Source organism: Symphalangus syndactylus, chromosome 2 (assembly GCF_028878055.3).
Source record: "Symphalangus syndactylus isolate Jambi chromosome 2, NHGRI_mSymSyn1-v2.1_pri, whole genome shotgun sequence".
In the NCBI taxonomy this organism is placed as follows: Eukaryota; Metazoa; Chordata; class Mammalia; order Primates; family Hylobatidae; genus Symphalangus; species Symphalangus syndactylus.
Window position 1 is genome coordinate 28,017,339 of NC_072424.2, and position 70,732 is coordinate 28,088,070.

The window sequence follows — 70,732 nt, forward strand, 5'->3', positions numbered from 1 at the left end:
AAATCCCGTCTCTACTAAAAATACAAAATTAGCGGGCATGGTGGTACATGCCTGTAATCCCAGCTACTAGGAAAGCTGAGGCAGGAGAATCACTTGAACCTGGGAGGCAGAGGTTGCAGTGAGCTGAGATCGTGCCATTGCACGCCAGCCTGGGCAACAAGAGCGAAACTCCATCTCAAAAAAAAAAAAAATTATGAGTTTTATGTGATTTTTTTTTTTTTAGCTCATCAGCTATCATTAGTATTAGTGTATTTTATGTGTGGCCCAAGGCAATTCTTCTTCCAGTGTGGCCCAGGGAAGCCAAAAGATTGGACACCCCTGCTCTACAGTGTTCTTAACAAGAGATCCTGCAGGTTGGACAAGCTTGCTGTACAGCGTTCTTAACAAGAGATCATCTAGCCTCTGGGTGGCCGTCTGCACTGTCTGAGTGCTCACGACTGTGACCTCAGAGACTCTTTAAATGATGGAATCATGGCTATAACTATGGCAAACCTCAATGGAGAATGTCAAGCCAATCATAACCTTGTCTCACCTGAGCTGCACAATCACTTCTCAGGTAGATGCTCCTGCTGTATTAGGGGCATTTTACTAATTGGGATGCTGAGACTTAGAGAATTGAGGCAAGTTGCTCAGGTCACTTATTTGTTAGGCAACAGAACAGGGATTCTAATCCGGAGTGAACTCTAGAGTGCTGGGCTCTTAAATGACACATGGCATTGTTGATCTAATGGGGTTTGGTACCCCCTGTCCCCCATTCTGCTTTTCTCTAATGCAGGAACTCTTGGATCTGGAGGTCACAGCCTCCCCTTAGACTGTAAAAATGTGCCTGCTGGGCACTGGTCCCATGCTGAGGGCGCCCCTCAGGCACATCCTCTGAGCATGGGATTGCTGAGTGCTACAGTCTGGGGGTGGTGAGCCAGATCAGCACAGATCATGGATGGAAACCACCCTTCTAGGCAACCCCTTCTAGAAGGAAGAGTTCCTGGTCCAGAGCTGTGTTCTGTTCCCAACCTGCCTCCAGTCTGCCTGCTCCATGACCCCAGATGTCTGCTTGAGTCAGCCCCGGGCCTGTGTGGGCGTGGCCCCTGGGCTTCCGGGACATCCTATGTTCTGCCTTCTGCATAACTATTTTCCATTTCCAGGGAATCCCTTCCATCAGGGTTGGTTTTTACACTCTGGACCAGCCCACAGAACAATTAGGCCTGGCCTAATTTTCTTAGTTTTTGTAGAGACAGGGTTTCACCATGTTGGCCAGGCTTGTCTCAAATTCCTGGGCTCAAGTAATCTACCTGCCTTGGCCTCCCAAAGTGTTGGGATTACAGGCGTGAGCCACCCTGCCCGGCTGTCATCCATCTGATTGCATGTAACTCTAGTACATTCATTTCTCACTGCTGCATAATATTACATTGTGGGAAGAGATCTCAATTCATTCCTTCTCCAGTCAAAGGACATCTGGGATTTTCATAATTTTACAATTATGAACAATGCTTCTTTGAAGATCCTTGTGAAGCCTTTTCATACATGTGCAAGAGTTTTCAGGGCATCATCTTAGGAGTGGAAGTAATTGCTGGGTCATTGGTGTGTGCAACTTCAGTGTTATAAGATAATGCCCAGTTGTTTTCCAAAGCCACTTATACTCCCCACCACCCCCATAAAAGCCCCCATCACCAACCTCTCACCACCACTAGTGCCCCAGCACAGTCTCTGATTTGTAATGGGCTCAAAAGTAATTTATTTATTGACTGCCTGAGACAGTGGAATGAATGGACACCATCTTCACTCAGAAAGATGAACGACTGAAACTCCAGCATCTCAGACTGGCAGTGATGGCCATAGGCTCTGGGCTTCTTTGATCCAATCATCTGGGACCCCTGGGGGCCTTCATGGTCCCTTGGTTGTGACCCACAATGCTCAGCAAGCCCTCTCTGTCTGGACACAAGCTTCTAGTATGTGCCTGTTTTAGGGGCCTCATGCCTGGCTCTGCTGGAGCGCTCTGTAGGACACTTTCCTGATTGCCAAAAATCAGGAAACCAGGATTTTGAGACCAGCATGGGCAATATGGCAAAACCCCGTCTCTACCAAGAATATAAAATAATAATAACCAGGCATGGAGACTCGTGCCCAGCTACTCGGGAGGCTGAGGTAGGAGGATCACTTGAACCTGGGAGGGGGAGGTTGCATGAGCCTTGGAGGCCAGCCTTGAAAACCCACGGAAATCCTATCTATGAATAATACATCCTACACCCATATGGGCCCTGATGTTGGTTTCAAAACAGCCATTTTTCCCTGCCCTCTTTACACTAACATTTTTAAGGTTTTTTTTTTTTTTTCAAACAAGCAAGTCCTAGTAACATGATAGAACTTTTTTTTTACTGTTTTCAGCCATGCCTGAAATTCAGTCTACACACACACACACACACACACACACACACAAATGCACTCTCACAAAGAGCACATTCTTTACTTCAAGTCCAAGGCCTATAAGAAGAGTTTTCTGTCGAAGGTCAGCAGCTCTGATTGTATTGCTTTATTTAGAACATAGTTTTTGCTGAAACTCATTCCATTACCTTTGAGTTCACGGAAGTGGATCCCATTAGAAGAATCAGCAGTTAAGAGGCTCCCATACAGGCTTAGAGAGTGATGCTAAACTTAGGTTCATTTGGCTACTGTGGTTTATTGACAGGGGCCTCTCTTTTTCTCTCTCTCCTTTTAATGGAGCCTGCATTTTCCTGTTTTGCAACCGCCAACCTGTTCATGGTGGGAAGAAAGGAAACTTCTTATCTCTACTCCTAAGCTCTCTACTCCTCCAGTAAGTGGCCTACTTCCCATTGCCCTAGTATGGCTAATCGACACCCACATCCAGGCCTCAGGCTAGCACAGGCAGGGGTACAGAATAGACAGTTCTGTGTCCCTGGTCCTGGTGGAGTGGGTTTACGGACCTGACCATTGCGCTGTCTCTTGGCTTCCGACATGTGTACCCTGTCTTGACTGCCAGAGTCCTAGTATCTGCGGAGGCAGCCACTCCCTCACCTGGCCCCTGCTTTCCACTCCACTGGCTTTGTACCCTGGGGTGGGCGTCATGTGCTTCCTGGTCTACAAAATGGGGGTGATAACACCCACAACACCTATACAGGTGTGCTTACACTTAAAAAGTACAGTTACTGGCCAGGTGTAGTGGTGAATGCCTGCAATCCCTTGGGAGGCCAAGGTGGGAGGATTGCTTGAGCTCAGGAGTTTGAGACCAACCTGGGCAACATGGCGGAATCCCGTCTCTACCAAAAATACAAAAATAAAAATAAAAATAAAAATTACCAGGCGTGGGGATGTGTGCCTGTAGCTCCAGCTACTCGGGAGGCTAAGATAGGAGGATCACTTGAACCTAGGAGTGGGAGGTTGCAGTGAGCTAAGATCAAGCCACTGTGCTTCAGCCTGGGTGACAGAGCAAGACTCTGTCTAAAAAAAAAATATTGTAAGGTGTCATGAGACTGGCAACGATGAAACATTTGGACCATGCCTATGTTGACATTGTGAAGGGCATATGCCCTCAGAGTCAGCTGGCGGTGGGGGTCAGGGTGAATTAATCCAACTGTTCCCAAGAGCAATTTGTCAGTATTTGTGAAAACAAAAACTGTAATTTATCTTTTGAACCATTAATTCCACTTCTAGGAATTTGTGCAATGAAAATACCAAAGACTACATATGGGGAGGTTTTCTGTGACATTCCTTATAGTGGTTAATCCCGGAAACCATCTAAATGCCCACTTTCCTCTCTAACACAGCTATTCTATGGTATACTATGTACCCACTAAAAAGAATGAGATTGTGATCCATGGACTGATATGAAATGATCTTCAAGAAATATTTTTGTGTGTGTGAAAAAGGGTACAAAACAGTATATATGCAATCTTATCTTTATGTTTAAAAATAGGATGTAAGTGTGTGTGTGTGTGTGTGTGTCTGTGTGTGTGTGTGTGTGTGTGTGCGCGCTGAGAATATTTCTGGAAAAAGAATGAGTAGAAAACAGAGAATTTTTTCCAGGGATGGAGGACAGAGGTGGAGGGAGAATTATTTTTCAATGTGTGCTCTTGCATTTGTATAATTTAAACACAATTTTGGAATATACAAAGTATGTAAGCTACTTCCATTCTAATTCCTGGCAGGTTTATTTCTAGAATGCTTCTATGTCGCAGAGAGTGGCTCTGAGAATGACCTTTGAAGAATGGGAAGATGACACAGGCTTCAGAGAACCAAAGTAGGATGTGGGCTCCACAGAGTCGGCTGCCGCTTGCTACCTCTGGAGGCTGCCTGTAGTCTTAAGCCCAGGAAAGTCAGTCTCCCCAGCTCGTGTCACTGCTACCTGTGGCCACATCTAGCCCCCAGCACCTTCTCCTCAGGCCCCCATCTCTGGAGGGGCCATCACTCATAATTCAGTGGGTGTCAGGCTCAGTGCTAAGCGCTTCGGGTGCGTTAGGATGAAGGTCTTTGCCTCTCACCTCCCTGCATCTCACAGCTGGTGCAGTGGTCCAGGCCATCACAGCTTCCTTGGAACTGCTTGCCGTCTTTGAGCCATTGACAGCTGCCCCAGTGATCTTTCTAGGCCATAAGGCACAATGGTCATTGCCCCACTTAAAACCCTCCTAGCCCGTCGCTGTTAGGATCCAATCCAAGCCCATTACCATGGCTATGAGGCTGTCTTCCTTGCCTCTCCCACCTCTCCTCATCTGCTCTGCTCCAACTATACTGATCGTCCCGTTCCTTGAAGAGAACGAACACATTCTTGCACCAGGACCTTGGCATTCGCTGTTCCCCTAGCATGATGCCTGTTCCCCAAGACCTTCCTGAGCTGTGTCTCATTGTTCAGTTTTCGGTTCAGTGTCACCTTTCAGAGAGGCCTGACTACTCCAGGTAAAGAGAAGGCTCCCTCCCCTGAATCCACCTATCCCTCCATCCCACACAACCAGGATGCATTTTCTTCATGGCATTTGTCAGTCTTGGCAATTGCCTTATTGATTTGTTTGGGCTCTGAGCCCTCTCCATTGAATGTCAATGCCCTGAGCACATGGGCCTTTTTGGTATCGATCATCTGTGGAGCATGACGTCAGCACCGTGGGTGTTTACTAAGTGAATGGATGCAGTACATGCATTGCAAGTGCCACATGTTGCTGGAATCTTTGCTGCTTACTCTCTGTGTGGCCTCAGGAAAATCTCATTTTCTGCAGCTGTGCAGTGGGGCAGGCTGGGAGTACCAGGGCAAAATAGAGAGCGGCTCCTGAATGGAGCTTTTTGTTTGTTCTAGAAGTCTATCATTCTGAAGAAGTTGTATGGAAACATGTACTCTGATTTTCCAGCTGGGGCTGTTTTCTGCCCACCTTCCTGCTCTGGGAAGCAGGACAGGTTCCTGGGAGACTCTCCCTGGAGTGGGGGAAGGGGGTGGCCTGGAAAATAGCCCCACGCCTAGGGGTAAAGGGAGGGTGTAAATGCAGGAAAGGGGTGCCTCTGGGAGAGTTGAACTGTCTCCTGAAAAAAAGTGTGGAAAGAAAGACTGGATCAAAGTACACAGACTTTAGGGAGGTTAGTGCAGCTGAAACCCTCCACACAATACTTGACGCTCATGTCAACACAGAACATGTAAAGGAACGGTCGCCGTGATTATTATTAATTATTGCTGTTACTGAACTGTGTCCATTTCTATAAAGGAACCAGACTATCTCAAATTGTGCCTTTTCACAATTCTCTGCCTCATTTCAGCATCATAACAGTCCTTGGGGGCAGGTACCCTTGTTATCATAGAATTGAGGAAACCCAGCCACGGAGAGGGTGTTTTGCTCAGGTTCACACATAGCTGCAGAACTGGGATTCAAATGTGGTTGGGCTCTTCCTGCTACAATTTTGAAGTTTCTTGAAATTTCCCAGGATTCTTTATTTTTGTTAGGCAGTGCCTGTTTCCTTGAGGTTCCCAGCAGTTAAAATAACCATTAAGAAATGAAAGGAGACCGCAGACTTGGTTAGGAAGGAACAGGGCTGGGAAGAAGTAGGGGCACCCTTGCCTGGCTCTGCAGGAGAATCTGACCCCACAGGGGGCTACCTGGGAAGGGACAGAACCAGGGCCAAATCCTGAGGACCTCTCTTCAGCTATGAGGCCAAGTGGCTACATCTCCCTTCTGGCCTGAGAGGCTCTAGAGGGGCAGTGACCCTCTGGATGGGTCTCAGCAGCAGCAGAGGAAACACAGCTCCTGCTTGGGCCCTATCCTCACCCTCAGGGTTGGGGCCTGGCATCAAATCCTGATCTTCCAGGGTCCGAGCCACCTTGAGTGAAAGCAACAGGTGTAAAGAACGCTTGACTCAGAACAGAACCTGGAGCCACCTGCCCAAGATGCCTGGGGCGGGGACCTGTCTCTTGCCCTGCCACTGTGGGGATGACATCCTCCACCCTCACTCTCTCCCTTCCCCAGAATGGCACCTACGGTGTCACCATTACCACAAGCGTTTTGGGGTGGGCACTTGGGGTCAAGCCCCTTGCTCAAAGGATGACATGAAGTCTCTAATACCTTTGTGGGCCTTTATCTACTCAAGGGTATGTGGGGATGAATAAGCTGTTCCAGGGATGTGTTCCAGGGGCTGCAAGAAGGTCAGGAAGGCACAGGAAGAAGCAAGGATGGAACTGGAGAAAGGGTCCCAGCATGGCCTGGGATCAGGACCTCAAGAACGGGTGGGGAAACCTGGAGGGAAAAACGGAACTGATCAGGTGCATTTCAATTAGGCCATGGTATTTTAGGCAACACCTCTGCTGGAGAGGTGGTTGCCTGCAAAACCGGATGAAGGCAGTGCTGTCAGGGCTTGGTGCTCTGTGAACAGCCACCTGGGGTCTGCACGTGTCTTCTGCCTCCACCCACCCCCGCTCAAACCCCCTTCCTAGCACCTCCCTCTCTGCAAGGTTCCGGAGTGGCCACCCACAGAGCAGCTCTGGGCTGGGCGCTGAGTCATGAGGCTGTGGTGCCTGCCAGGGGGTGAGGGTGGCAGATGGCTTTATGTGGGTGTGAGTGAGGAGGGGGGCAGGTGGGAGGGGCAGTGACCCTGGGCCCAGCAGAGATCCAGGGAAGTGGCCTGGGAGGTAGGTCCCCAACTCTTCCTTTCCCCCGTCTTCACTGCTGTTTTCCAGGGATGCCCGTTCCTGCTGGGGTAGCCAGCTGTGACCAGGTCAGTGTGGATAGTGAGCCCTGGGAGACCTGAGGCCCTGGGCTTCCGCTTGACCTGGCTGGGTCAGCCGTGGGAGGCAGAGCCTGGCTCTGTTTATCCAGGCCGGACACTTCCGGAGCAGATGGGCGCCTGTCAGAGCCACCAGCCAGGAACTGGGCTGATGTCCTCTCATTGCCAAGTAGCAGGTGACTGGAGGGCCTGGAGGGAACATGGGTTTGGTTCGCCTGTTTATTAGGGAACTCTCTCTCTGGGCTGGGAGCTGCCTGCTCAGCTGAGTGAGCACAGGGCAGACTCTTTGACCCAAAAGGGGCCTGGCCCTTTCAGGTGCCGTGCTGGGGACTCTGTGAGGGCTTCAGCGTCTCCCCAGAAGCCATGGCTGAGCTCTGCTTTTTGCCACCCCTACCTTGGTGTATGCGTTTCCTGGGGTTCCTGTGACAAAGTACCACTAACCAAGTGAGTGGCTTAAAACAGAGATGTCTTCTCTCACAGTTCTGGGGCCAGCATTGCACTCAAGGTGTCAACAAGGCTCCCATCAGAGGTCCTGACGGAGGGTCTGTTCCAGGCCACGCTCCTGGCTTCCGGTGGTTGCCAGCAACCCTGTGCGTTCCCTGCTTATAGAGGTATCACTCCTGTCTCTGCCTCCATCTTCACATGGCGTTCTCCCCTCGGTGTCTTCTGCATCCGTTCTCCTCTCTCTCTCTCTCTCTCTTTTTTTTTTTAGATGGAGTCTTGCTCTATCGCCCAGGCAGGAGTGCAGTGGCACGATCTTGGCTCACTGGAACCTCCGCCTCCCAGGTTCAAATGATTCTCCTGTCTCGGCTTCCCGAGTAGCTGGGACTACAGGCGCCCGCCACCGTGCCTGGCTAACTTTTTGTATTTTTAGTAGAGATGAGGTTTCACCGTGTTAGCCAGGATGGTCTCCATCTCCTGACCTCGTGATCCACCCACCTCAGCCTCCCAAAGTGCTGGGATTACAGGCGTGAGCCACCGCACCCAGCCTCTCCTCTCTTCTTGTAAGGACTCCAGTCATACTGGATTAAGGGCCCACCCCACTCAGTATAACCTCAAATTAATCACGTCTGCAATGCCCTATTTCCACATAAGGTCACATTCTGAGGTTTGGGGAAGGACATGAATGTTGGGGGGATACTGTTCCACCCAGGACACTTGGGTTGCCCATCTGCCTCACTCTTTCTCTCATCTTCAGCTTTTCCTCCCTCTTGCTCTGCCATTTAGAGAGAGGACACCCCGTACCCAGGCCTGAGCTTTCAGGGAGGGTGAGGCCACCATTTTCCCAAGAGCTGGCTGACTCCCAAGCATTCGACTGTAAATTAGAAAACCCATTAAGAGGCAATCAATGTACAACTTGGTTTTTATCCTGTATAGAGTATCAGAGGCCTTTGGGAATTGAAAGGAAAGCTTTGAACTCCCACCCAGGGTAAACGTACATGTGAACACGCACAGCTCTCAGTGGTGACACAGCCTTTCCAATGCCTGTTTGTCCTGGTACTCCAGAGAGGGCCTTCTCCGGGCCAAGGAATTTCTGTCTGGAGCAAAAGGAGGCCCCAATGCCTCAGCACTGTGCTGCCTGTGAGGTCAGGGGTTGCCATGCTGGGCGAGGACTGGGAAGGGTTTCCTTAAATCAGACCAGCGTCAGTGTGTGTGTGCAGTCACAGGGTAGGCAATGGAAAGCGGGTGGTGGAGGTATTCAGGAAAAGGGTGGGGTGCTCTGCTGTGGTGTTAAAATGTTTTTTTTTCTTGCCCCTGTAACCACTGCCCTCCAGATATTGTTGAAAAGAGGCCCAGAGCCTGATACTGGATCTCCGAGCATTTAAAGCAGAGGATCTCAGATGTGTTATTAAAGGGAAGGAGTAGGGAGTTGCCCAGCATAACCTCCTCCCATTAGCCTCTTTATATAAAAGCACCCAGACTCTGTCCTTCTGTGTGTACATATAAATGTCCCTAAAGGTCTTGAAGGGTAAACATCAAGAAGGTACCAGTGGCTGCTTCTGGACAGGATCTAGCATTGAGGGCATCAAGGAAGGACTTTTCCTTGTTGCTACCTCTGTTTTGGTGTGGCTTGAATGTTTCCAATGAAAGTGGATTCAAATAATAATTGTGTGTTAAGTTAAAATGTTTTCAAAGAAAGGCTCTTGATGTTCTGGGAGTTTCAGATCCCTTCAAGAAGTTCCTGAAAACCACGGTCTATCTCTCCCCACTGCACCTGCTCACCACGAGCATCCCCAGCCCGAGGGAGGGGCAGACCCCTGGCCCTGAAGCAGACCAGCTCCTTCTTCCGGAGAAGCCCACCTGCTGCCACCAGCCAGGCCACTGGGATGCTCCTTTTCCCCTCTCCCCACTCCACACCCAGGCACCCAGAAAATTCTAGCTGAATTGTTCTCACCACCAGTGGTTCCCAGGCAGATGGCATCAGAATCACCTGGTTGAAATGGCGTGTTGGATTACCCCTTTACTTTTCTAAGATTTACTTTTCTAATAAGCTTCCAGGTATCTGATATGATGGATCCTCCCACCTCACTTTGAGAACCACTGATCTAGGTGAAGGGCATTAACTGTGCCTTCCGAGGTTCACCTGGAATCCGGAGAGGGGTTCCAGCTGGGAACAAGGTTCATTCCTCTCCTGTGTGAAGGTGAGGAGAGGAGCATCCATGGGAAACACCTGGGGACAGGGAAGAGGGAAAATTCTTCTCTTAGGAGTGAGGCTGATGAGATGCTTTGCACTGGAAGACTGCGATTGTCTCAATGAGAAGGTACCCGGGGGGGCCCCCCAGTCACCTCCCACTCCTCAGGGACTGGAGGGTTGAGAGGCGTGAGCAGGTCCTTTCAAGTCCCTCCCACCAGTTGTTGGCCTGCCTGGGACTCTGAGCTCTGATCCTTCTGTGCCCCCTCAGCCTCTCCTCACCCCTCACCTTTTTTTTTTTTTTTTTTTTTTTTTTTTTTAAGAGACTGGGTCTCACTCTGTTGCCCAGGCTGGAGTGCAGTGGTATGATCACAGCTCACTGTGGGCTAGCAAGGCTGTGGCTGGAGGTTGGGAAGGCCTGGGAAGGACCTTCCAGTCCTTCGGCTTCCCCATGACTCCTTTCCAACCTCTGTAGTTCTCAGGCATTAATACACAATTTCACCTCACTCTCACCTCAAGGGACTGGATTGAACAGACTAGGTGCCCCTGGCACCTGGCTAAGCAACTGGTGTGGAATTGGCACCCAGTAAATGTTTACTGAAGGAGAGAAAGGTGGAACTCCAAAGTGTGAAGGAAGGAAAGGTTTCTGCAGTACTTTTCCACTCCCTTCCCTTTCTGCATCTCACCCTCCAGCAAATCCCAGTCCTGTGGGTTCAAAGGGACTCAGCTGTGGGACTTATCTTTTTTTCCCTGCAGTAACTGTGTTTCACCCTGGGGGCATTTTCATCTTAACTGAGGACTCCCAGCCCAGGTGACTTAAACCCCAAGGATGCAATGTCAGGCCTCAGGGCAAGTGAAGTTGTGCAAGGCCAGGATCCAGGAGAGGCAGAGTTCTAGTCCGGCCCTCCACCCCCAACTCATGTCAGATTCACCCTGCAGCATTGTACCTTAGGCCTGCGCAGGTGTCATAAAGATGCAGGTCCCTGGGGGAGGGGGACTCACTTTGGAGGGGCCTTGTGTGTTTGCAGTGCTTCTGTGAATGAGCTCAGCTGCTGTGTGGAGCATCTTTGTCTGCCAGACTGCCCTAGGAGTGATGAAAGAGGGTCAAAATGCCAAATTCTTCCAGCAGCTTCTGAGATAAGAGCCCCTACCAAATTGAGGGGGTGGCAGAGTTGGCGAGTCTGGGCCTGAGAGAGAGAAAGAGAGGGAGCCTGTCCATTAGAAAACTCATTGAGGAATCAGCCCGATCCTCCCCATCCCCCAATTTCTTTCACCGGCTAGCGGGGGCAGGTGGTGGTGGGGCGTGACTTGTGGAGGGGACAGGGACACCTGGAGCAGCTCTGGATCCCTGTTAACCCCTCAAAGCCCAACTGCCACAGTCACTAGGGACTTCTGATGAACAAATCCAATAACCCCTTCTCAGGCCTCTATTCCTTCATCTCTGCAGATGTCTGCACTGGGGCGAGTCCTTTCCTTCCTCTAATGATTGATAAGCACTCATGCAGTGCATGCTCTGTGCCAGGCACTGTGCCAGCTCTTGGATACAAAGGGAATGAGTCCCAGCTCCTATTCAAGGAGCTTCCAGGGTGTGGAGAGAGCGAGGTGGCAACTGGCAGTTTCAGCACAGCAGACTGTGAGTGCAGTGGCTGGAAAATTTTAGGAAGGAAGCAACTCTGAGAACTCCTCTCTTCCACATCCACCCTGGGCATTCTCTCTCTCTTCTCCCATTAGGTGATACCAGTTTATGTTTGTTGAGCTCTGGGCACTCAGATAAGAGCTCGATATGTGTTCTCCATCCTCGCTACAACACAGCTCAGGTATACACTGTGAACCCATTTCACGGAGAAAGAAACTGAGGGAGAGTGGCTCAGGAGCTTTCCCCAGGCCACACACATCTTCTGCCCCTTGAATGCCCTTCACTCCTAACTCTACCATTGTGGCAAGATTCCTGCTCACCAAGGTTCTGGTCTCCATTCTCTGTCCTCTTTCTGGTCACCCCTCCATGATCTCATGTCCTCCCACGCACTCAGCTGCCACCTCCTGTGTCTGGGTCAGAGGCTCCTGCACCTTCCAGACTTGCACACACACTTCCTGCCAGCCTGCTGAGCAGCTCCACGTGGGCACCCTGCCAGCAACTCAACCCTGCTGTGTCCAAGCCCACCATCTCTTCCATACTTCTCTGTGACTATGCATGGTGCCCCCTGCTCCTGGTTACCCAGGTGCCAAGGCGTCTCTCTTCTGCCCCAATCTGGAACACACAGCAGACAGAAGGTACAGTGGGAGACCACTCCGAATTCTTTTGGTTGCAAGTGACAGAAAAGTTCTATTCAGACTGCCTTGATCAATAACAGATATTTTTGAGTAGAGCTAGGCTCAGACACAGCTAAATCCAGTGGTTCAAATGGTTCTACCTACTCTTGGTCTTTTAGCTCACCTTATATTGGTTTCACATTTAGTGCCTGCAGGGTGGCAGAATGGCTATCAGTTCATACCCCTTTAAGCATAAGCAGAAGAGACCGCCCTTCTTTTCCTGGTAAATCCTGCACAAGTCCCAGGATTTGCCCTGTCTGCACCAACTAGAATCTTGGGACTAGTTGCTGAGGTTAGAAGGATTCAGTTCTCTGATTGGCCAGGCTGGGTCATAGGCTTCACCAGAAACAAATGGATGGAGAGTAGGAACACTAATAAAGGCTTAAAGATACCCAAAGGCTCCATGAGATATGTCCCTTCCATGCTTGAGGGTGCTGGGGAAGGAGAGAAGAGGCCCAATTTGTCCTGATATTTGTGACCATTACTAGGTGAGATACATACCTAGAAGCTCTAAAAGTTGAACCTTAGAATCCACAGTTAAGACAGAGCGGGATTTGAGCCTTAATTCCACTAATGTGTTAGTCAGGATGGGCTAGTAGACTCATGGTGATAGACAACCCTAAAAATTGTGATGAACACAGTAACCATTTGTTTCTTCCCCATGCCACATGCCCCATGCAGGACAGTGGGGGTCTGCTCCACATGGTCACTTAGGGATCTAGGTGGTTGGAGGCACCATTATCTTGCAGCTGCACTGCCTGCATATCTCCACAGGTTCCATGCCAGGGGAAAGAAGAGACTGGAGAATTGTGCCTGGAGACTTTTCACTGCCTCAGTTTGGAAGTGACAGATATTACTTCCGTTCATATTTCATTGGCTAGAACTAGTCATAGCCCAGCCTCCTAGGAAGAGGGTAGGTATAAAGGAAAGCATATGGGATAGTCAAAGAAAATTACCACTGCTGCCACACTTACTCACTAGTTGTGTGTCTGTGGCAAGGTACTTAACTTCTCTGTGTCTTCATTTCCCCATCTGTTTTTGTTTGTTTGTTTTTATGGATGGAGTTTTGCTCTGTCATCCGGGCTGAAGTGCACTGGCATGATCATAGCTTACTGCAGCCTCAACCTCCTGGGCTCAAGTGATCCTCTTGCCTTAGCCTTCTAAGTAGCTAGGACTACTAGCCTTATTAATTTTTTTGTTTTTTGAAGGGCTATCTCACTGTGTTGCCCAGGCTGGTCTCGAATTCCTGGCTTCAAGCGATCCTCCTGCCTTGGCTTCCCAAAGTGCTGGGATTACAGGCATGAACCACTTTGCCTGGCCTCAGTTCCCCCATGCCCCGCTTTTTTTTTTTTTTGAGATGAAGTTTTGCTTTTGTTTCCTAGGCTAGAATGCAGTGGTGCAATCTCGGCCCACTGCAACCTCCACCTCCTGGGTTCAAGCAATTCTCCTGCCTCAGCCTCCCGAGTAGCCGGGATTACAGGTATCTGCCACCACACCTGGCTAATTTTTTGCATTTTTAGTAGAGATGGGGTTTGACCATATTGGCCAGGCTGGTCTCGAACTCTTGACTTCAGGTGATCCACCCACCTCAGCCTCCCAAAGTGCTGGGATTACAGGCATGAGCCACCACGCCCGATCCCCATCTGTTAACTGAGGATTACAATAGTTCTTTTTAAAAATTTTTCTTTTTAAAAAAGTTTAAAATTTTATTGTGGGTACACAATAGCTGTATACATTTATGGAGTACATGAGATGTTTTGATACAGGCATGTAATGTGAAATAAGCACGCCATGGAGCATGGAGGTGTCTATCCCCTCAAACATTTATTCTTTGAGTCACAAACAATCCAGCTACATTCTTTAAGTTATTTTAAAATGTACAATTAAGTTATTATTGACTATTGTCACCCTCTTGTGCTATCAAGTTGTAGGTCTTATTCATTTTTTCTATTTTTTTTGTAGCATTAACCACCCCCAACTTCCCTCAGCCCCCCACTATCCTTCCCAACCTCCGGTAACCATCTTTCTACTTTCTGTGTCCATGAGTTCTATCATCTTTAATTTTTTAAATTAAAAAAAAATTTTTCTTGCCCCACCTAATGCCATCACGTTTTGATTTTTAGATCCCACAAATAACTGAGAACATGTGATGTTTGTCTTTCTGTGCCTAGCTTGTTTCACTTAACATAACCATCTCCAGTTCCATTCATGTTGTTGCAAATGACTGGATCTCATTCTTATTTAACAGCTGAATAGTACTCCATTATGTATATGTGCCACATTTTCTTTATCCGTGTTCCAGATCTTAGAGGAAAGACTTTCAGTTTTTCCCCACTCAGTATGAGACTAGCTGTGGGTCTGTTATAAATGGCTGTTATTATGTTGAGGTATGTTCCTTCTATCCCCAGTTTTCTGAGGGCTTTTATCATGAAGAGATGCTGAATTTTATCAAATGCTTTTTCAGCATCAATTGAGATGATTGTGTGGTTTTTATCCTTCATTTTGTTGATATGAGGTATCACATTGATTGATTTGCATATATTGAACCATCCTTGCATCCCAGGGATAAATCCCACTTGGACATGAGGAATGATTTTTTTTCTAACGTATTGTAGAATTAGGTTTACTAGTATTTTGCTGAGGGTTTTGCATCAATATTCATCAGAAATATTGGCCTGTACTTTTCTTTTTTTAATGTGTCTGTGTCTGGTTTTGGTATCAGGGTAATACTGGCCTTGTAGAATGAGTTTGGAAGTATTCCCTCCTCCTCTATTTTTATGAATACTTTGAATAGGATTAGTATTAGTTCTTTAATCATTTGGTAGAATTGAGTAGTGAAGCCATCAAGTCCCAGGCATTTCTTCAACAACCAATTTATGCCTAGTGTTCCATTATTGGAATGCTACGTTTGTAGGAGTTATTTATATCCTACTGCTCAAGGTCATCGTCAAGGTCTGATTTTTCACACACAAAAAATTTGCAACCTCTGGCATAAATGGGTTAATGGGAGACTTTTTATTATGGCTTTGATCTCATTACTTGTTATTGGTCTGTTCAGGTTTTGGATTTCTTCCCAGTTTAATCTTGGTAGATGGCATGTATCTAGGAATTTGTCCATTTATTCTAGATTTTCCAATTTATTGGCATATACTTGCTCATAGCAGCCACTAATGATCCTTTGAATTTCTGAAGTAGCAGTTGTAATGTCTCCTTTTTCATTTCTGATTTTATTTATTTGTATCTTCTCTCTTTTTTTCTTAGTCTGGTTAAAGATTTGTCAATTTTGTTTAACTTTTTTTTTTTTAAGTAAGACTTTAACTTCAAAAACATTTTAGCATTCCAAACATACAAAAAAAAAAAACTCAACGTTTCAAACCGTGTTGAAGTACAGAAAGTTCTTGAACTTTCATTGATGCAGTGGCTCTCCACTTTGCTAACAATGAAGAGTTCTACAGTTTGTTTAAAAAATAGTCCCAGCTACTCCAGAAGCTGAGGCAGGAGAATCACTTGAACCTGGGAGGTGGAGGTTGCAGTGAGCCGAGATTGCGCCACTGCACTCCAGCCTAGGTGACAGAGCGAGACTCTGTCTTGGGAAAAACAAACAAAACAAACAAAAAACTTCTCATGCCAGCTGACCCCCTTGTCCACAGCTAAGACAGCAGCAAAATGCTATGTCACAATATACAGAAACAAGACAACCTGAAGCTAAATGGATGCCCACTGCAGAGGCAACAGGTCCAGCCTCACAGTGCATGCCCTGAGCTATGGCCCCTCCAGAAGGCATCTTCCCCACAGCCTCAACCCCAGGCAAAGAGCTTCAAGAGTTTGTCCTGGTTGTTTTTTTCTTTTTACAAACTATAGATATGTACGGTTGATAACTTAAGTTTCCAGCCAATTACCATATAGTTAAGACCACCTTACAAATTAAAAAAAAAAAAAAATGCCAGAAACATCTTTAAATGCCTTGTCACACCAACTGCGAAGTGCAGAGTGAGGAGAACATGAGAGTGCCTTTCTATTTTAAAAATGTTTGGAAATATGTACAACTTCGATACAGTTTCAGGGTGCTCTGGACACCCATGGCCACTTCATGTAAACCACTGACAATTTCTAGAGCACTTTGAGAGACTACAATATGATCCTGATCAAATTTTGTAATTAAACCTGATGAGGGCAACAGACACTTCTCAAATAAGAAATGTGTCAATTATGGCCCTCCCCTACTCTAAGATATTCACAAGGAGACAGATAAACAGGTTTTGTTTTTTTTCTTTAATTCATCCTCCTCCTTCTCCTCCTTTTCTCCCTCCTTGTCTTCTTCACCTTCCTCTTCCACCTTTTTCTGGGCAACTTTAGCAGGACACTTTGTACCATCAAACTTTCCTTTCGACTTAGAGTCAGCAAAATCCTTATCATACTTCTCCTTCAGCTTTGCCGCCTGACTGATGTAAGGCTGCTTTTCACTGTCATTTAAGTTACTCGACATCTCACTCAGCTTTTTTTTTTTTTTTTGCCACGTCGCCAATAGAGATGCCAGTGTTTGTGGATTTGATCTTGGAGCGGAATTCTGAACAGAAAAGGAAGAATCCAGATGGTGGCATTTTGGGGGCATTAGGATCCTTCTTCTTCTTGCCTCCCTTAGCTGGTCCATAATCCTTCTTTTCCTGATCATAGTGCACTTTATCCACCTTTGCCATTTCATCAAATTTAGACTTATCTTTCCCATACATTGTCTTCCCCCACTCAGAGCACTTCTTGGAAAATTCTGCAAAATTGACAGGGACCTCTGGGTTTTTCTTTTTATGTTCTTCTCTGCACGTCTACACAAAAAGGCAGAAGCAGACATCTTGCTCTTTGGTTTCTTGGGGTCATCTTTAGCCATCCTGACTGTATTGTTCACTAGTCTCAATTTTGTTTAACTTTTCGAAAAACCAACTTTTTGTTTCATTAATCTTTTGTATTTTTTTATTTCAATTTTATTTATTTGTGTTCTGATCTTTATTATTTCTTTTCTTCTATTAATTCTGGGTTTGGTTTGCTCTTGCTTTTCTAGTCTTTTAAGCTGCATTGTTAGATTGTTCATTTGAAGTTTTTCCTCTTTTTCGATGTAGGCACTTTTAGCTATAAACTTCCCTCTTAGTATTGCTTTTGCTGTATCTCATAGGTTTTGTTATGTTGTTTTTCCATTATTATTTGTTTCAAGAAGTTTTTTCATTTCCTTTTTTCTTTTTCTTTCTCTTTCTTTCCTTTCTTTCTTTCTTTTTTTCTTTTCTTTTCTTTCTTTTTTTTTTTTTTTTTTTTTTTTGAGATAGGGTCTAGCTGTGCCACCCAGGTTGGAGTGTGGTGGTGTGATCTCGACTCACTGCAACCTTGACATCCCACCTCAGCCTCCTGGGAATACAGAAGGAAATACATGCACATGCCATCACACCCAGCTAAGTTTTGTATTTTTTGTAGTGACAGGGTTTTGTCATGTTGCCCAGGCTGGTCTTGAACTCCTGAGCTCAAGGGATTGGCCCACGTAGGCCTCCCAGAGTGCTAGAATTACAGGTGTGAGCCACTACACCCGGCCCAATTTCCTTCTTAATTTCTTCATTGACCCACTGGTCATTCAGCAGCAGATTGTTTAATTTCCATAAATTTGTATAGTTTCCAAAATTCCTTTTGTTATTAATTTCTAGTTTTATTCCATTGTGGTCAGAGTAGATGCTTGATATTATTTTAACTTTTTTGAATGCTTTAAGACTTACTTTGTGACCTAACATATGGTCTATCCTTGAGAATGATCCATGTGCTGAGGAAAAGGATGTATATTCTGCAGCTCTTGGATAAAATGTTCTATAAATATCTCTTAGATCCATTTGGTCTATAGTGCGGATTAAGTCTGATTTTTCTTTGTTGATTTTCTGTTTGGAAGATCTGTCCAATGTTGAAAGTGGTGTTGAAGTCTCCAGCTATTATTGTATTGGGGTCTATCTCTGTTTTTAGCTCTAATAATATTTCCTTTATATGTTTAGGTGCTCCAGTGTTGGGTGCATATATATTTTAAATTGTTGTATCATCTTGGTGAATTGACCCCTTTATCATTATATAGTGGTCTTCTTTGTCTTTTATAGTTTTTGTCTGATATAGGTATAGTGACTCCTGCTCTTTTTGGTTTCCATTGGCATGTAATATCTTTTTCCATCCCTTTAGTTTCAGTCTGTGTGTGTCTTTATAGGTGAAGTGGGTTTCTTGCAGGCAGTAGATCAATGGGTCTTGTTTTTTCATCCATTCCGGCAATCTATGTCTTTTGATTGGAAAGTTTAGTCCATTTACATTCAATGTTATTATTGAAAGTAGGGACTTACTCCTGCCATTTTGTTATTTGCCTTCTGGTTGTTTTCTGGTTTTCTCTTCTTTCTTTCCTTCCTGTCTTCTTCTACTGAAGGTAATTTTCTCTGATTATGTGATTTAGTTTCTTACTTTTTATTTTTTGTGTATCCATTATATGTTTCTTGGTTTGAGGTCACCATGAGGCTTGCAAATACTTTCTTGCCTGATTTTTAACTTTGTTTCATCAGTTATATTTACATCTGTGAGAGCTACCACAAACTGAAGGTACTTTTTCATCAGAGTGGTTTGGTCAACCACCACGGCTCCTTGTGTGGCAACAAATGCCATTTTTCTTTTGAGCTGGTTTGTTTCTCGAGAAAAGTATCAGGTCCGTGAGTTCAGTCAGCCCCAACCTCAGTGGCCCGGCTCCCACAGCCCTAGCCTGTGACCCCCTGCTGAGCCCTCACCTCCGTTGCTGCTCCACCTTGCACAGTCCCACCCCATACAAGAGTTCATTTCTTAAAGGGACACTGTCAGGATTAAATTAGTTTCTATATTTAAGTGTCTCAGAAAAGTGCCTGACACATAGAAATAGCTCAATACGGGTTAAATATTATCAGTATTCTCCCACCCCTACTTAGGGTCTCTTCTGTACAAAAGATCTCATTGCAATACGAGTGAGGAGGTCAAACATCATTCAGTAATGTTCTGGTCTAGGACAAAATTAAGAACTGAGTAATTTTTGGCAAGTAGTTTAATATCTTTGAACCTCAACTATGTCTTCCATTAAAAATAGATTTCTGGTTACCTTTTAGGGTTCATGTGAGAGCTCAGTAAGAAAATGGTTGGTTAAGGCAGTTATGCCTACATTAAGCTATTTCGCCTACCACAGTGGTAAAAATGAAGTACACATTTTAAAGATTTGCATCAAGATTAAAACCAAAAAGGGGTTTCTGCAGCTCATCTCCACTTAAGCGGGAATTTCGGGGGACCAAGACCACTCTTATCCCTAGTCCCTATTTCTTGACCTCTCCAGATCTGCCCATAGGGCCTCTCTGGCATCTTGACAAAAGCACTCATTTGGATGAGGTTCTTTGTTGTAGTTGCCTGTGGACACAGATGGTCTTTTCCAGCCAAAGAAAGACAGGAGAAGCACAGGCTCATGTGTGGCTGCATTGGTCTGCAACAAACAAGATTCATTCATTTGGTCCTTCATGCATTCTTTTTTTTTTTTTTCTTTTTAAAAATAAGACAGGGATCTCACTATGCTCCCCAGGCTGGTCTCCAACTCCTGGGCTCAAGTAATCCTCCTGCCTCAGCCTTTCAAAGTGCTGGGATTACAGATGTGAGCTACTAACCGTGGCCATACATTCTTTCATTCAATAAATATTTATCAGTGGCTTACTCTGTGCCAGGCCTGTGTGAGGACCTGGGGTTCAGAGGTGAACAAGGGAGATATGTCTCATGAAACTTATATTTTAATTGGGGTGGTGGGTGGCAACGGTTGAGGAATCAAGTCATATCTTTGGAAACTGGTAAGTATTAAGAAGAAAAATAAAACGAGGCAATGCTGAGAGAGAGGCTCTAGAGATAGGGGAAGAGAAATGGCAACAAATTGGACGGAGTGGTCAGGGAAGGCCTCAAAGAGGAAGTGACTCAGGCAGCATCTGCTGTGAGACAGGAATCTGGCCCTGCAGCAACATGGGAACACAGCATTCTTGGCACAGAGGCCCTGCGATGGGAACGAGGAGGCCAGGGTGCCAGGAGCTTTGTGGAAGAGGCAGGCAGAAGCTGAATCTTGGGACCATCCTTTCTCACCTTGCATGGCCCAACAAGTCTGTGTAGGGCCTTTTCCAGGAAGGCAGAAGCTACCCCTAGCTGACTCTGTGTCCCTTCCTGCGGTTGCCTCACTGGTCCAGTCTCACTAGTCCCTCTGGCTCCCTCTGGCTACTTCCGGCTTCCTCTGGCAACAGGCTACTGGGGGAGATAAGTGAGAATTGCAACATGCTCTCTCCTTACCCTCAAGGAACTAGGAAGATAGAATCTCTATGGACCCCACAAGATGACTGATACTACAGACTAGACAAGAGCACCAGGTGAGGGCTGAGGGGAAGTTTTGGGAGGTGTGCATGACCACTGAGAATGGAGGGCGGAGGTGTCAGGGAAGTGGGAAGAGCTCAACCTGAACAGAGGGTAAGAATGAGCTGGAGATGGGGTGTGGATGGCACTCCACATACGAGGAAGGTAGAGCAAAGGAGTCCTCATGGGAAGGAAAGGACCAGAGGACAATCATACTCAGATCAGTTTGTCTCGCCCTCGGGCTGTGTCACCAGAAATGGAAGAGAAGCTTGGAAAAGGCGAAGGAGACACTCAATCTTGGGAAAGTAGTCAACGAAGTGGCGTGGAGCATTCTGGACACAAATGCCCAAAGACAGGAATGAGGACTCTGGAGCTACACTACTTGGCTTCAAATTTGAATTCTGTTGCTTCCTAATGCTGGGACCTTGACAAGTTACTTAACCCTCTGTGACTCAGTTTCTCCATCTGTAAAACAGTGATCATAACAGTACCAAATTCATTTTATAAAGTTTAAATGAGTGAATAGTTGCAAAGCACTTAGAATAAATAGTACCTGGCCCAGAATGATGTAAGTGTTGGCTAAATTAAATGAATGCTGGTGAGCAAGTGAGACTCTCATTCTGAAGGCAATGGGAAGCTCTCAGATGTTTCTGGGCTGTGCCTTGCATGGAGGAAAAGAGTGCTCTGCTCTAATTCATCTGGTGCAGGCTGGATTGGAGGTGGAGGGCCTGGGATCGGGAAAACAAGTTAGGAGTCTACTGCAATAGCCCAGAGATGAACACTGATTGGCTGGTAGTGGGGCTGCTGGGGATAATAGAGGGGATGGAAGGCTGGAGGTTGCTGCTGAAAGAAGTGCTCCTAACATCTGGTGTCTGGAGACTGGACTGGGGCTAGGGGGGTACAGATGGAGGAAATGGAGGCCTTGAGCTTGAGTGATGGGGCGAATGTGGGGCTATGTCAGAGAGGGAAGCTGGAAAAGTCATCTGGTTTGGAGGAAGATGGTGCCAACACATGGACGTGTGTTGCCTTTGAGGCCATGGTGTGCCCACAGTGTTCTGGGTGTGATGTCATAGGGTCTGAGGAAAGGAATCGTAGGGGGTTGGATTCTGGCTCCTAGAGAGATGTGAGAATGAGAGTTTCAGCCCTGGCCTCTGCTCATCTGTACACCTGCACGTGTTTGGAGCAGGGTGGGTAGGCTGGGGACAGGCAGTAAATATTTAATAAGGCTGAGTCCACACATCATCTGCATACTGTATTAAAAGGGCAGTCAGGAAAGGAAGACCCTGCTTGTGTCCACCACTCCCAGACACTCGGTAGTGACAGTGGTCAGTGCTCTCCTTATCCTCACCCCATTGCAGGGGAGAAGATCTCACAACCCAGCCCAAGGCTTACCACACTCCTCCGACTTCCACCTGGATGAGGGTCCCAGCTGGGGTCCAGAGACAGTGGTTGAGACCAATAGTATTTGACTACTGGTTTCTGTTAACAAGTGTTGACTGGGTACCTGCTTTGGGATCCAGTGAGCACAAAATATCCACTAACCAATCGATTTTTCGAGCATCTCCTCCGTTCAAGCTCTGCATAAGGCACGGGGCTCAAAGTAAAATTAAATGCTTGGTTCCAGAAGCCACATTAGCCTGGGTTTTTGTTTTCCATTTTTAATTATTAATGACAGTAGCTTCAATATAGATATCAGAGAACTGCATCCTTCTAGTCATGAAAATCTTGTTTTAGCCTGGCTTTTAAATATAATCATTCCCTCCAATCTTTCCTATAAAGGGTTGTTAATTATATGAATTAATATATCTGTAAAATTTTATTGGGATTAGGTCCATAGCTTTCATTAGCTTCGTAAGGTTTTTTTTTTAAATCATATTTTTCTTTTTTAGTTCAGAAAAGAGTCAAGAAAATTAAAACGGCCCATAATCCTACTGTCCAGATAACCCTTTGTTTTCACTTTTTAAATGCATATGGAAAATAATTCATGTTCTAGAAAGACATAAAATGAGAAGCAAAATTCTGCCACTGCTCCCTCCCCTCTTCCGTTTCTCTTCCTAAAGGTTTGTGCTACTAATGGTTTCTTATATATCCCTCTAGAAAAAGCTTAGTGCATTTATCAGCATTATAAATGCATATGTACATCCTATTCTTAAAAGCTTCTCCCGGAGGTTAAGAACTATTGCTCTCTCTATGCTTGATTGTCTGTTTTTATGCTTTTTGCCCTGTTGATCTGCATTTTAAAAGATAACAGTCAGAGGAAACTCCTTTCTCTTTATTTCTTTTTTTCTTTCCTTCCTTCCTTCTTTCTTTATTTTCCTTTTTGTTCTTTTGTTAGAGATGAGGTCTCACTCTGTCACCCAGGCACGCTGGAGTGAAGCGGTGCAATGATAGCTCACTGCAGCCTCAACCTCCCAGGCACAAGCAATCCTCCCATCTCAGCCTCCAGAGTAGCTGGGACCACAGGCATGCACCACCATGCCTGGTTAATTTAAAAAAATTTTTTGTAGAGACGATCTCACTGTGTTGCCCAGGCTGATCTCAAACTCGTGTACTCAAGTGATCCACATGCCTCGGCCTCCTAAAGTGCTGGGAATACAGGCGTGAACCACCATGCCTGGTCAAGGAACTCATTTTCTAATGCTCCTCTGCCTTGGACTAGTGGACAGATGTCAGGAAGTTACTTTACCTTGCTGAGCCTCAGTTTCCTCATTCTTGTGGGGACTCAATGGCAGTGTCAATGCAGAAAGGCCTGGGCACACGATAGGCCTTCCATAAATGGTCAGTGCTTTCTCTTAGGCCCTTTTGGAAGGAGGAGGGGATGCCAGTTCTAAATAAATGTTACAGAAGGGCCTGTCATCGGTTGCCCCTCACAGTGACCTGTCACTTTGTTCCCAGCTATAAGAAGAAGAGCGTGGGAGTCCCCTGACTGGAGGTGACAGGGTCACACAAATTCCTCACCCTTGGTGTTGGCGCCCACCCCAGGCGCTCAGGCAATCCAGACCCCAGGAGACTGATGCCATCTGTCCCTGGCTGGGAAGGAATCTCTGCCAACAGCTGAGACAGGCCTCTGATAAACAGCCCCTGTCACCTCCCCCTCTTCTTTCTCTGAGCTGAGGCTTTAAGACCTCTGTGACTCCAGCTTCAGCGGGAAAATGGCTTACAGGAAAGGTCTCCAGTGTCATCGGGGACCAGGGGCGGCTTGGCTATTGTCAAGCTGTGACCAGCCCCAGGAAGCCAGAAAGAAGGGCAGGACTCCAGTCCGAGGAGATGGGGGCTGTGGTGATGGCAGATGAGGCAGAGGGTGGACGAAGACCATTTGTTGTGTGCTGGGAAGCACTGGCCACAGTGCTGGGTCCTTGGCAGGCGTTACTTGCTGGGGCCTCCCAGCTGCACTCCCACTTTGTAGATGAGGACTCTGAGACTCAGAGAGGCAAGCCACCTTGCCCTTCGGGGAGGCAATGGCAGAGTCAGGACTGGCATCACCTGCGTAGTCCAGCACTTATGTTTTACTACGTTGGCCACAGGTAGATGTGAGGGAGGGCACCAGACAGGACACCTAGAGCCTGGGCCACAAAGTGGCTGCCCACTCACAGGCACAGACACACTTCTCCCGGGGTCCACTTCTGCCAGTCCTGCTCTCTCTGTATTCTCAGAGTCTAGGACAGTGCCTGACGCATAGTAGGTGCTCAGGAAGTCTGTGTGGAACGAAGAAGGGAATGGACAACAAAAATGCCTGCTGGCCTAATTAGACTGGCCCACCCCATACTCTCAGGTGGACCCTCCTTAACTTGATGTGTCCTCAGGGCTCTGTGACAAGGGGTGCGAGCTTGGTACCAAGCTCCTAGGCAGACTTTGGAAAGAATCGGTGACCCAACTCTATTCAGTAGCCTCTTGCCAGCCCTCCTAGGAGGGATGGAAGAGCAGCGCCCAGCTAGAAGTGGGGTGCCAGACCCAGGCTGGCCTCTTCTTGCCGGCTGACCTTAGGGACTGACTTTGTCTCCCCCAGCTGCTGCGCTTTCTTCCCTGTAACACACAGTGGGGGCTGGGAAGACACTAAAGCCTGAAGGCTGTTGGAGGGCGCCCAGGGCTCAGGGCTGAGAGAGGAAGGGAGGAGTGCAACAAAGGTCACAGCAGGTCTGCCTTTGTTCCCCAGTGTGGAGGTAGAGTCCCAGCTCCTGGAGGGGGTCACATGTCCATAAAGAAGCTTGGCCTGGCCCGGCACAGTGGCTCACGCCTGTCATCCCAGCATTTGGGGAGGCCAAGGTGGGTGGATCATTTGAGGTCAGGAGGTCGAGACCAGCCTGGCCAACATGGTGAAACCCTGTCACTACTAAAAATACAAAAATTAGCTGGGCATGGTGGCGGGTGCCTGTAGTCCCAGCTACTCGGGAGGCTGAGGCAGGAAAATCTCTTGAACCCAGCAGGTGGAGGTTGCAGTGAGCCGAGATCATGCCACTGAACTCCAGCCTGGGTGACAGAGCAAGACTCCATCTCAAAAAAAATAAATAAATAAAAATAAAGAAAAAGAAAAAAATAGAAGCCTGGCCCGGGAGGAACACATATTTGATAACAGTTAAGAGCAATAATTAGGGAGCATTCATCATGCATCAGGCACAGGTGCATTCCGTGTAATAGTCTCATTTAACCCTCACAACACACTTAGGAAGTAAATACTATAATCAGCATTTTTCTCATCTCATTTTACAGATGAGAAAATGGAGGTACCAAAAAGTGGGCTCTGAACCGTGGAGCCTGGCTCCAGAGCCCTTGTATTTGACTACTGGGATCCACCGTTATTCTCACAGCCGCGTTTCCCACGGGGCTGCTTTGTATGGCTTCTTAGAACAGTCCTGCCTGTCTCCACCATCCAGGTGGGCCAAGGTCATCTGTGAACAGCTCAAGGACAAAGCTGAGAAAGCCAGCTCTGGGGGAGGGTCAGGAGGGCTGGGGGAGGAGGAGCCCCGGTGAAGACATTGGCCAGATGGACACTGGGGGACAAGAGCAGAGTGTCTGAAGGCACAGTGGCGTGGCGTGTTTCATGGTGCTCCCTTCGCTTAGGCTAGAGAGTGATGTGTAAAGGGGAGGAGCTTTGAAAGATAAAACCGGAAGTGTCATGCATAGCGAATTAGAGCTTTATCACTTGTCTGGGTGGCGGAGTCTTGAGACTGGTGTTTTAGACACAGTGGTGTGACAGCTAGCTGAGAGTCACAGTGGTGGCCAGGTCCTGGGAGAAGTGCTCCACCTCCATTCTGTTGCTGCACCCTCTGAATGTCCTGCAAGACGAGGACTGGTATTCTTTTTTTTTTTTTTTCTTTCTTTCTTCCTTTTTTTTTTAGACGGAGTCTTGCTCTGTCACCCAGGCTGGAGTGCAGTGGCGCCATCTCGGCTCACTGCAAGATCCGCCTCCCAGGTTCACGCCATTCTCCTGCCTCAGCCTCCCGAGTAGCTGGGACTACAGGCACCCATCACCAAACCTGGCTAATCTTTTGTATTTTTAGTAGAGAAGGTGTTTCACCGTGTTAGCGAGGCTGGTCTCGATCTCCTGACCTCGTGATCTGCCCGCCTCGGCCTCCCAAAGTGCTGGGATTACAGGCATGAGCCACTGCGTCCGGCCAAGGACTGGTATTCTTTCTTTCAGGAGCTGCTTAAGGCCTTGGAGCATCTTAGGAGCCCTGAACTTCGAGGTAAAAAGTCCAGTTCCTTTGCTGGAGAGGCCACGTGGAGAAAGGGTGGCCCTGATGGCTAGGAAGAGAAGCCTGGCCATCCCTGTCTTCCAGCTGAGCCCAGGCCTCTGCCAGCCACTAGCCAGCTGAGTGCAGCCATACGAGTGACCCCCAGCAAGGCAAGCAGAAAAACTGCCACATAAGCGGAGAAGAGCTGACCCCTCCAAGCTGAGTCCACACTGTGTAGTCATGAACAAATAATTGTTTTAAGCCACTAAGTTTTGGGTTTTTGTTTTAATAGCAATAGATTTATTTTTATTTTCATATTTTTAAAGATAGGGTCTCCCTCTGTTACCCAGGCTGGAGTGTAATGCATAATCATAGCTCACTGCAGCCTTGAACTCCTGGGCTCAAGCAGTCCTCCCATCCCAGCCTCCTGAGTACAGGCATGTGCCGCCATGCCCAGCTAACTGTTTTTACTTTTATTTTTTTACTTTTAGTAGAGACGGTGGTCTCACTATGTTGCCCAGGCTGGACTCAAACTCCTGGCCTCAAGTGATCCTCCTGCCTCGGCCTCCCAAAGTGTTGGGATTACAGGTGTGAGCTGCCATGCTTGGCCAGCAATAGATATTTGAACCAGGAATTGGGAAGGAAACTGACCTTGGAGATCCTGAATGAATGAAAACATGAAACCCTGGTGAACCACTGACTGAGATGCTTTTTTTTCCTCCTCAGGGAAGCTTTTCTAGATGGATCGGGCCCAGCCTGGCTCACCCAGGCCACTTTAGCCGCTTTTCTTTGTTCAGCCACCATTAATTACTCACATGTGTCTGTTTCCCAAGCCCTGGCAGTAGGTTCACCGGGAGAACAGGCCTAAAAAGGCATGTTCTTTTTTTTTTTTGAGACGGAGTCTCGCTCTGTCACCCAGGCTGGAGTGCAGTGGCGCGATCTTGGCTCACTGCAAGCTCCCCATCCCAGGTTCACGCCATTCTCCTGCCTCGGCCTCCCCAGTAGCTGGGACTACAGTTGCCCGCCAACACGCCCGGCTAATTTTTTGTATTTTTAGTTGAGACAGGGTTTCACCGTGTTAGCCAGGATGGTCTCAATCTCCTGACCTCATGATCCACCCATCTCAGCCTCCCAAAGTGCTGGGATTACAGGCGTGAGCCACCGCGCCCGGCCTGTTCAGCCACTGTTAATTACTAACATGTGTCTGTTTCCCAAGCCCTGGTCGCAGGTTCACCAGGAGAAGGGGCCTAGAGAGCCGTGTTCTTTTGCCTTTGCAGAGCTTCAGCGAGAGTTCTGCAGGTAGTGGAGGCCCAGTTCAGAGTGCTGTCTGATGCACACAAATCAGCTTCTAGTTCAGGCCTTCATCCCAAGTGAGGTGGTAGTAGAGGCAAACCCTTTGGAGTCAAAGTGCCTGGTCCAAAGCCCAGCTCTGCCACTTGTTTGCTGTATGACCTTGGACAACTCAAGTCATCTCTCTGAGCCTCTATCTCCTTATCCATAAAATGGGGAGAACAATGCCCAACCTTGTGAAGGTAAATGAAATCGCATCTGTAAACAGCCTAACAGCACCTGGCATATCAAGTGAGCAACTTTAGGTTCTAATGTCCCCCTCCATAGTCCACCTCAAAAACCTTTTCTCCACGGGTCAAGCCTGAGCCTGAAATTCTGGCATCATTGTTTTTGGTTATGCTTCCACCCAACTGCAGGTCTGCTGGAGCGAGGCTGGTGACGGAGTGAGCTGCACTTCTTTTTTTTTCTTTTGGAGATAGGATCTCTCTGTGTCTCCCAGGCTGGAGTGCCATGGCATGATCAGGGATCACTGCAGCCTTGACTTCCTGGGTTCAAGCAATCCTCCCATCTCAGCCTCCAGAGCAGCTGGGACTACAGACATGTACCACCACACCTGGCTAATTTTTTTTACTTTACTCTTTTTGTAGAGATGGGGTCTCACCATGTTGCCCAGTCTTGTCTTAAATTCCTGGGATCAAGGGATCTTCCCATCCCAGCCTCCCAAAGTTCTGGGATTACAGGCAGGAGCCACCATGCTCAGCACAAGCCTCACTTCTAGAATCAGAAGATCTGGGCTCTAGTCTCAGCCCTTGTGCCTGCTAGCTGGAAGACCTTGGGCAAGTAGCTTGTCTCGTGTGCAGTGGTTCCTGCCTTGGCCTAGAGAGTTACTGGGAGGCTCCAGTGAGTACCCACAGACATGAAAGAACTTCGCCACTGGTATAGGATCAAGTGTGATCATCTCAATGATGACTCCATTTTTGGTCCTCTCAGTAGGAATTGGTTTACTAGAGCTATGCTGTCCAAAATAAAATAAAAATTAAAACACAAGTCTAGGCTGGGTGTGGTGGCTCATGCCTATAATCCCAGAACTTTGAGAGGCTAAGGATCACCTGAGGTCAGGAGTTCAAGACCAGCCTGGCCAACATGGTAAAACCCTGTCTCCCTAAAAATACAAAAATTAGCCAGGCATGATGGTGTATGCCTGTAGTCCCAGGTACATGCCTGTATTCAGGAAGCTGAGGCAGGAGAATCAGTTGAACCTGGGAGGCAGAGGTTGCAGTGAGGTGAGATCACGTCACTGCACTCCAGCCTGGGTGACAGAGCAAGACTCCATCTCAACAACAACAACAACAAACAAAACAAAACAAAACAAAAAAACAAAAAACAAAAACCAACCAAACAAAAACCAAAAAACACGTCTTCATTCTCATGAGCCACATTTCAAGTACTCAATGGCCACATGTGGCTGGTGTGCACCATATTGGACAGCACAAATAGAGAACATTTCCATCATTGCAGAAAGTTCCATTGGTCAACATTGCCCTAGTGTTTTTCCAATAGGACAGCTGGCGACAGAAATGAGAGGGAGAGATGGGGGCAGAGGAAGCCTGAGCCCAGATGGGTGGGTGGCATGGACGTTTTGTTTGTTTTTGTAGACCCTGTTGGGCTGACTGGATTCAGGGATGGCCACCGCCCTCGACCTCCTCCCTGTTAACAGTCATCCTGGGCAGGTTCACTGGAAACAGCATTTTCTCACCTTGAGGTCAGGGAGCCTGGGGCCACCTCCAACAGGAAGTGGCCACAGTAGCCTGGGGCCACCTCCAACAGGAAGTGGCCACAGTAGCCTGGGGCCAGGCTGGGCATTACATGCTGTTTTATCACTGGGCCTGGTTGTGCAGGGGTGGGCCCAAGGGTTGATGGGGGCTCCTCCTCCCGTCCCTGGTGCAGCCCAGTTGGAAGGGCATGGCAGGGAGCAGGCGCAGCAGCACCAGGGCGACGGTACCTGAGCTCAGTGCTAGGGGACCAATTAGCCAGTCATGGGGTGCATCCCAGGACCCTGCTGCCAACCTTCGGAGGCTCCCTGAGTCCCAGATCTTCTCCCCATGCCAGGCCGAGGCACCAAGAACCCAGCCCGTTCAGGGGCACTAGCATCAGCCAGTGTAGCTTGGCCAACAGGCTGTGTGGCAGGGGAGGCCCGGAGAGCAGAAGGGACAGATCAAAGGGCCCACTGCATGAGAGGCCCAGCTGGGAGCAGACCCCAGGGAATCCACATTTCCTGACTCATTTGAGTAAGCTCTTTCCTGCCCATCCAAACAGACACACAAACCATATTCACATATGTACACAAACAGACTCACATACAGCAGGCACGCAGATATGCACCCATAGATCTACCCAGAGATGGAGAGCAGACACACAGACACCCAGACACGCACAGTAGACGTGCCCTCATGGGTGCAGGCTCATGGCTGTACTTACACATATGCAGGTGGGCCCAGAATTCATCCCTGTTCCCCTAACCAAAAATACCTTCCGTTAGCTGAAAGTTTAAACTGTGTATCTTGCTGAACAAAATCAACCCCCAGGACGCCCTATCCCTTGTTGACTACAAACTGAACACCCTGCAGTACCATGAGTCCCCACACCTTTCATGGGGGCTGCGGGAGGGGGCACCCAGCTGGATGCGTCACCTTCCTCTGCATTCAGCCAGAGGCTTGGTCTCTCTCTCAGGACAATGAGAATGTGAGAACACAGCACCTGTTCTCGGGGTCTCCCAGGCATTCCTGGGAGGGCAACTTCCTCTCCCCATCAGGCCCCCTCTCTAATCTTCACAAGAGCTTCAGTTTTCCCATGGGCCCCCCGTCCCTCCCACCCTCTGACGCAGGCAGGCAGCATGACAAGTGACAAATGAAAACTCACTTTCTCGGCCAGGCGTGGTGGCTTACACCTGTCATCCCAGCACTTTGAGAGGCCGAGGTGGGAGGATCGCTTGAACCCAGGAGTTCAAAAGCAGCCTGGGCAACATATCAAGACCCCATCTCTTATAAAGAAAATAAAAAGTCATTTTCTCAGCTGGGTATAGTGACTCACAACTGCAATCCCAGAACTTTGGGAGGCCAGGATGGGAGGATCACTTGAGCCCAGGAGTTTCTGACCAGCCTGGGAAATATAGTCAGACCCCATCTCTATAAAGTAAACAAGTAAATTTTTTAAAAGTCATTTTCTAATGAACAGGTGTGGACCAGGGCTGGGGCAAGCTGGGAGTGGGGAGGGTAAAGTTCCTAGAAGTCTTTGGGACTCTGGGGTGTCATGGTTCACAGCTGAAACCCTGTTTTTGGCAGTTAGTCAGGGCTGCCAAAAGCCGCGGCTGACCTCCTCCCTCCCTGCCCCAGTGCCAGGTTCACTCTCCACGTTAGCCTTTGTGAACTTTAGCCACCTGCCCAGGGCCAGGCTTTCTCTTGGAATCAGACTTTCACAAAGGATTCTCAGGAAAAGACAGGCACCATCCTCTCAGCTCCAGCTTGGCAGACCCACTACACTCCTTCCTATGGTTCCTCGGTCCACTCCCAATTTTTTTTGTGGGGAGACGGAGTCTCACTCTGTTGCCCAAGCTGGAATGCCGTGGCACAGTCTCAGCTCACTGCAACCTCCACCTCCCGAATTCAAGCAATTCTCTTGCCTCAGCCTCCTTCCCGAGTAGCAGGGACTACAGGTGCACATTATCACACCCGGCTGATTTTTGTGTTTTTAGTAGAGACAGGGTTTCACCATGTTGGCCAGGCTGGTCTCGAACTCCTGACTTCAGGTAATCCACCCACCTCAGCCTCCCAAAGTGCTGGGATTATTGGCGTGAGCCACTGTGCCCAGCCCACTCCCCAGTTTTTAACCCACTCTGCCTCAAAGCTGATCGGCTATCAGTAGTATCAACTCCCATCCCCAAACCCAGTGGGAATTTAAAACCATAGGAAATATTCTTGTGCCAACCCAGAGGGTGAAATATCTTCCTGCTTTGTGCCCTCTTAAGGCCAAGAGCAAATTTATTAAGTAATAACAAATCACTTAAAAATGATAATTTTACCAGCCTGGGCAACATGGCAGGAACCCATCTCTACAAAAAAATAAATAAATAAAATAAACTAGCTAGGCATGGTGTCACATGCCTGTAGTTCCAGCTACTTGGGAGGTTGAGGCAGGAGGATCGCGTGAGTCCAGATGTTCAAGGTTGCAGTGAGCTATGACTGCGCCACTGCACTACAGCCTGGGTAACAGAGTGAGACCCTGTTTCTAAAAGAAATGAATAAATAAATAAAATAATAATAATTTAAAAATATGAACTAACGTTACTTACATAATAAGAATTCATTTTAAAATGATGGCTTGGTTACTCTGGGCTCACTGCTTATAGGGTAGCCCTGCTCCACAAGGAGCAGTAAAAATATATAATAATAGTAATAATATCAATAATGGCTATCACTAGAATGTAAGCAACAATATAAACTCTACAAGGGTAGGTATTTTGTCCATTTTGTTCACCGATGGATCCCAATAACCTAGAGTAGTGCTTGGCATATTGCAGGTTCTCGGTAAGTATTTGTTGACTAAAGTAATTACTGTTAGACACTGTCTAAGTGCCTTTCAAGGATCGGTTTAATTAATTGTTACAACATTGTGAGGTGAGTAATATTGCACCCATTTTGCAGACTGAGGCAGACGTAAACTAAGAAATCCACCCAAAGTCACATACCTAGTAAAGGGAGACTTTGTGTCCAAGCAGCCTGGCCCTAGGGCCCAGGCTCTTGATCACCAAGTCTATTGCCTTCCTTAACAGCAGTATCCTTAATAGCAATTATATTTCATTGAACTGTTTTTGTTCTGTTTCTCATACAATAATTTACTGATATCTGTGTCTCCTACCAGACTATGATGTCCGTGAGGTCAGAGGAAAGGGAGAACGTCTCACATACAGAAAATGCTTGATCAACATTGATGGAATGATAAATGGTATTTCCTTCTATCTCTCCATGTACTGTATATGTCATTCACCAAATGTCTTGAAAATCATTTGGAGTTGGAGGAAGGGATGGAGGGGACAGTGGCTAGAAGCACAGAGTCCAGAGTCTGAAGTACTGGGTTTTAATTCCTGTCTCTATCCCTTTCTAGCTATGTGACCTTGGGCAAGTTACTCAGCCTCTTGGCCTCAGTTTGATCATCTGTTAAATGGGGATAATAACAGCTTCTGCCTGCTAGAATTGTTGTAAGGATTAAATGAGATAATGCTTGATCCATGCTTGGCAGCTATTGTCACTGGTAATATGATGTTGGTGTAACTTCTGCTTGCCCTGTGTCTCGTGTGAAGCTGAAGCCTCCCATTAGCCCTTCCGCAGGCCACAGCCAGCAGCTTGTGGGCAGGTGCCTGCAACAGGCGTGACCTACTCCTCCCCATCTGTCAGGGTGAATCCTCCACCACTTCCGGTCAGAGCTTACAACCTACTTATTAGGTTAATTAGACGCAACACCTTTCCAAAGATACCTTGGCTCCAAAGCCAGCCCTAACATCTGGTGAGCAGCTTGACAAGGATTTGGGAAATGACACGTTGTCATCTGCCTCTGGCTGAAGCAAGTGGGTTGAGTTGGGGGGCAGAGGAACCAGCCCATTCCTCTTTGGGGATCACTGGATGACTCCTGGGGTCTTCTCTGGGTAGGAATGCCAGATAAAATATAGGACGCCCTTGTTAACTTTGAATTTCAGATAAACACCAAATACTTTTTTAGAATAAGTATGTCCCAAATATTACATGGAAAATACTTATATTAAAAACTATTCAGTGTTTATCTGAAATTCAAATTTAACTGGGCATCCTGTTTGTTTGTTTGTTTGTTCCGCCTGAATCTATCAGTCCTATCTCTCGGGCATGTTGGAGTGTGAGACGAGGAGGGAAAGCTCAAGTGTTTGAAGGAGCAGGCACAGGCCTTGGCAGCGCCAGCTCTCTCTGAGCCCTGGCACCAGGATCTCCTCTCTGGGCCTCCTGGGTCTGAGGTGAGGGTGCCTGGGGACCTATTGGAGTCAACTTCCTGCAGGGAGGCTCTGCGGGAGGAACAGGGCACTGCTGCCAACTCAGAGTTGTTTGCACTTCATGGCCTCCTGGGGCACTGGCCCCCTTCCTGGTTAACACCCTGGATGGGAGAACCAAGAACAACAGCACCTTCCCTGGAGAGGTGCTAAAGTTGTTCCAGGAGCACCTTGCTGGGAATAGGCTCAGAGGCCCGGCCTGTTGGGACCCAGAAGACCAATCCCTTCTGCTACAGGAGGCCCCCGAGCAGGTGCAGGGCTTGTCGGATGTCACACAGTGTGCAGGTAAACCTAGAGCATGGTCTCCAGACCTCCCATTCCCATGCCCTACCTAGGTAACTGCCTTTCTGTGCCATCAGGAGAAGACCAGCTATGGCCAGTGCAACTGGTGACTGAGCCCCTCTAACACAACAGGTTTCAAACTCAACCTCTCATCTGCCCTGTATTAGGCCATTCTTGCATTGCTATGAAGAAATACCTGAGACTAGATAATTTACAAAGAAAAGAGGTTTAATTGGCTCATGGTTCTGTAGGCTGTACAGGAAGCATAGTGCTGGCATCTGCTTCTGGGGAGGCCTCAGGAAGCTTCCAATCATGGTGGAAGGCAAAGCAGGAGCTTGCACATCATGTGGCACAAGTAGGAGTTGGGGGGTGGGGAGGTGCTACACAATTTTAAAGGGCCAGATCTCCTGAGAACACACTCACTACCATGAAGTCAGCACCAAGGGGATGGTGCTAAACCATTCATGAGAAATTCACCCCCATGATCCCATCACTCCCTCCAATACTGGGTATTACAATTCAACATGAGATTTGAGCAGGGACACAGATCCAAACTATATCACTCCCCCTTCAACACATGGTACCCACCCACCTGGCTGTGCAAACTAGAAACCTCAGCTTCATCCTGGGTGTATCAGTCAGCTAGGGCTGCTGTAACAAACACCACAGACTGGCGGTCTAAACAACAGAAATGTATTTTCTCACTGTTCTGATAGCTGGAAGTCCAAGATCAGTGTGTTGGTAGCGTTGCTTTCTCCTCAGTCCTTTCTTCTTGCCTTGCAAATGTCTGGCTGTGTCTTCACATCCTCACATAGACTTTCCTCTGTGCATGTGCACACCTGGTGTCTCTCTGTGTGTCCGGATTTCCTCTTCAGCTGGGCACGGTGGCTCACACCTGTAATTCCAGCACTTTGGGAGGCCGAGGCAGGCAGATCACCTGAGGTCAGGAGTTTGAGACCAGCCTGGCCAACGTGGTGAAACCCCGTCTCTACTAAAAATACAAAAATTAGCCGGGCATGGTGGCGGGCGGCTGTAATCCTAGCTGAGGCAGGAAACTCGCTTAAACTAGGAGGCAGAGGTTGCAGTGAGCTGAGACTGCACCACTGCACTCCAGCCTGGGCAACAAGAGGGAAATTACATCTCAAAAAAAAAAAATTCCTCTTCTTATAAAGACACTAGTCAGATTGGATTAAGGTCCACTCTAACAGCCTCGTTTTAATTTAATCACCTCTTCAAAGGTTCTATTATGGTGCAAAAGTAATTGAAAGTAATGGCAAGAACTGCAATTACTTTTGCACCGAACTAATATGTCCAAATACAGTCACATTTGGGACACTGGGGGTTAGGGCTTCAAAAAGTGAATTCTAGGGGTGTACAGTTCAGCCCGTAATACTGGGCACTCCTGCCTGTCCCTTCTCCTGTGAGTCACTAAGCCCTGTTAAAGCCACTTCCTCTGTAGCTCCTCAATTTGTCTGCACCCTTTCATTGCCACCTGAGCCAGGTGGCCCTCATCTCCCAGGCCAGACGGCTCTCCTCCTGGCTGGTCTCCTGCCTCCACTTTCCCTTCTCCAATCCATTTTGCACCTAGCCACAGAAGAAACGCAGCTCCACTCATGTCAATCTCTACTCTCCCACTCTCCCATCTTCCAAATCCATCACTGGCTTCTTATTTTTAGGATCAAAATTGCCTTACTGGCTTACAAACCTCTGTGCGATCTAGCCCTGTCCCCTTTCCCAGGAATCCCGTGGGAATCCCTCCATCCACACTGCAGCTGATCTGAGATCTGAATGTGAATCGAGCTCCTTCTTGCTTGGGGCTCTTCTTGCTAGCACAGGCTGTTCCGTCTGCCTGCCTCACTCCTCCCACCTCACCTTCCCTAGGCTTGCCTTTACCTGTTCTACCTGTCCTCAGACCTCCACCTAGGCTCCACTTCCTCCAGAAAGCCTCCCCTCATCCCTACCAACCCTCAGGCTCTGAGTTGGGGGCTCCTCTTGGACACCCCCAGAACACTCTATTCTAATGCTTTGTTTGCTAGCCTGTCTTCTCTGCTAGCCTGCCTTCTCTGCTAGTCTTCTCTGCTAGTGGCTTCTGTGAAGGCAGGGGCACATTCACTGCTCTATCTGCAGTAACCAGTGTGGCCCTGGCACACAGAAGGGCTCACCAGTTATGAGTTGTGATTTTTTACTGTTAAATTTCTGAGCAACGTCAGACTACAAAGCACTGGGGGGCAAAAGGAGAGTAAAAGAAAGGCCAGCCGGCCAGGCAGTTTTTTGGTTCTAGCCATACAACAGAATCATCCATGCTGCTTTCCAGACGTAACAATGCTCAGCCATCATCCCAAAGATTCTGATTCCATTGGTTGGAGGTGGGCCCAAGAGTGGTACTTTTTGAATATTTTCCAATATTCTATGAGCAGCTGGGATTGAGAGGCCCTGAGTGAGCCCTAAGACTCAGCTCACTGGGTCTCAGCTCAGTAGATCCTTGCTGACGGAGGTCCTCCTCTACTGCTGGTGGGAGGACGGGGTCTCCAGATGTTTACTCCTTTCCCAGCTCTCATTCCTCAGGGTGTGGCTCCCTGGGCTGAGCCCCAATGGTTTCTTCCCCATGGAACCAGTCAAACCTCTCCCTCCTGGCTCCTTGGGGAGGCAGCCAGGCCCAGAAGGAGGAACAGGGGCTGGGGTCTAACCCAGCAGGCTGGGTCACAGGTCTCCTGCCAGAGCCAGCCCCAGGGGAATTCAGTTGGTTCCACAAATATTTGCCGAGCACCCAGACTGGGTCAGGTGCTTTGCCAGTGGCGAATCTGGTAACCAAGTCTGGCTACTGACCAGCCCTGTACCCAGCCTTGGACTAGGGCTCAAAGAGGAGCTAGGTGAAGAGTACTGGTTGCTGGCTGTGGGCATTGTTATCCCCCAAAGCCACTTCCACGATCACCTAAGCAAAGGGGAAGGTGTGATCATCATGTCCCACCCCAGCTACCCTCTGTCTTTCCTGGGGCCCAGTGTGGCCAGAACTGTTGCAGCAGAATCCCCTAGGAAGCTTGTTAAAAATGCAGGTTCCTGGGCCCCACCCTGGAAATCTGATTCAGAAGGTCTAGGGTAAGGCCCAGTAATCTAAGTTTTCAGCCAGTTCCTCAAGGGATTCTGATGCAACAGCTCACTGATGATTCTAATGTGTAGCTGCCTTTAAGAATCACAGCAGTCTAGGCTGGGTGCTGTGGTCCACACCTGTAATCCTAGTACTTTGGGAGGCCGAAGTGGGTGGATCACTTAAAGTCAGAAGTTCAAAAGCAGCCTGGGCACCATGGTAAAACCCCGTATCTACTAAAAAAAACCAAAAATTAGCTGAGTGTAGTGATAGGCACCTGTAATCCCAGCTACTCAGGAGGCTGAGGAAGGAGAACTGCTTCAACCCAGAAGGCACAGGTTGCAGTGAGCCGAGATCACGCCACTGCACTCCAGCCTGGGTGACAAAGCAAGACTCTGTCTCAAAAACAAACAAACAAACGAACGAACAAACAAACAAACAAAATCACAGCAGTCTAATTTCCTCAGGTGGGTTTAATGCCTTTTTGGGGAAGGAAGTAAGTGAACAGAAAGAAGTTTCTGGGCTCAGGAGACTCAGCCACAGCTGGCTCTGACTGGCTTCACAATCATCGTCCCCCATCATTCACCAAGCACTGACCTTGGTGATTTGCTCAATCCTCACCCTACCCTGGGAAAGCTGCTGTCATCCCCATGTTATAGCCCAGAAAAGGTCAAGTTACTTGCCAAGGTCATAGAACACAATGACTAAGTCGGGGTTCTGGGTCTGAAGTTGCTTACAGACCCTGGGGGAGGCAAATTTTACAAAACACCGCTAGCTCCGGGTGGAATGAAATCGATGCACCAGGGCAGGTAAAAGCCAAGCACTCAGCAAGTCCAGAGAAAGAAGAGAGTCATGCTTACTGGGGACTGGCGGGGGAGGCTCCAAAGGAGGCGGTAACATTTGAGCTGGACCCTGGTGGAGGAATTCAACTTTGACATTCAGAGAAGGAAGGGAGGGAAGGGAGAGAATATGAGGCAGAGAATGCAGCATGAGGGGAGCCACTGAGATGGGGAGAACATATAGTAGGAACAACGAGTGGGCTGATGTGGTCACAGCATGGGGTGTAGAAAGGGATACGGGAGTGATGACGCAAGAAAGGGCAGCTGGGGACTCTTTACTGGGTGCTCACTGGAAAATAGCCAGAAGTCTGAATGGGGCATTGGCTTTAAGAAGGTAACCCTGGTGACAGGTGACAGGGCTGGGTGGATCAGAGAGATGGTAGCTGGGTTAGGAGATGACTAGACCCAGCCAGGCAAGAAAGTGAGTCACTCTACTTCTCTGGATCAGTTTGTTCCTCTCTAAAATGTGGATAATTGTCCCTCCCTGACATCTGTTCCAGGCTGTGGTGAAGACGAAAGAAAAAGGGAGATGGGAAACAGTGTTGGTGAGCCCCAGGGGACAGAGGGAGGGCTTTGCAGGTAAGGGTCAGAATTGGGAAGCTGGAGGCTGTGTGACAATGATGTGCCCTGGCTGGTAACCCCAGTTGCATGGCTACAAGACACAGCAGCATCCAAACAAGATACAGGCCAAGCATAGGAGGGGTTTCAGTTCCCAGGAGGCATCTGCATCTGAACTCAAATTGAGAGAGAAAGAGAAACCTCTCCAAACCTACCTGAAGCGGGACTACAAACTTAGCTGCTTCCCCATTTGAAGGGGTTCTAATGGGTGGAATTCTGTTTCCTCAAGGGCCTCAGCGGCACCTGTCCTGAGTCAGCACCTCACAGAGGTTTTGCCAGCACCAGCCACATCTCCAGCATGAAGGTGATTGTCTGAGTGTATCCAGTCCAATTCCTGCCTTAATAAGGATCACTGCCGCAAGGGAGAGGGCTGTCAAGGCCTTGCCTCCCTCCAACCCCATCCTAGCCTGAGTCTTAACCATTCTTCCAATCCAGTTCCACTTAGGGCCAGTGCTTAACCCAGGGTAGCACTTTTGAGCCTCACAACTCTTGGGAGTGAGTTTTCATCCTAACGTTCTCAGATGAGGAAATTGGGCCTCAAACAGTACACACAGGTGAGGCACTGTGGCTCATGCCTGTAATCCTAACACTTTGGGAGGCCAACGCAGGAGGATTGCTTGCGCCCAGGAGTTCAAGACCAGCCTGGGCAACATGGTGACACCCTGTCTCTACAAAAAAATACAACAATTAGGCAAACGTGGTGGCATGCACCTGTCATCCCAGCTACCTGGGAGGCTGAGGTGGGAGGATTGCTTGAGCCCAGAAGGCTGAGGCTGCAGTGAGCCATGATCCTGCCAGTACACTCCAGCCTGGGTGACAGAACAAGACCCTGTCTCAAAAACAAAACAAAACAAAAACAAAGTGTCCACTCAACTAGAAGGTGAAAAACTGGGGTTCAAACTCAGGCCTATAACACTAAGGGCTGGGCCTGTCCCCATCAAATTAGTCATTCCTCAGACAGGCTGAGGTGTCCTCTGTAGACCAAATATCTGGAGGTCAGAACACTGAGACGCTGGTTATGTAAAGGCAGGGTGTGAGTTGGTGAGCTCATCGAGAAAATGCTTCCTGGGCTGGGTGCAGTGGCTCACACCTGTAATCCCAGCACTTTGGGAGGCTGAGGTGGACAGATCACCTCAAGTCAGGAGTTCAAGACCAGCCTGGCCAACATGCTGAAATTCCGTCTCTACTAAAAAATATCAAAATGTGCCAAGCGCAGCAGCACATGCCTGTAATACTAGCTCCTCAGGAGGCTGAGGCAGGAGAACCGCTTGAACCCAGGAGGCAGAGGTTGCAGTGAGCCAAGATTGCACCACTGCACTGCAGCCTTGGCGACAGAGCAAGACTCCGTCAAAAGAAAGAAAGAAAAGAAAGAAAGAAAGAGAGAGAGAAGGAAGGAAGGAAGGGAGAGAGAGAGAAAGAAGAAAGAAAGAAAGAAAGAAAGAAAGAAAGAAAGAAAGAAAGAAAGAAAGAAAGAAAGAAGAAAGAAAGAAAGAAAGAAGGACAGAAAGAAGGAAAGAAAGAAGGAAAGAAAGAAAGAAGAGGCTGGGCGCGGTGGCTCATGCTTGTAATCCCAGCACTTTGGGAGGCCGAGGCGGGCGGATCACGAGGTCAGGAGATCGAGACCACGGTGAAACCCCGTCTCTACTAAAAATACAAAAAATTAGCTGGGCGTGGTGGCGGGCGCCTGTAGTCCCGGCTACTCGGAGAGGCTGAGGCAGGAGAATGGCGTGAACCCAGGAGGCGGAGCTTGCAGTGAGCTGAGATCGCGCCACTGCACTCCAGCCTGGGCGACAGAGCGAGACTCCGTCTCAAAAAAAAAAAAAAAAAAAAAGAAAGAAAGAAAGAAGAGAAAATGCTTCCTGGAGAAGACAGGAGGAGGCCTGGGCTGCTCTGGGCCCAAGCTCTGGGCTTTCTCAGTTCCCAAGGGAGTGGCTTTTCCAGAGAGACACAGTCCTGACCCAGGCCTGGGCCTATGGCAGTAAGTCCAGTTCCCCCTTCCTACTCAGATTCTCCCAGGGTCTCTGGATTCCTTTCAATAGGACCCCCATGGGAGAGGGGACAAGGCCTGAGTATTGAGGATCTGGGGAGGGGCTGAGACCCTGGGATCCTCCTCCATGTGTGTGTGTTTGGGCCTCACAGATCTGGAAGAATATACCCTATCCTGAGACCTTTGATGTCTATATAAGCCGCTTGTTCTCACAATAGACAAATGCTACCTTCCTGCCTCTACCCCTGAGGCCCCTGGGTCCTGGTGTGGAATGTGTGGGCCTGACCAGCCGGGGATGGGTTCCACTATTCACATTACTCAATGACACACTGGCCTCCTGGTGGAAACTTCCCCATTTGGTGGAGAGACCACACCTTTGTTTTACATTTGTGTAACCCTGACGAAAGGCTGTAGGTCTCCTGGGAGTATGATCTTGGCTGTGGAATGACCAGGCTTCCTTTTTTTCTCCTTCGGTTCTGCTTCTTCTTTTTTAACCCTCCTACCTTCTCCTGCCCTCACCAGTTCCAAGTGAGGTCACCATTCCAATGACCTCTCTCCACCAAAGCCTTGCCAAGACCCCACCAGCTTCCCGTTGCATACCTGACAGAGGAATCCCCGCCTCCTGGGCCCTTATTCTCGTAATCACAGCCCACTCCCTCCCCAAATGGGGCCAGAATTGCTCTGTTTGTTTTTGCTTTGGATTTTATTAAATTTTTTATTTTAAGCGAAGTTACACGTAAGCACAGATTTCTCAGAAATGTACAAAGGTTAGTCATGAACAACTGCAGCCCTGACCCATCTCCAGGGTGGCCACTTTCAACTCTTGAAACGGATTCTTGGGAATGTTCATTTTCATGTCTCTAAATAACATCTCACATAGTTTCTTCTTGATCTGTGTAGTTTTAGGAGTTTTTTCTTGATTTCCTGCCCTGGGAGACGAGGAGTTCTTTTAGCTCCTGTTGCCTCACACCCACCCCCGCCTCTCTCTTCCCAATACAGCCACACCGTAGAGGGTAATTTTGATTATATCGCTATTCTGTGTTGACATTTTCTGACTATGTAAACACTATGGCCAGCTGAGCCATATGGTAGACTAGGATAATTTTTTCCACCTTTCTTTTAAATCTGGGCAATAACCAGTTCATGGCAGCCTCAGACATCACAGCTTAGCAATGGTTTGGTTCATGTGACCCCAGCCACTGACATCACCAAACCAAACCCTTCACTGCTTCTTGAGAAACATCTGTGGTCAGACTAATGGTAACTTTACCAAGAAGACATGGTCCAAACACTCACTGGTATCTTCTTGCTTTATGTGTCACAAGAGGCCACTGAATGGCTGCTCTGAGGTAGATGCTGAGTCAGAGTGAGTGGTTTGAATTCAGCCTCTGCCCTCTGTGGCTATGTGACCTTCGGCAAGTTACATATCCCCTGTGAGCTTTGGTTTCTTTATTTGCAAAATGAAATTGAAGGATGGAACCGCCTACTGATTGGGATAAACTGAGATGCACATGTAATGTACGGAGCACATGGAAAGAATGACAAACGGTGGGCATTATTATTACTACTGGGTTAATTATTAGTAGGGGCTCTTTTAGTGAATATTCCAGAATGAAGAAACAGCATGCTTCAGAAACATTCAGGGTCGGGCGTGGTGGCTCACGCCTGTGATCTCAACACTTTGAGAGGCCAAGGAGGGTGGATCATCTGAGGTCAGAAGTTTGAGACCAGCCTGACCAACATGGTGAAACCCCATCTCTACTAAAAAATACAAAAAATTAGCTGGGTGTGGTGGCAGGCGCCTGTAATCCCAGCTACTTGGGAGGCTGAGGCAGGAGAATCCTTTGGACCTGGGAGGCAGACGTTGCAGGGAGCCGAGGTCACACCATTTCACTCCAGCCTGGGCAACAAGAGCAAAACTCCATCTCAAAAACAACAACAACAACAAAACAACAGCAGCAACAACAACAACAAAACCCACTGAGGACTGTTAAAGTAGTTAACAGTCATGTGCCCCATCTCCCTAAGGACACAGCCCACTTGAGCTATCTCCGAAGAGCACAGTCTGTGTCCGGGCACTAAGCAGGGCCTTAGCCAGGCACTGGAGGATGGAGGTGTAAATGGGTGGGATCCCTGGACACAAGGAAAGGGACTGGTCTTCCCCACTCCTCCCTATTCTGTTTTTTTATGGTGTCACTCAACTAATTTGGGTTTACTGGGGGCATCGTCCTCCAACAGGGACCTATGTCATATTAGTCTCAGCTACCTCTGGTTGCACCTTGGAGAGAGTTGACCACCTGACCCCTTCCAGCCCCTTTCATGTTTATTTGGGAGGGGGTGTTCGTCATATATAGTATGTGCTAATTTTAAGAGATTCAAACGGTGCAGAAGTATAAAAGAGAAAATTTAAAATCTTTTTTCTACCTTAGAGGTAAATGCTGTTAACAGTTTGCCATGCGCCCTTCCAGGATTTTGTTTTCTATGCTTTAAATGTGTGTGGGGGACCGTGCACTGCGGCTCACACCTGTCATCACGGCACTTTGGGAGGCCGAGGCAGGTGGATCACTTGAGCCCAAGAGTTCTACACCAGCTTGGGAAACATGGCGAAACCTTGTCTCTACTAAACATATAAAAATCGACTGGGCATGGTGGCACACACCTGTAGTCCCAGCTTCTCAGAAGGCTGAGGTGGGAGGATGGCTTGAGCTTGGGAGGCGGAGGTTGCAGTGAGCCAAGATCGCGCCACTGCACTCCAGCCTGGGAGACAGAGTGAGACCCTGTCTCAAAAAAATAAAAATAAAATAAATGTGTATGTGTCTGTGTGTGTGTGTGTGTAGAATTAGTTCAAGTATTACATTCAGTTACAGTATATGAATATAAGGCATATATAGTAATAAAATAAGATCACACTGTACTTTCAATTCTGTAACTTGCTTTTTCATACAATAATGTACCATGGGCCACATTCCAGTTGGCTCTAGATATCTTTGGCAGTGTGCTGTGTATGTTTTTGTGGGTTGCCTTCCATTTTTACCAAGACAAGCAATCCTGCGCTAGTCTTGCTCTTGCATATATCCTTTTGCATTTGTGCTAATATTCTGTTGAAAGTAGGTTTCTACAGAGTGAAGATGAGGAAAACAGCTCAGGGGTTACTCCTCAGCCATGTCTCTGGGGCCTAGCCCCCTCCTCCCAGATGACCCTCTCCAGCTTCCCTAATTACCCCCACCTCCCTCCACTAACCCACCACTCCTCCCAGGAAATGTCTATTCTTGGCTAGGCCGAGGCAACCAGGACGTTTCATGTGTGGCTGAAAGCCCGAAACCTTCCTTTGCTACTGGTTCTCATGGAAGACGAAACTAATTCAGCCACTGGGATTTTATGGTGCACATCCTCTTTTCAGCCCGTGACCGAGCCTGTGCTGTGCCTTTACCTGGTATGAGGGTAAAACTGCTTGCAGATCAGAAATGATTACTATTCCTGCCTTTGGCCTTTCCACAGAGCTCCCAGTTTCATATAAAGAGGAAACTGAAACCCAAAGAGGGAAGTGGCTCACCCAGGGCCTGCCCCTGGCCACTGGGTCAGAATTTGGGTTTCTGGACATGGGCAGTGGGGGCGGGAGTGTGAGGTGGAAATAGGTCACAGAAGTGGGGGAGCAGAGCTATGCACCTGGCTCTCTGCCAGGATTTCCCATTCAATCCCAATAGCCATGCTAGGAGATGGAGGTGGCATCATGTCCATTTTCCAGAAGAGGAAACTGAGGCAGATCTGGGTGTGAAACTAGAACCGTCAAACTTCTAAAACTCCCCATCCATCTTCCCCTGATTTCCAGAATATGAGATCTGGGGTGCAGCTCCCAGGTTTGGGGGTCTGAGGTAACCAACAGCCCTTCCAGGTGTTCCTGCCCTCCTCCCTCCCCAGGAGCACAATTCCCGTGAGGACGCCGGCTCCTCTTCCAGGAGGGCCCAAACCTGAAGAACCCCAGCCAGGCTGCTGGAGGCTTTGTCTCCCCTCCACACACAGCTGTGAGACTTGCAGAAAGCCTGACAGACTCCCACCTCCAACAGGGTTGGAGCACGTGGATCTCTGGCCTCTGCACCCTTGGGTGGGCAACGCTGGTGACTTCTCAAAGATCACATAGCAGAGTAGGATCCAAGTGGCAGGAAGAACCTCCATGTTCTCCTTTCCACTCCTTGGCTGGCAGATCAGCCTGTGCTCTGGGGAAAGGGGCGAAGGCTCCTCTGGAGCAGCCTAAAGGGCTGGGGCTAAGGGAAAGCCCAACTGGGCTCCCCCATTCACTCACCCTCTGCACCATCTTGGGCAGGACCTTCCTCCTGAAGACTCCAGCCTCCTTCCCAAACCCAGCCTGGTTGCTGGGCACTGGGCACTGTCAACAAAGCACTCCCCATGGGGCCAGCTCTTGCCAGGGACTGAGAACAGTGATCCCCCGGAAGAAGCCTGTTAGCCAAGGCTAGATTCCGGGGAGAAGCGGGGCTCGCTGGGAGCAGCTCCTGCTGGCTTTGTGTTTGAAGCAGTTATCAGGAAATGCCAACGGCTTCTTGGGCCTATAGCCTCCTTCCTTCCCTCACACCTTCTGAAAAGGTGAGCTCCTGGAAGACGGAGCCCCTCAGACAAACCCAGCTTACCCTCAGCTCCAACGCCCAGCTCCACCCCCTCGGCCCGTTTTGCTGTTTTGCACCACCCTGGGCTGGCCAGAGCTCTCTAGTCTCCTCTCTGCTCTTCCCTAAGCTGTTCTGTCATTTTCCAATTCTTAGTATTGTTTTTTCCAAATAAAAGCAACACAGGTTTACTGTTAAAAAAAAAAATATTACAAGCTGGGCTCAGTGGCCCACTACTATAGTCCCAGCTACTTGGGAGGTTGAGGTGGGGGGATTGTTTGAGCCCAGGAGTTAGAGCCCAGCCTTGGCAACATAGTGAGAGACCCTATTTTTTTTTTTCTTTTCAAAACAAGGCGTCACTCTGTCGCCCAGGCTGGAGTGCAGTGAGGCAATCTTGGCTCACTGCAACCTCTGCCTTCCAGCTCAAGTGACCCTCCCACCTCAGTCTCCCAAGAAGCTGGGACTATACGTAGGTGCCACCACACCAAGCTAATTTTTAAAAATTTTAGTAGAGATGGGGTTTTGCTATGTTACCTGGACTAGTCAGAACTACTGGGCTCAACGGATCCACCTGCCTCAGCCTCCCAAAGTGTTGGGATTATAGGTGTGAGCAACCTCACCTGGCACTCACTTCTTAAAAGAAAAGAAAAGATTGCAGAAATGTCTAAATCTAAAGTAGAGGAAGAAAACCAGCCCCCACCCCAGTCCCAGACATACCGTATTGTATGATAAGCTCAAACTACACAGACTAACCTGCACCTCATTTCTTCAAGGAGATTTCTTTGAAACAAAAACTGATCGTGTCCCTTCCATGTTTAAATTACTCCCACGGCTTCCTACCACTCTCAGATAAAGTACACTCCTGATCTTGGCTATCAGGCCCTGCCGGCCTCTGCTTCAGTCTAGAGCCTCCCCCTCCCAGCCACACTGCCTGCTTTCAGGCTCCTGTCCTCCCTCTTTCTCCACCTCTTTTCTTCTCTTCCTTCCTCTCTTTTCCCTTTTGCTTTTGCACAGGTGGAGCCCCAGTCCCCATCTGGAGTGCTGTTCACCTGGTGACCTTCTGCTCGCCTTTCAGATCCCAAATGACTTCCTCTGAGAGGCCTTCTCAGATCCCCCTGCTGGTGGAAAGCCCTGCTTCCTCTTGTCACAGCTGCAATTTTAAATTCACATCTGACTGGTGGTCTTGCTTCCCAAAACCATCCAGTTCAAGACTAAACAATTTAAGGGGGCAGAGCTCTGTTTTGCTCAGTATTCTCTCCCAGTGCCTGGCACATTGTGGATGCTCAATAAATACTTGGATGTATGGACATAATAAGTACTAATTATCTGATTGCTTACGTGGGCCAGCACAATGCTGGGCATGGGGAACTCAGGGGATTAATACAACAAGGGCAGGTTCTCAAAGGCTGGGGGTTAGCAAGCCAGGGATGAGGCAGGCAGGGGTTTGGGTAAGTGCTAGAATGTGATGTCAAACAGTTACAAGGGCATGGCTTTCGACGTCCTTTTGTGATGTTGTTAAGTCATTGCCTGATTGTCTTCTCTACCGTTCCTGTTAAACACAGGCCCCTGGAGAAGGGAGTCTGCTTCTACTTTTCTTCCCTACTTCCCTGCAGCCCATGGCCTCCCCCTTAGCTCTTAGCCCAGGCCAGAGGTCTACAGAATATGTGTATTAAAAGACTGGATGGATGGATGTGTGGATGGGTGGATGGTTGGATGGATGGATGGGTGGATGGATGGATGGATGGGTGGATGGATGGATGGATGGATGGATGGATGGATGGATGGATGAAAAAGCTAAAAAAGCTAGCAGGGCCTCAGAGATTCTTTATTCTTACTGTGATTTTTCAAATGAGAAACTGAAGTGTAAGAGAGGTGGAGTACATCCTTAGTCACTTCCTCTCTTTGAGAACTTATATTGATTTTTTCTTTTCAGTCTATAAACATGTTGAAATATCCTTCACTCTAAACAAAACAAAACACCTCTTTCTCTCTTCCCTACAACCTTTCCCTTGAGCTAGGACTTCCCCCTTTCCTTTCACTGCCAAACGTCTTGAAGATCTTATAAAATTCACCCACTGGACTTCCTCATCTCCCATCACCCCTGGACCTCTAGCTTTTGGCTTCCATCCACATCAACATAGCAACGGATCTGAAGTTGCCACTCACTAGAGACCTTCTAGGCCTGGGGTCCTTCCTTGGCCCAGGTAGTGTTTGGCATTGTCACCATATCTTCTCTGAACCCCAGAGGCACTGCTCTGCACAGGGGCCACTCTTCCTGTCCAGAAGGCTGATCTCTTCTGGGACCTTTAATGGCACCCCTTGCTTCTAGCACCTTCCACCACAGCTCTGGCCTCAGCCCCTTCTTTGCTCTCGTTCTGTATTCTCTCAACATTACTGAGTGCCTCTGGGTGCCTGGCGCCATGCTAGGCTCTTGGCTTCATCACCTTGTGTAATCCTCAGGCTGACCCTCTGACACAGGTGTATTAGTGTTATCCATGCTTTACAAGTAGAGAAGCTGAGAAGCAGTGAAGATAAGTCAATTGCTCAATCCTACACAGTTGGTAAGTGGCATCTTTGGGCCTCGAATAAAATCTTGCTGTTTTCAAGCCTGTACTCTTGGCTGCAAAGCCACAACTTTTTCTTAGCAGTCTCAGCCATACTCAGGCCTCGCATCTCTTTTTACAACCCTCAAGTTAGTGTTTTCAGAGGGAACCTCCTTTTGGAATGCCAGATTTGCTCTTCCAAAGTCCTGATGAAATTTGTTCTTAGATATCCCTTTAAAATCTCCAAGCCAGACTCCTCAGGTCGTTTGCTCTCTTGATCTAAGGGCAAATCCTTCCCTGCCACCCTCCGGCTCACCTGCAATGTCAGCCCCATCCCTGCCCCTTGCCCAGTCTGCCATGATCTCCTCCTGTCTCCTCTTGCGTCTGACCTCCCTCTCTGTGTGTTCTGAAATAGTCTGGTGCTCCCTGCAGTTCCATCCCTGCTGAGAGAGGACCCTCCCTGGATTCCCTTCCTTCATGTCCCTTTGACCACTAGAAATCCTTTGTATCTAGAAAATAGGCAGGCAGGAAATGTTTTAAACATCAACAGTGGTTACCTCCAGATGAGGGGGATCCAGGTGACTTATTTTCACATCTGTTCAGTATTTTCCAAATTTCCTATAATGAGGATGTTTTACTTTATAATCAGAAAAGAACTTGTTAAGATAATTTCAGAAATTAATCTTATTCATCTGCCCTGCCCACTTCCTCTTTGAACCCCGTCTGTAGCCTGGTTCACGTGAGGCCTCCTTCAGGTCCTACTGGGGCTGCCTTGGCTACTTGAGAGCCAGACATTTGTTCGCACATGATGATCTGCTTGGTCCCTGCAGCCTCCTCCCCAGTGCCCTGGGTGTACTGGGGCACCCCACAAATGCAGGAGAAGCAGTTAAAATAGACATATTCAAAAGAATGTTCATCAAAGAAGTAAGAGACTGGAGACCCTTTAAATGTCTATCCAGAGAGGCCTGGTTAAATAGCACATAGGAGGTCTAGGGGCTTGCCTATACCCCTGAGAAAGAAAGACATAGTGTGCAGTAAACCACCATGGCACACATTTACCTATGTAATAAACCTGCACAGCCGGGCACAGTGGCTCAAGCCTGTAATCCTAGCACTTTGGGAAGCCAAGGCAGGTGGATCACAAGATCAGGAGTTTGAGACCAGCCTGGCCAATATGCTGAAACCCCATCTCTACTAAAAATACAAAAATTAGCCAGGTGTGGTGGCGGGCACCTGTAATCCCAGCTACTCAGGAAGCTGAGGCAGGAGAATCGCTTGAACCCGGGAGGTGGAAGTTGCAGTGAGCCGAGATTGCGCCACTGCACTCCAGCTTGGGCGAAAGAGCGAAACTCGTCTCAAAAAAAAAAAAAAAAAAAAGAAAAGAAAACCTACACATCCTGCACAAGTACCCCTGAACTTAAAATAACAGTTGAAAAAAAATGAAAGTCATAGATCCCAGCTGCCAATATGAACCAATTTCCAAAAGATGGTATTAAATTTAAAAAAAATTCCAGTAAAATATACATAGAATGTTCCTATTTATTTAAAAAATAAAAGGATAGCCACATACACACACATATATGTATGTATAGATACCTAGAAGATATTTTTGGAAGGATATCCTCAAACTGGTAACAGCAATTGCTTTGGGAAAGGGATGAGGGACAGGGGAACTGGATAAAAAACATCGGAGAGGCCGGGTGCGGTGGCTCACGCTTGTAATCCTAGCACTTTGGGAGGCCGAGGCGGGCGGATCACCAGGTCAGCAGATCGAGACTACGGTGAAACCCCGTCTCTACTAAAAATATAAAAAAAAATTAGCCGGGCGTGGTGGCGGGCGCCTGTGGTCCCAGCTACTCGGAGAGGCTGAGGCAGGAGAATGGCGTGAACCCGGGAGGCGGAGCTTGCAGTGAGCCGAGATTGCGCCACTGCAGTACAACCTGGGCGACAGAGCGAGACTCTGTCTCAAAAAAACAAAAAAAAACAAAACAAACAAAAAAAAAAACATCGGAGAAGGTATGAGCACTGTTTCTGTTCAGTTTAAAAAACTGTTTGCATTTACCTTTAAAAGAAGAATACAACCAAAGGGGCTGGGCGTGGTGACTCATGCCTGTGTCCCAGCACTTTAGGAGGCCAAGTCAGGAGGATGGCTTGAGCCTAGGAGTTCAAGACCATCCTGGACAACAAGCTGAGACCCTTATCTCTACAAATTTTTAAATATTAGCTGGGTATGCTGCTCGGGAGGTCGAGGCAGGAGAATCGCTTGAACCCGGGAGGCAGAGGTTGCAGTGAGCAAAGATCGCGCCATTGCACCCCAGCCTGGACGACAAGAGGGAAATGCCATCTCAAAAAAAAAAAAAAAAAAATTAGCTGGGTGTGGTGGCGGGTGCCTGTAGACTCAGCTACTCAGGGGGCTGAGGTGAATGGATCGCTCGAGCCTGGGAGGTCAAGACTGCAGTGAGCTGTGATCATGCCATTGCACTCCAACCTGAGAGACAGAGCAAGATCTTGTCTCCAAAAAACAAACAAACAAAAAAATACAAAAAAAGAAAAACAACAAAAAGCAACTTCCAATTGGTAGGTTCGTAACCTACCCAGAAGCCCACAGCCATGAAGTGGGAGGACCCCCAGGCACTTTGTACCACTTCTGAGGCTTCCTCTCTCCCCCTTCTCTTCTAATGGTTCCTTCCTGGGGCAGGGGTATACCAAACAAAATCCCCCCAATCCATCCCTGCAGCTGGAGTCTGGGCCCTATTCCAGCGAGGACCCTTGTGCACTGAGGCAGGAACCCCAGGCTGAGAGTTAGGGACAGATTCCCCCAGCTCACCATGTGCCCCCTCCTAGGGGAAATAACTCCTCCCCAAAGCAGGTTGATCACCACAGGTTTGTTGGCACAGGGTGATTCGCTGCACCCTCGCTGTGCACTCTTCTCAGGGTGGAGAGCGCCAGCTGACATCAAGGTGGTGACTCAGCACCTTAGCAGCTGCTCCTCCAGAGGAAAAAGCCTTGCTGGCACGTGCCGGGCGTGGTGGGTGGGATGTGGTGGGAAAGACAGCCTGGCCTGGCCTGGCTTCTCCACCAGTGGGGATACTGTGGGCTTGGCCATGGCCAGAGGGCTCTGGGCATCATTTATCTCCCCCTGCATTCAGGTCCTCCCTTAGGGGGCAGAGATTGGACTGGGCACAGCCTTGCAGGCTGCCAGCCAGGGAGGAAATTGTCCTCAGCATAATAATAATTTATACTTCTTTATAGCCTCTTATCTGCAGATCTCAAAGCACTGAAAAGCTCAGATATTGTCTGCAGGGTGAGAATTTGCCTGGACCAAGAGCTCTGCAGCCAAAGTCAAGATCAGCTGAAGCCCTCTTGCTCGCAAATGGGGCTCACACACTCGCTACCTTACTCACCCAGGCCTGGGGGCCCAGCTTTGTCCCTGCCGTGCCCCTGCTCAGCCACAGGCACTGAAAGCCATAGTCTTTGTCACTCAAGACCAATTCAGCTAATGGCCAGAGCCACCTAAGGGGGCTCCCCACCCCTGTAAGTGTCCCACTTGGTGGGCCAGGCTAGGAATGTGGGCAGGTGGGAGGAACCCTGGCTTGAGACCCAGTAGGCCTTGGTTCTCAAAGCTGGCCACTTATTGGATTGATGTAGCCCTTCTTCCACCCGGTCCTCTGTTTCCTTACCCAGTAAAAGGTGTTTGGAATCCTCCAGGGATTACAAACCATGCTAAACAAAATCTTGGCCTTTTCCAAGGGAGCTTCATGGCTTTTGTGAATACTCAATTCAAATATAATTCCCAAAATGTATTTTATTTATTTTTGCTTATTTATTTTAAGACAGGGTCTCACTCTATTGCCCAGGCTGGAGTGCAGGGGCATGGATCATGGCTCACTACAGCCTCAAGCTCCTAGGCTCAAGTGATCCTCCCACCTCAGCCTTCTGAGTACGTGGGACAATACATGCATGCCACCACACCCAGCTAATTTTTAATTTTTTTGTAGAGATGAGGTCTCCCTATGTTGCCCAGGCTGGTCCTGGGCTCAAGCCATCCTCCCTCTTCGGCCTCCCAAAGTGCTGGGATTACAGGTGTGAGCCACTGTGCCTGGCCCAAAATGTATTTTAAACTACTTGAATATTTGTAATAAGCAGCACCATGCACATTTAGAAGCGATACGTGATTTTGATTTTCACACACTGGAGCTCACCTCAGTTGTGTTCACACTGATTTCATAAGTAACACAGTAACATGTTGGAAACTTGAACTTCTTAGAAAATATATTTAAACTAGTGGAGTGAAGCTTTTATTGTTCGCATACACTGGGGCCCTGTGCCGTGTCAAATCTTATTTGGAAAAAGGGTTCTGTTTAAAAAGATCTCACAGGCATTGCGCTCCGTCACCAGGAAGAGAGATAAGGAGAAGTGATATGACCAGTGTTTCTGCTGAGTGACTTCTGTGTCCCACAACTGTGTTGGAAGATTTTCTCAGCAGACTGCAGAACATCTTATCTGAGCTCTGGTCTGAGCAGTGCCACTGATTGGCAGACATTTGCAAGTTGGTTCTGGAAGTCACTGGTAGCCGACAGCTCCAGGCCAATCTGAAAGAGGTAGGGCCCGTTTCTGCACCAGAGCAGAAGAGTGAAGCCTTTCAGGAGCTGCCTGGGGATAAGAAACAAATACGAAGAATTCAAATCACAAGTTGCCCAACTCCAATGTGCCAGGTGACAGGCTGCACCTCTCACCCACATAAATACATTTGTCCCTCACATGTACACGAGGAGGTTTAGCCTCATTTTACAGGTGAGGAAAGTGGTATTCAAATAGTTTGACACCCCCCAAGTTCCCTAGCTAATGAGTGACAGTGCTGGAAGTGAATCCCCAAGTCTGGGATGGGGATCAGAAACTCACATTTTTAGTGAGCACCCCAGGGGATTCAGGTAATTCTGATGCAGGTGGTCCACACACCCTTCTCCGAGAAATACTTTACTACATTATACTGGGTGCAGGGGCTAGATACAGACTGAAGTAGAAATAGTTCTGACCAACGGTGGCCTTGTCATCAGCACCTGCTTTTTACCGACCTTTTACTTAACAGGTGGCTCTGCCTGAACAAGGTCTTAGAGGGGTCTCTGGACATCTGATACAGGCAAGCATCTGCCCCTTTCTTTGCTTCCATTTTTACCTCAGTAGAGCAAGGGATGACATCTCGGTGACCTTCCTGCTCTCACTCCTGCGAATCCATCACCAGCCTTTGTGACCTGAGTACCAGCCCAGGAGCTCCAAGGTCGGGTCTCAGAGTGGTAAAGGGTCTTGCTTGAGTCGAACGGTAAGTAGTGAAGCCTCCTTCAGTAAGGCCACTGGGCTCCAGATCTCCACCATCTTAACTCCCAAGCAGTGGTGTCCCCAAGGACGGGGCCATAGGAATGGTGCACATGGGTACAATAAGTGGTCGTATCATCTACAGAAAAATTACAAACAATAATAAACTGACTAACAGTGATGCACCAGCAATTCTAATCAATGTCAGTGATAAACTACTTCTGTCCCCGCCACACCCCTACTGGCTTGGTATGCCACCCACTGCCACCATCTGCCGCATTCTCTCCTGGGGTTATGTGAGTCACTGCCATGCAGTGAGGCTTCTCAGAGGAAGGAGAGGAAGGGAGCTTGTTAGGGGTGGGAGTGGGGTCTCTTCAATGTGGTCCCCATCCGGCCACACCAGCTGTGACAAAGACACACGAGAGAATGTGGTCTGGGTGACTACAGGGCTCATTTACCTCAGGCTAAAAATAGGTGCATTCCCCGCAGCAGGTGGGTGACTCAGCAGGCCTGAGGAAAGCTTCTAGATGGAGGAAGCGCAGTCCTGCTAGCCCTGCTTTCCCCCAGGTACCAGAACAACAGGAAGGGGCTGATGACGGAATTGTAGCATGCATTTCACAACCCCTCCTGCGCCTCCCAACTTTCCCCGACTGCCGTTCCCCAAACTCACTGTTCAAAAATTGCTGTTCAAAACTCCTGAAATTGCTGGTCCAATTGAGAGCCCAAATGAGAGCCCTGTGGCCAACTGCTCAAACTTATGTTAGCTTTCTTCCAGACCTTAAAGAGAGAGGTGAGAGAAGGTGCGTGCACGTATGTGTGTATGCACCCGTGTGTGAGAGCATGTACATGAGAAGCAGGCTACAGAGCGTCTATACTGGAGTCTGCCTTTGTCTCTGACCTCCCACCCTGGCAGCTGGCCACATACAGTGGAACCCAGTGAGGACTGCTGATGCTCTCTAATCATTTTCTGCAATGTGTTATGCCCTGGGAAATGAAAAGTGCTCCCTTCTCTCGGTCCCCAGACTCTTCAGGAAGCAAGCACAGTCCTGACCTTCTAGAAATATCTCCAGAGGCTCAACAGAAGCTGAGGAGTGAGGCAATTATTTGGAGAATTCAGCCCCATCTCAGGCAGCTGTCTGAACAGATCGATGCAATGGGAAGAGGCAAGACTGTGCACCAGGACCTAGTTTCTGGTGCTGGTGCTGCCACTCATTTGCTTTGTGACCTTGAGCAAATCAGTTTTCCTCTCGGATCTCTAGTTTCTTTCTCCTCTGCACATCCATTTGTTATTTCTTCAACAAATATCTACTAAATGCATACCGGGCCATGCACCTGAGTCTACCATGCTAGATTCAGGAACAAGCAACTATGGAGGATGAAAAACGGCCAGGACGTCTTTGCACCTCCTCCTAACAAAAACTAGCAGTACTTCTCCGTCCTTTGACGCTGGGATGACCTTGTAACTTGCTTTGACTAATGCTGCGAAAGTGACTCTTGAATTTTGCTCTTGCCCTCTTGGAACCCAGCTACCACATGAGGAAGCCCCATCTAGCCTGCTGGAGAGGCCACATGGAGGAGAACCGAGCCTCCCTCACTGACAGCCTCCGTCAACGGCCCATCAAGTTAGACTATGCAGTCCCAGCCAACAAGCCACTTGACCAAAAATGTAAGAGTGAGCCCAGCCAAAACCATCTGGAGCAGAGACAAACCACCCTGCTGAGCCTTGACCAGACTGTCAACCCACAGAATTGTGAGCAATTACATGGTTGCAGTTTTCGGCTATTAAGTTATGGTGGTGGCTTCTTATCAATATAATTAATGTTTATTGACAATTTCCAATGTGCCATTGACAATGCTAAATGTTTTACATATATAATTTTATTTATGCCTCCCATCAACCACGTGAGGCAGGTACTACTATTCAAATATCCATTTTATAGATGAGAACACTGAGGCACAAGAAGGAGAAGCAACTTGCTGAAGATCAAAGAACAGCTGGGTAGGGGAGCTGGGATATGAGGCCAGGCAGTCCAAGCTTCAGAGCCTACACTGGTAATTCACTACCACCTTACATGGAACCAAACAGCCCTGGTTCTTGCCCTTACAGAGTTTATCGTCTAGGTGGAAGACTGGCATTAAAGAAACACAGAAATAAATATACAACCACAAATATTAATGAGTGCTAGGAAGAAGACAGATGCTACGGTGTGTTCACAGAGAAGGCCTCTAGGGAGGCCCGAGGGTCAAAGGGGCAACCAGCTGAGCGAGCTGGGGCAAAGACCAGAGGATTAGAATGTGATTTTGCAATTTCAGTCAGCAGAGATGTCCCCTGGGAAGCCTGGTAGAAATGCAAAAAAGACCTGGGCCTAATTCCCCAGAGGTTCTGATTTTCACCAGTCACCTCCAGGTATTCTGATTTGCTGGCTTTGCTTGATTGGGAGCCTGATAATTCTTTTTGTTTTTGTTTCCTTTCTTTCTTTCTTTTTCTTTCTTTTTTTTTCTTTCGTTCTTTCTTTCTGTCTCTTTCTTTATTTCTCTCTTTCTTTCTTTCTTTCTTTCTTTTCTTTTCTTTCTTTCTTTTTGAGATGGAGTCTTGCTCAGTCACCTAGGCTGGAGTGTAGTTGTGCAATCTCGGCTCACTGCAACTTCTGCCTCCTGGGTTCAAGCGATTCTCCTGCCTCAGCCTCCCCAGTAGCTAGGATTACAGGCATGTGCCGCCACACCTGGCTAATTTTTGTATTTTTAGTAGAGACAAGGTTTCACCATGTTGGCCAGGCTGGCTGGTCTCGAACTCCTGACCTTGTGATCTGCCTGCCTCAGCCTCCTAAAGTGCTGGGATTACAGGCCTGAGCCACCACACCCGGCCTTCTTTTTCATTTTTAAATGTGCCCCCCAGCTGATTTTTCTCATAAGGGAAATTTGAGAAGTACAGCTCAGTAGTATTGTGTGAATAGATTAAACAATACAGCTGCCCAGCCCCCATTCTGAGAGAGATTATGATCCATGTGGTCTGGGGTATTTTTTTTTTTTTTTTTTTTTTTTTTTTTTTTTTTTTTTTTTTTTTTTTTTGAGACAGAGTCTCACTCTGTCACCCAGGCTAGAGTGCAGTGGTGCGATCTCAGCTCAGTAGAGACAGGGTTTCGCCATGTTGGCCAGGCTGGTCTCGAACTCCTGACCTCAGGAGATCCTCCCGCCTTGGCCTCCGAAAGTGCTGGGATTACAGGCGTGAGCCACCGCATCCGGCCTTGGAGTGAATATTTTTAAAAGCTCCTTGAGTGATTCTAATGTGCGGCCAGGGCTGGGAAGTGATGTTGGAAGATTCTCCAAGGTCCAAGGTTGCTGCTTTTCTCTAGTTCTTTGGAGACACCAGGGCTATCTGGGGCTTCTGAAGCTCTCCCTTTGGTGATTTAATACTGTGGAGACCCAGAACAGAGCCTGAGGTCAACCTTTGCTCCAGACGGGGCTCTGACTGAACAGGCCCAGTAGACCCCTCCTCACAGACTACCCTCCCTGCATAACATTCCCAGGGGCTCCCTCTGGCCCCCACATTCCCTTTAATTTTCATTTGTTTTAAAGTAGAGAATTCCTTTAACTGCAGGGAGAAAATGACTACCACTTGCAAGTATTTGTCCTCCTCTAGGGCCCTGTAAGGCAGCTCCTTCATTTTATTCTCTTCCTTTGACACCTTGCTCAGGGCCTCTCGGAGCTCAGATTCCCCACTCTCTGGAGAATGATGCCATCTGTGGGGTGACCCATAAGAAGGGCCCATGGTGCCTGGATGGTTTCTTATCTAGCTTCCTCCTCTTCTTCCAAATAAGGCAGGAGGGTCACCGGGAGGGCCACCTGATGCAGCTTGATTTAGACCAGAGAGTATGAAAGAATCCACTCTTGGCTTGGGGCCTGCCAGCCACGGGCCTGAAGAAAGCTTGCTGTAGGCGAGGAGGCAGAGAGAGAAGGGTGCTGGCCCAAAACGCTACAGCACCTTGCGAGTGGCGCAGCATGGGCTTGAGCGTGCGGAGGTAGCATGTTCACGGCACAGGCGTGAGAAATGCCTCCTCCCGACAGCCTTGTCCCTCCATTCCAGTGTGGCTGATGGTCGCCACATAGAGGATTGCCACGAGAACTCAGAGTTCGTGGTGGGGTCTGGGGCATGGCAGGGACTCCCTAAAGGAGTTTTCATTCCTCTTCATTAGGACAGACACAGGAATGAACTTGATGCCCGAGGAGGAAGACAGGGCCCCAGGAAATATCCTTCTTTAGGGGCTGGGAGAGACTCCAGTAGCTGTGGCCCATCCCTGGAGGCCCCAGCTCTCTCTTGAGTCCGCAGGAGCTGAGAGGTCAGCCCTGTCCACTCCTCTCTCACACAGAGGACCCTCCAAGCTGGCTGTGTGGGAAGAGCCTTGCCCACACATGATCCAGATGGTTGCCCAGAGGAGGGGATGGCCGAGGGAAGGGTGAGGCCTGACCAGTGATGAAAGAATGAAGAGAATGAGGTAGTGACTCATTCTCAGGCTCCTGCTCTAAGAAGGAAAAGGACTTATTTGCGGGTGGGGATGTGGCTGGAGCCAGGCCAAAGGGTGCAGTGAGAAATGAGGTGCCTCTAGCTCACAGATAAATCCTCCTGGGAAGGGGGGCCAGTTTATGAAACCCAGCAACTTGATTGACGGTCTCTTCTTTCTTCTAATTCATCCTTCTAACTGGGAGCAGTAGGAGGAATTCGAAAGACCAAGGCAGGCAGCCTTTCTTGAGTTCTACCGCACATCCAGCCCTGGGCCAATTCTGGTGTGGACACCCATCCCTTCAGAGAGACAGGATGAACTTGGGGTTCAGCATCTGCTTGGGCAGAGCCAGTGTTGGCTGCCGTGCCTTGTTCTCTCTCCCCACCTTTCTTTCCTCCCACCCACCCCTACCTCACCAAGCCAAGTATGGACTGTCTCTGGGACAAATTTTTCTATATAGATCAAACAGTTCCAAATAGCACAAAGGCAAAGGGACTTACGGGTTAGTAGTGGGCGGCCTAGGTATCTGTTTGTATGAGTTAATTTGCATGAGGGTAGATAGGCCTCTAAGGAGGAAGTTTGGTGAGAGGTTAAGGATGGGGTACAGAGGAGCAAGGGGCCTAAATCTCATTCTCTGTATTGCTAGAATGGTGGATGTGACTGGAAAAAAAAAAAAATTTTTTTCTTTCTTTCTTTTTTTTTTTTTTTTTGCTTAATGCAAAAATGGAATTTATTGACTTTAGAATGGAAGTCCAAGGGGTGTGGCTGGTTTCAGACAAGACTTAATCAGGGGCTCTAAACAATGTCACCAAAACTTCATGTTCTCTGTTATCTTTTGGCTCATCTCTTCTCCAGGTAACAGCTCTCTATCACTGGCTGGTTCCACCCCATGGGGGCAAGATGACTGCAGGAGCTCCAGGCCTCACACCTCTCACCAGGGCAAAGAACTAGTTCAAAAGTTCTGGAACTGAGTTTCACTGGCTCTGATTTGCCTGCCTTTGGTCATGTACCCATCCCTTAACCAATAACTGTGGCAGGGGGGTAGAGCGTACTGATTGCAGGATCATAATCTCCACTCCCAGATCTGAGTGTCTGGGAAGGGGATGTGTATAGGGAGCCTGGTCATGGTGGTGATGGGGGCAGTTTCACTGGAATCATATAAACTGAGCGGAGGCTTTTATTGCAAGTGAGTGAATGGGGACAGGCTAGCAGGAAACACTGGCCCCTTACTCCCTTCAGAGAGGGGGCTGCAGGGAAAAGCTGAAAAGGCTTCTTTGGGGCCCAGCTTACAAATTGGGACACACGGTAGGGAGAGGAGCTTTCTGCCTCTTTCAATTCAGAGCACAAAACCGTTTTGCCTCAGTGGGGACTGAGGACTGCCATACTGGCCAGCACCAGGAGTCACACCTGAAGTAGAGAAACAGGGACCTCTCGGAGCGCCCCAGGCAGGGAGTCAGGCAAGGCCCTGCCTTAGTTGCCCAGTGCACAGCAGACAGCAACAAAGAGGTCAAGTGGAAGACACATTAGCAGGCTGGCTGCGGGCACTTACAAGACACCCGAGGGACTTCCAGAGATGACTTGGGCAGACTCTGGGGAGCGAGTCCAGTGAGGTCCCATATCAGAGAGGAAAGCAGCATCCCTGCACCCTGTGTGGGAACATTAGCAGCCTGTGCTGGAAAGAGCTTCAGAATGGGGACCAAAAAGGCAGATTCCAGTTGCCAGGCCACTTGTTAGCTATATGACTTTGGGCAAGTCATTCTCCCTTTCCTGGCCTCACTTTATTCCTCTGTGAAACGGGGGTGATACACCCACCTCTGGTTGATGGGGGAATCTGGTGAGCTGGGTAGATGAAAGCAGTGGGGAAAAGCTAATGCGCCGCCCTCGGGGCAGGACCTGCAACACTTCCTATCCTGGTCACCAGAAGCCCTAAGGCCTAGACCCAAGGGCCATATATTTGTGCCCCAGAGGCATTCGCAGCAAAAGGAAAAGCATCCAGAGGAACGAGCCCCACAGGCGCCCTGTGGAAGCTGCTCCTCGTGCAGGCCCTGGGGGCGAGGCACTCAGCCAGGGATGTGGGCAGCTCCCTGGGGCACTCTCCTGCCCTTCCACTGAGTCAGAGGAAAGGACCCAGGCTGGCCATGAGCCTTGCAGGTTCTACTAGTTACTGAGGAGGTGAAGGGGAAGGGCTAAAGGCAGAAGGAAAAACACACAAACAACAGACACACCCACCCTCTCCACAAACAACCCCCTCCTAGAGGCCCAGGGCACAGATGCAAATCAAGGCCTGGGAAAGTGGAGTCACCACCTCCGCACTAGGGAAGAGCTCCCCAGGCCTCATCCACACTTCCTCCCCTAGCCTCTCCCTACCGCCCACATAGCAGGGCCCTTGGGCAGGGATTGCGTGTTTTCCAGAATGGTCTTGGTTGCAGGGACCCAGGCCTCCTCCGGCCCCTCTGGGTAGCTTAGACCCTCTACTCCCCAAATTTGGGTTTCCTCTGCTTCCTTCCCAGAGAGGTGTCTGTACTCTCGCCCCTGCTACCCGAGTCAGTGTCCTGGAGAGCTGGCTGCTGGAAATGTCTTCTCTGTACCATGCTTGGCCTTTCAGGTCCACCTATTCATCAGCTTGTAGTGACTAGAAACATTCCTTTCCATATTTGCCCCAGGCCAGGCAGCTTGCCTGGACTTACAGGAGAGGGGCCATTCTGCTCAGCCTGCACTGGAGGCCAGCAGAGGTCTCAGCTCCAGCCCACAGGGAACAGTCGTTATGGTGGAGAAAATATGAGTTTGGATCATTAGTTTCTGTGCTTAGCTATGTGACTTTAGATAAGTTACTTCACTTCTCTGAGCCTCAATTCTCTTATCTGGATATTTTTTCCCTTTTCTGAATTCCTGCATCACTGCTCTCCTGGTAGGCATCTCTGCTAGGCAGCAATGACAATATCCTACAGGTTGCTATGAGGGCAGGGATGAGAGGGACAAAGCCCATGGCAGGGCTTGGGAGATGAACCTCCCCAGCTTTCCACACCTTACCACATGTTACTTTCCTATTCCATTCTCTTCTCCTATGAAGTGACTGGCTTGTTTGCTCAGCAGTCATGTATTGAGAGTCAGGCACCATCACACACTGGCATGTATTATCTTCATCCCACATCCCTGTGAGGCTTAAAGCATAAAGCCCATTTTAAGAGTATCCTGTGGCTCAGAGGGAGGGTAAGAGTTAGGAGGCTACCAGGGCATAGAGTCAGCATTTGACGCCGGGGCTTCAAATTCCAGCAGGAGCCCAGCTCCACAGGTTTCCATGAACTGTTTCTCTGCCTGGAATGTCCTCCCATCTCTCCCTCTAGATATCGTCAGTCACTTAGAGTCTCATTCCTTCCATCTCCTCCAGGACACCTTCTGAATCAGTGAGGACACTTTTGATTGCAAGTGACAGAAACCTCCCTCCCAAAGAGGCTTAAGAAAAAAATGGGAGTTTGGGGCTCAAGGAACCCAAAAACCCAGGTGATCTTATTTAGTTACAGTTGGATTCAGAGTTCAAACAACGTCATCAGTATTTTCTTTCTCTCCAAACCTTGGTCTACCCTTTTTTATGAAGGCTGAGGTTTCAGGCTCTACAGAGTAGCAAAAGGTACAGCAGTTCTGGCACTTACGACCTTACAAGTTTTTGGGATAGCAGAAGGAGTGAGTCTTATTTCTCCAGAGCTCCTCAAACTTTGTCTTGGAATTGAGATGTATTGTCATTCTCTGGTGTAACTTGGGTCAGATTCCCATTCCCAAACCAATCAATGTGTCCAGGGGATGGAGTTAGTGGATTAACTTAGACCTAAATCTCCTGCACCTCTCTGGAGCTGCTGGTGGAGCTGGCTTTACCAATTGAGGTATGCTTACTAGACATAGGTGAATGGAAGCTGGCCACAAAGCAAAATGTCCACAAGCCCCTGTTGAAATTTTTTCCCTTTTCTGAATTCCTGGTAGGCATCTCTGCTAGGCAGCAAACTCTTTGAGGGCAAAGACCCTGTGCATGACCCTGAGCACTTAATAGAGCACGTGGAAAATGGGCACCAAACATGTGCTTTTCAATGGACATAAGTATTTAGAACTCAATGCACCTAGCTCTGAGCTAGTGGTATCAGTTAAGATTCAACTGAGAAGAGAAACGCTTTTGCTGTTCTAAACAGGAGAGGGCTTGTGACGGGGTGTTGAATGGCTTGCAGAATCACTGGGAAAGTTGAAGAAGCAGACTTGAGATTGAGCTTTCAGAAGTGACTGCCTTAGGCACACTGCAGAACTGGGCCACCAAGAGGGCTGGTAAGGGGACTGTGGTGGGGAGCCAGTGTCATGTGTTGGCCATGGGGTTGGAGAGAAGTGCACAGATTTGAGGAGGTAAAGTCAAGTGGCTTTGAGGGTGGATCGAGGCAGCAGAGTCTGTGGGTTAAGAGCCTGACCCTACCACTAACTTGCAAGGTGGATAATATCTCTGGGATTCAATTTCCTTGTCTGTAAAATAGTGATAATAACTCCAATTACATCATAGGGTTGTAAATTATGTTTCTAGCTTTCTGGAGACCAGATGCTACTCCTGGGCTAGGAAATGCAGGAGGAATGGGTGGGGTTTGTGTGGAAGAGGGTCCATTCCATTTGGGTTTCTTGATTTGATGGATCCTGGAAGGAATCTAACTGGGCGGCTCAGCAGGCTATTGAATGTTAGGTCCCAAGCTCCAGAGAAAAATCTGTGCTGGAGTTTTCCATTTTATTGTGATTAATTCTGATTTACTCTTTTTAATTTGGGTGATGTAGCTCACAGCCTCCACCTGGGACTTACAGGGAGGGTAGCGTTCAGTACCCTTCATCCTAAGTATTTCTACTTCACCAAGTGGCAGCCTCTCTCCAGGAGCCAGGAGCTTCTACTTATCAGCCCTTTCTGTTATCAGATGCTGTGCTGAGCATGTACCTGGATTATCTCCTTTGGCCCCCAGGACACTCTAAGACAGCTACTATTATAGAAATGAGGAGAAATGAGGGAAGCATCAGGAAGTTGAGCAAGTTGCCCAGGGCCACAGAGTCAGCAGCAGAGAGCGGCTCTGACCTCCAAGCCCATGCTTACAGCTCATGTTGTAGCACAGAACTTCCAGTGATAACAGAAATGTTCTATCTGCACTGTTCAGTATGGCCACCACCAGACACAAGTGAACTAAGGAACTGAATTTGAAATTTTCTTCAACTTTAATTAATTTAAATTTACTAGCCACATATAGCTAGTGGCAACCATATTGAATAGCATTGACCTAGTCCTTCTGGAAGGCCAAAGAAAAATCCAAAACTTGCCCTCCGACCTTGCTGCAGTATCTTCTCATTCAAAACAGTTCACAGTAAGGGCTAGGGCTCATCTAGAGTGAAACACGGTCTCCCCACAGGCTCCTGAGCTCCTCAATAAGAGACGTTCTAGCCCTTGAGGGTTAACTAGCTATTTCCTGCTTCCCACAGTGTTCAAAGGTACCAGATGGGGAAGTTGGATGGGTTGGGAGGTGTGAAGGCCTCCTGGTGGCTTCTGAGATGGAAAAAGGAAATGCCCTTCTGCGGCATCCTGGAATACCAGGCTCCAGGCTGGCATCTAAAGCAATGGCACTGTTGCCTGGGAGACAAGGAGCACTAAAGGCCTCCCAGCGGGCGGCCAGCCTGCAGCAGGGAGCACCCTTGGAGGACAGCAGCAGAAGCAAAGGGAGGAGTGGAATGGGGCATCAGGGCAGAAGACCCGGAGGTACTGGGGGTGGAAGGGGCCAGGATGGGGCCTGGTGCAGATGGGAAGACAGAGGGGGAGGGAAGAGAAGGCCTTGGCTCTCAGCAGCAGGGTGAGGGGAAAGCAGGAACTGTACAAACAGCAGAGTGGAGACTCAAGCAGGCTTGGGCAGAAGCGGTGCCTATGGATCCTTACCAATTTAGAAGTAAAAACTCTTATCGTAAACCAACTGCTCTTGTGATGCAACTGTCAGCAACAGCTGAGTAAGTAATTAGAGGCCTAGGAAGAGGCTTGCTGCCATATAACCTCGGCACCCGCCTCCCTACTGTCACCTCTGTGGCTGCGCCAGTGCCATACTTACTCTTCTTCCCCCAGCGGGACTGTGTTCTAATTACATCTAGCCAGGCTCACCTAGAGGGTTTCCCATGGAATTTCATTTCCGGGCCTGTTGAATGCCAAATTAACTTTTAATCATCCTGGAGGTATTGAGTTTAATTAACCAGATTGAAAGTGACAAGCAGAACAGGATTTAGAGCGTAACTTTTTGGGGTGCTTCTTGGGAATGCAGAATAATTTATTTCCAGGAAGTTGGGCAGTTGAGGGGCATGTCTCTGCTCTCCAGCCACAGCGTCTGCATATGTGAGAGCCCACTATGTGCCCAGCTCTGCAGTAGACACGGTCGGGGCAGGAGGGTAGAAAATGTGGCCCCTGGAGAAGCCCAAGCTTGAGATGGCGAGAACCTCACCAGGCACAAAAAACAGGAGTAGGGAATAATACAAGACCCGTTGTCTTCAAGTCCTAAGTGATGGTGTGAAGCGTGTTCAGCAATTCACTTAAACCAGTGATTTTTTTTTTTTTTTTTTTTTTTTTTTTTTTTTTTTTTTTTACTACACCACGTCTGTCTACATTTAAAGCTAATAGCTGCTCTTTATTGCACATTTTGTATGTGATAGCCAGGTGTAGATATGGTCACCCTCACAGCCTTTCCGCCTTCCTGACTGGGCTTGGGTAATCTTCCCTCTGCCGTAGGGCCAGGAGCCTGACTACCTGGTCAATTTAGCACATCCCATTTCGCTTGCCAGAGACTGGTGTAGGTGTGGGCATGGGATGCCATCCTGGCCAAAGTGTTCTTAGAAATAGTCAGCTGAGAAGCCGGGTGTGGTGGCTCACGCCTGTAATCCCAGCACTTTGGGAGGCTGAGGCAGGCGGATCACCTGAGGTCAGGAGATAGAGACCATCCTGGCTAACACCGTGAAAACCCACCTCTAGTAAAAATACAAAAAATTAGCAGGGCATGGTGGCGGGTGCCTGTAGTCCCAGCTTCTCGGGAGGCTGAGGCAGGAGAATGGCATGAACCTGGGAGGCGGAGCTTGCAGTGAGCCGAGATCGTGCCACTGAACTCCAGCCTGGGCGACAGAGCAAGACCCTGTCTCGAAAAAAAGAAAAAAAGAAAGAAATAGTCAGCTGAGTTGGGGGTAGCATTCTGGGAAAGGTTCTCAAAATGAGGCACACAAGAGATATCCCCTTTTTCTACCAGATGTTGTCATGTCTTGGTGTGAGGGCTTGTGGCCTGGGTCTGTGGCAGCCATTATTTCACCATGAGGGGATCCACCTGAGAAAGCAGCTCACATTCCGAAGATGGCAGAGTAGGAAGAACCTGGAAGCTGTTGAGCTGTGAATTATCCAACCCTGGAGCACCCTGCCTGAAGCCCTCTTCTTAGGTGAGATAATACATTCTGGCTGGGTGCGGTGGCTCACACCTGTAATCCCAGCACTTTGAGAGGCCAAGGTGGGAGAATTGTTTGAGCCTCAGGAGTTTGAGACCAGCCTGGGAAACATAGTGAGACCCATCTATACAGTTTTTTTTTTAATTTTAAAACTTAGCCAGGCGTGGTGGCACACACCTGTGGTCCTAGCTACTCGGGAGGTTCAGGTGGAAAGTATCACTTGAGCCTGGGAGGTCGAGGCTGCAGTGAGCTGAGATCGTGCCACTGCACTCCAGCCTGGGCAACAGAGCAAGGCTCTGATCAAAAAACACAAAACAAAAAGGCACAACACATTCTGTGTGGTTGCAGCTATTTAGGGTAAAGTTTCCACAAAGCTGTAGCAACCAAGGGCATCTTCACTGGGAGCCAGACGCTGTGCTAAGTACTTCACATCGATTATCTTATTTCTGAGCTGCAGCAACAAAGATAAATTCAGCCTTGGTTCCTGCTCTCACAGGATGGAGTCCTGAGGTAGAGAATATGAGATAGCAGGTGTGGTGAGCTGGGGAATAATCCTGAACAGGAGTGTTCAGGGAAGGCTTGTTAGAGGAGGTGGCGTTTGAGCTGAATCTTAAAGGAAAAGGAGAAGTTGGGTGCGCAGCGAAGGTGGTAGAGAGGATACTTCAGGCACGGGACCCATGTGAACAAATGCACAGCAGCTCATGGTAGCTCGGGGCCTTGAGAACCTTAACGGGAGGGAGTGACACCGGGGTATGCCTGGGCCAGGCAGGGTAAGGCAGGCGAGGTACCTAGGGCACTTGCGCCAGCCTGAGAGTCAGTACCTCCTTACCTTTTGTGCCTAAGCATTTCAACTGGTCCTGGAGAAGGGACTCTATCTAGAGTCAGTCGGCCTTGGATGAAATCCTGGATCTCTCATTGATCGTATAAACTCTTGGCCTCAGTTTCCACCCTTGAGAAATGGGTCTAAGACCCCTACCTCACAGGATTATTGGAGGATCACATGAGTCAGAGAATGTAAAATTCCTAGAGGAGTACCGGGCTCATGCTTGGTGGAAACTGAATTAATTTTTTAAAAATAAATCATATGATAAGAGCTTAAAACCAAGAATTTTTTAAATGGCTAAAAGAATGACATCTCTGAGTTTTCCTATTCCCTCATGCTGGCGTGCTCCCTCACTATTTGATTCTTTCCCAGATCTCCCTCATGCTGGGGTGGGCAGGAAGCGAAGAACACAGGAAGGAGGGAGTCAGAGGCTGACGGGAGTTCCTGCTTCTCCAGTCTTAAGACTAAGACCCAGTTTCAGGCCTATCAATGTCAAGGGGAAAGGTAAATCCTGCTCCATCCAGGGCCAGAGTTAAACCCCACCCCTTGCTCCACACCCTCAGGGATGCACACCATGGGGAGGGAGGGAAGCAGGACCTCCAGCCCCTCTCAGGCTTCCTGAGAAGCCTTTGCCACCTGGGGACCCCTCCCTGCATCCCCCTCCTATGATCTCCCATCTGGGGCCTTGGAGAGAAGAGGCTGTTGGAATGCCTCAGGAGACATGGCATGTGTCCCAGCCAGAGCCATCTTGAAAGCAAAGCTGACACCACAATCCCAATGCCTAATTGCATGCCTTCTCCCTCTCAACTTCCCAGCACAGGGAGGTTGCTGAGAAAAGAATATGAACACAGAGGCTAAGAGTGAATGGGTCTTTTCTTTTTTTTTGGTTTCAGTTTTGTTTTGAGATGAGGGTCTTGCTTTGTTACCCAGGCTGGTCTTGAACTCCCAGTCTCGAGCGATCCTCCTGCCTCAGATGCCTGACTAGGTGGGATACAAGCGTGCACCTCCATGACTGGCTGAGTGGATGGTTTGGATTCAAACTCTACTGTTGATGAATACTGCTAGTTGCCTGTGTAGTATATCTCCCACAGCCCCCCTTATGCTACACCTTCTGCCACATACACACCTTCCTTACAGTGACAGCGAACCCAGCTCCAAGCAATGGACTATGACTGGTCTAAGCCAAGGGTCAACAAACTACAGCCTGAGTGCCAAATCTGAATGCCCCCTGTTCTTATATGGCACATGAGCTAAAATGGTTTTTAACATTTGTTTCAAATGGTTGAAAACATAAAAATAATATTTTGTGACACATGAAAATTATATGATATTGAAGATTTTTTAAATGTCAATGTTTAATTTTAATTTTTTTATAGAGACAGGGTATTGCTGTGTTGCTTAGGTTAGTCTCAAACTCCTGGCCTCAAGTGATCCTCCTGCCTTGGCCTCCCAAAGTGCTGGGATTACAGGCACGAGCCACTGCACCCAGCTGAAATTCAAGCTTAAGTGTTCATAAATAAAGTTTTATTTAAATACAACCACATACATTTGTTTATATATTATCTATGACTGTTTTTGTATGACAAAGGCAGAGTTGAGTAGTTGCAACAGAGACTTATGACCCACAAAACCTAAAATGTTTCTTGTCTACACCTTTCCAGAAAAAGTTTGCAACCTTTGGTCTAAGCAATCATGATAATCCTGCTTCTTTTTTCCCAGGCTTCCTTGCAATGAGGAGTAGTCACATGTTCCAGTTCTGTCCAAAGAAAACTAAGCAGAGGTCTCTGGGGGAGACCTGCATAAAAGCATTACTTTTCTGAAAGAAGGAGACAGCATGGCTGGGCCCCATCCTTCCTACTTCCTGCCTGAAGTGTGGGTATACTCTCTGGAGCCCACCCAGGTATCTTCTTTCAGAGCCCACCTCCTGCCAAAATATGGAAAAACAGAGGGTCAAGAGTTCAGTCTGGAGGGCTGGGTAGGCTGGCTGGGATCCAAGAGAGGGGAACGGTCCACCCTGGGCACCTGTCCAGAGGATGGGCTGCTTCTCATCTAGACCAAAGGAACCACTTGTCACCTGGACTGGACTGAAGAAGGGTTGTCCCCTCCCAAGAGCTTGTTCAATGACTCCTGTCTGCTGGCCCCAACATTGGCATCTGGAGGGCTGGAAGATGGACTGTCTCTGCTATGGAATCCTGGTGGCCAGCATTTCCCCATGTCTTCTGGGTTTCACTTTGTACCCAGCTCCTCCTATTATAACTGAAAGATCGTAGATAATCAAAATAATCTTGGATGGTTGGATGGATAGATACGGGCTGAATGAAGGAATGGCAAATACAGCTATTAAGAGGCTGTCTTTCACACATATGAGCTGACGGCAACCCTGTGAGGTCACAGGCTAGGTGTTATTATGCCCATTTAACAGAGAAGGAAACCGAGGTTCTGTAAAGCTAATTGACTTTCCCAAGGTCACAAGACTTGAAAGAGGTGAAGCTAGGACCCAAACCAACACTGCTTCAAGACCCTGGGCACAGGCCCCTCCTGCCTCACCTCCCTGAACATCACCTCCAGTCCATACTAGATCCAATATATAGGCAAAGAACCTGCCGTCATCTCAGCAAATCATGAAAGGAATTTTCATGATTTGATTTGCAACCTTTGCAAATCAAATGATACGGGTCTGGGAAGCTGCCAGGAACGCCTCTCATCCACATCCCCCAGTTCTGCTCTCGGGACTACCAAGAACACGTCACTTCCTTAACAGTACATATTTGTAGAATGAATGAGTTCTCAGTACATATTTGTAGAATGAATGAGTTGCCTTGCATCAGTACAAATTCCTCAACAAAAGTCATAGGCTACAAAATCCCGGAAATGCAGGTATGATTGACATCACGTTTCCTAGCTTTGCAAAAGAATGCAATGTGCATTCTGGTGGCCAAATGAGCCTCCTGCCATGCTACACTAGCCCATGATACTCATCACCACCATCATGAAGGATCAGCTGTCAGGCAAACTTGCTGTGTGCCACTCACTATTCCAAGCATGCTATGTGGATGGTCTCATTTAAACTTCACAACCAACCCAGTGGTCTGGGTAATACTGCTATGCTCATTTTATGGTTGAGGAATTTAAGGTTCAGAGAGGTTAAGTAACTTGATCAAAGCCACACAGTAGGAGGTATCAGAGTCAGGTATAAACCCAAGTTTTTGGTTTTTTTTGTTTTGTTTTGTTTTTTTACCTCCAATAAGAGAGGAGGTGGCAGGGAAGTCTTGTGTGGGATGGCTCTTAGGGGACAAATGCCCCCTCTGTAATCTGTATGGAGGGTGGTCCAGTCCGAGAGCTGACAGAAGAAGAGAGAGCTGCTGCTCAGGGAAGCAGAAGTGGGCGGGGACCTCTTGTTTGGGCAAGCCTTTCCTTGTCCCGTGCCAGGCTCAGCCCTAGCATGCTCACCGAGTGGACAAGACTGTTTGTGTGTGTTGGGGGGTGGGGTAAGGGCAGTGGATTAGGAGGGGTGTGGCTGGGCAAGCTGGGTTGTGATTCCCGTGGAGACGCTGGTGATTCATTGCCCCTTCCAGCGAGTGGGGCCTCTATCAGGATGTGACTTGTAGTAAACAAGTCACAAGATGCCATCCAGGCAAGAGGGGAATGGGGAGGGGAGGGTGGTGTCTCATCCTGAGCCTGGGCATCCTGGGCTTCGTAAAGTGCCTACCTGAGGCCCATCCCCAGGCCGCAGTGAAAAACCTTTCTTTGCCTGGGGAGAAGCACATTGGAAAAGGTCACTGCCAAAACCTTTTGAAGTCTTTTTCCTGGAAGGTTCCAGGACCTCCATTGCCCTGGCCCAGAGGTACAGCTACTCTAGCTTGGGCAGTGAGTCCTGGTGCCCGGAGAATATATCTCCCAGGGCTTCTGAGAGGTATGCATAGATAAGTCAACCTATGGAGTTTAGAAGAGCTGGGCTGAAAAAGAAAAGAAGAAGCTAAATCAACCTGCACACCATTAATTGGCACCTACTCTAAGTCCAGCAGGGCCCAGTGGCTGACTTGGGATAGGTGCTCAATAAAGGTGTGTTGCCCGACTGAGTAACTGAACGGGGCTCATAACTCCAGGCCACAGGAGAAAACAGAGGAGGCACATCCCAGCCTTCAAGGAATTCAAAACCTCACTCACAGTAATAACACAATTCACAGAACAATGAAGTGTTAAATTGAGAGACTCTCCCTAGGTGTTCTAGGAATTTTAAATGGGGGCTGGGACCTTAGGAAGGCTTCCTGGAGGAGGTGGACTCAAGTTGGTTGAGTGGGGAGGCTGGAGGTAGGTCTGAGTGTGAAGGGGGTTCAAGATGAACATAGTGAGGAATGAGGCAATTGTGTGATCCTTTGGAGTGGGAAGATTTCTAAATATCCTGCCTGATGCTCACAGGCCTGTACCACAGTTACAGAGCTTGGTTGTGGGGGTTGACCCCACGCCAGGAAATCACTGAAGACAAGTATGTCCATTATTGCCCGATTTTATGGGTGAAGAAACTGTCCCATTTTATGGATGAAGAAACTGAAGTTCTAACAGGCTCAGTAAATTACCTGAAGCCACATGGATACAAAGCGGAAGGAAAACTTGACCTGCGCTCTTTAACATGTGGGCCGCTAGTCGTGTGTCTGAAATGTAGCTAGCCGTGTGAGTGCTTGAAATGTAGCCAGTCCCAACTGAGCTGTTCCGTATGTGTAAACAACACACCAGATTTCAGACCTACTAAGAAACAAACAAAAAATATATAAAACATCTAATTTATAGCTCTTTTTAGTACTTACTACATGTTGAAATAATATTTTGGATATATTGGATGAAATAAAACCTATCATTAAAATTACAGTTAACCTTTGAACAACACGGTTTGAATTGACAGGGTCCACTTACACACAGATTTTCTTCCACCTCTGCTGTCCCTGAGATAAGACCAACCCCTCCTCTTCCTCCTCCTCCTCAGCCTATTCAATGTGAAGTCGCCAGAGATGAAGACCTTTATGATGAACCACTTTCATTTAATGAAGAGTAAATATATTTTCTCTTCCTTATAATTTTCTTAATAACATTT

The 70,732-nt window shown here is 48.3% G+C and overlaps 4 long non-coding RNA genes and 1 pseudogene across 5 annotated transcripts; 2 read left to right on the forward strand and 3 right to left on the reverse strand.

Annotated features, from left to right (window-relative positions):
* The first annotated feature begins 6,782 nt into the window (after positions 1-6,782).
* LOC129466324 (uncharacterized) lies at positions 6,783-9,313 on the forward strand. The gene is made up of 4 exons (XR_010117582.1): positions 6,783-7,007; positions 7,160-7,382; positions 7,687-7,817; positions 7,919-9,313. It is a non-coding gene; the product is annotated as an uncharacterized lncRNA (long non-coding RNA).
* Positions 9,314-16,382: 7,069 nt separating this feature from the next.
* On the reverse strand, positions 16,383-27,005 carry LOC129466312 (high mobility group protein B3-like; annotated as a pseudogene).
* A 2,337-nt stretch (positions 27,006-29,342) lies between these two features.
* On the forward strand, positions 29,343-39,259 carry LOC134734371 (uncharacterized). Its single transcript, XR_010117589.1, has 2 exons — positions 29,343-32,505; positions 38,628-39,259. It is a non-coding gene; the product is annotated as an uncharacterized lncRNA (long non-coding RNA).
* A 1,521-nt stretch (positions 39,260-40,780) lies between these two features.
* On the reverse strand, positions 40,781-45,937 carry LOC134734367 (uncharacterized). The gene is made up of 3 exons (XR_010117583.1): positions 45,755-45,937; positions 44,686-44,812; positions 40,781-42,285 (listed from the first exon to the last, which is right to left on the reverse strand). It is a non-coding gene; the product is annotated as an uncharacterized lncRNA (long non-coding RNA).
* A 5,392-nt stretch (positions 45,938-51,329) lies between these two features.
* Positions 51,330-59,582, reverse strand: LOC129466321 (uncharacterized). Of its 2 annotated transcripts, XR_008652111.2 has the most exons (3): positions 53,316-59,582; positions 52,721-52,996; positions 51,330-52,197 (listed from the first exon to the last, which is right to left on the reverse strand). It is a non-coding gene; the product is annotated as an uncharacterized lncRNA (long non-coding RNA). The 2 variants fall into 2 exon arrangements; XR_010117581.1 differs by lacking the exon at positions 53,316-59,582 and having other exon boundaries at positions 52,721-53,276.
* Between the last annotated feature and the right edge of the window lie 11,150 nt (positions 59,583-70,732).